Source organism: Erpetoichthys calabaricus, chromosome 3 (assembly GCF_900747795.2).
Source record: "Erpetoichthys calabaricus chromosome 3, fErpCal1.3, whole genome shotgun sequence".
Lineage (NCBI taxonomy): Eukaryota > Metazoa > Chordata > Cladistia > Polypteriformes > Polypteridae > Erpetoichthys > Erpetoichthys calabaricus.
Window position 1 is genome coordinate 237,293,514 of NC_041396.2, and position 72,089 is coordinate 237,365,602.

At 37.4% G+C, this 72,089-nt stretch overlaps 1 protein-coding gene across 1 annotated transcript; it reads left to right on the forward strand.

The window, feature by feature from the left end:
* The first annotated feature begins 9,678 nt into the window (after positions 1 to 9,678).
* On the forward strand, positions 9,679 to 38,428 carry LOC127526945 (trace amine-associated receptor 13c-like). The gene is made up of 2 exons (XM_051924186.1): positions 9,679 to 10,285; positions 37,851 to 38,428. Exons 1-2 carry the CDS (start codon positions 9,736 to 9,738, stop codon positions 38,312 to 38,314), a joined length of 1,014 nt encoding a protein of 337 aa, XP_051780146.1. The 5' UTR covers positions 9,679 to 9,735; the 3' UTR covers positions 38,315 to 38,428.
* The last annotated feature ends 33,661 nt before the right edge of the window (positions 38,429 to 72,089 follow it).

Consider the following 72,089-nt stretch of genomic DNA (forward strand, 5'->3'; position numbering starts at 1 on the left):
CCATTATCATTAGTGTCTTCTTTTATAAGTCACATAGTCACTACTCTTGGCAAAACACCTGATAGTCAATACTGAAATGGCAGCATGCATGCAACAGTTTGCACAAATCTCTATTACATGTTACACACAACCCTGTTAGGACATATTTATTAAATTGTGTCTTTTATGTAAATGTCTATTTGCTGAGGTCAGTAAAAAACTAAAGACTCTTCAACTTTGAAACCTGCACTTGAATGTTATGCCAAGTGTACATTTTCTAAGAAAACAATGTCACAATTCAAATAAGTTAAGAAACAAATTTAAAAGAAGAAAGTTCTGTCATTTAACTATACTTAACCTACCTAGGTACAGTATACTTTTGAGTTTTAACATTAGAATTACCAGAGCCCACGAAAAAACTCATAAATCTGGCCCATTTATTACTAAAACATGAAAAATGTTTCTGTTTTAACAATGTGTTTACATAAATTGTTGTAGACACAGAACACACCTCAAATTATTTCCCCTTTGAGAAAGAAAAAAACATTATTAACTGTAATGATTATAAGTATTTAACTCACAAATACCAAGGACTGTATTTTGTATTAATCATGCTGCAGAGAGCTATAAGATTTTCACTTCTAAACAATTTGTTCTTCATTTAGGTAGAAAAAGAATTAAGCTTGTGCACAGAATTATGAGAGTAACTTGCATTCTTTTATGAGAAAATGCTGACCTCTTGATACTAACAGAATACCCTGTGATATTATAAATCAATGTGATAGTTTCTGAATTCTTGCTTAAAACTATAAGAAACATGTCCGTTATGGATTAATAAATAAGGATTTATTAAGCTAACCAAACAAAATCTAATGAAGATATTAAAGCTATAGGAATGTAATTTCTTTATAACTAATGTACTGAACTCTAAGAAACTGCTTTAAACTGGTCTTGTGTGTGTGTGCTGATAAAGGTGTATTTTTAGGACTGTGAGTGCCCTGATGACTATTTAAGTTGGTAATAAACTCTGTACACTCTTGCATGTAATAAATTAGGATGTAACCATAATTTACAGCAATCTATGTATGACCTCAAAATGAACTGCCATGTTTTTTTCTCTCTTTGGTTAATGAATAAGCTAGGTAATATAAAGAGAGGATTTCTTTCTTTTAGAAAGGCTGTCTGTTCTGACCAGTCAGTGGCACTGAGCCCGGGGGTTAGCGGCGGCAGTCTCTTTGACTCACCAAGAATAAAGAAATTGCTTTTTATTTTAAATTGGTGTTTTTGTCTCCCGTTGTTTTCGACTTCAGCGTCCACACCTTACAATTCTGGGTAGCTCACTCCCAGATAATCAATCAAGGCAGGAACTAGGAGAACTTGTTGTCCGTTCTGAGGCAGTGGGGGGATGGTTTAGCAGACTGCTTGCTGCGTGGGCTTATTGACACATTTGGAGAGGTAGGCCGGATTTATGAGTTTTTTCGCTGACTCTGTAGTAGTAGAGTGTTGTAACGTGTTAGCCATTTTGAATGTAGAGAAAAGCCAAGCAAAATGACACCTTTTATTGGTTAACTAAAAAGATTACAATATGCAAGCTTTCGAGGCAACTCAGGCCCCTTCTTCAGGCAAGATGTAACTTTGTAAAGTTTGTACTTAGAAAACTAAGTATTTCATAAATCTCTTGCAGTAACTATGCTGACAGACACAGAATAAATTAAATTCACATCATGACAGCTTTCTGAAGGTTTACAATGTACGCTTAAAATTAAAATAAATTTGTGTGATATTTTATATATAATGTAAGTTAACAAATAAATGAACTGGTATTAATTACAAATTTACAAGTTAATATTTTCTTTAAATGTTTTGAATTATCTGGCTGCAGCTTATTTTACTTTGACAGAGATGTTTTCTATATTACAACAGATTGTGAGGATAAGCAAGACCAAAGCAAGAACAGATTAGGATAAGAATTGGGGGTTGGTTTTGTATCCAGTGGGGGGTGTTAGCTCCTGTGAGCTGGGGGACTGATCGCACCCCTACAGGTTAAAAAAACACTGAAAACCTACCTTCACATTGCTCCCTTGCTTACTGGGCTTACTTGAGGCCGATCTATCGCGCGATCCATGCGGTACTTTGCATACTTAAAAGTATGAACAGCACCTGTCAGTTTTTGATACTTTGCTTTTCTCTCTCTCTCTCTCTCTCTGACCTTAACTTCTCCTGATGCACAATCCTTTGAGGAGGAAGAAATGTTTGCATTCTTTTAGTTGTGAGACGAAACTGTCAGCTCCGTCTTGTCAAAGAGCACGTTTAAACTTTTGAAAAAGAGACATATGTTTGTTTGCAATGTTTGAATAAAGTTCCTGTCTCTACAACCTCCTGTGTTTCTGTGCAAATCTGTGACCCAAGCATGACACTCCAGTGTTGGAATGAGTTCTTTTGTAATTGTGGCGTGTTACATAACCTGAATCTATACAGATATAATATAAAAAGGCGATACCCCTACCTTAGTGATACGGTGGTAATAAATCACATAGGAGAAATAGCTTAGCTTTGTTTAATGATGGCTTACACTGCATAATAGACGATGGAAGCCAATGGCAAGAACCCAGTTCAGGAGTGGGGGCCTGATGTGTAGAGTCTGCCATTTTCGCCATGCAATGGAGGGATTTTCAGGATTGGATGACGTTATCTTCCATTCGTCCGTTGGCTTCAAAGGTGTGCTGGGCAATGTTCCAAGGCTTTATACTCTTTCTTCATTTGCAGCCCCACACTTAGATGAATCACGCCATTACCAACAAAAAAAAAGAGGATACAGTTTCATGCTGACTTTGACACACAAAAATAGTATACAATGCCCTCATTCTGACTGCCCATTTCAAAGTTGTGTCTATCTGTCTTGTCTTATAATGCTTGCCTAGCAGTTCTAAATGATGAGCCCCTGTGTTAAATGTGTCAACTGTGCATGTGAGTAGAAAGAAAAGTAGAATTATAAAATATATTTGCACAGAGCACAGTGACGTATTAAACTTATGCACTTATTACAGGTATGTATAATGTAACTATAATAAACAAACTTTACCCAGAAAAATGTCAGTTGAATTCTGTGATCGAGTTTCTGATGAACATCTCACAGACCCAACACTTCTACACATTGACTGAAGTGGACATACTCAAGTACCGCTACTGTCCGTCTTATTCTGATTTAATTTAAAAAAAGTGGTAGGAAGGTTCAAGCACAGATATATTGTAAAAAGTGCCAAGATATACGAATATTCAATTGAAAGAGAGTGGGGGAGGTGTTAGTTATTAACACCTGTTTATTTATCCAGCCACCAGCCTAGTACTGTCTGCTATAAACATTTTCTGCATTAAACATATTGCTGATGTTATAATAAATTAATAGTTTTTAAAAATTTTGTGGCAAATTGGCTTGGAGTTTCCTATGATATCTTCATCTCTGCCAATTTGATGATGTGCCAAAAATGATGAAATGGAGAGTTTAGCAATGGATGACTACTTGATGACAACAGCTATTTCCTTCATACAAATCTATTGACACATACGTATAACTAACTCTTGGACTACAGCCAAAGAACAATAAAACGCAATATATTTGCATATCTGTATATGGGCATAGCAATATAGAAAATGTGGTTTTGATGTCTTCATGAATTAAACAAATGGAATCAGGTTTCATTCCAGCTGTGTCTTACTGTGACTGTTTTGTTTTCTATACTCTACAACAGCGGCATTAGAATTTGCCTGGGAGAGACACTTTTATTGTAGACTTCAAGATTCACAATATTAGAGCAGAGAGTGAATATTAGCTTGGTATGGAGGTTAGCCATAAATATTAGCCATTTACCATAAATATTTTGTTTTGTTTCTAATTAAGAGATTTTAGTTATTTTGAACAGAGTATATATATATGAGAAATAAATACAGCATGTCCAATTCTAGGAAATAAGGCAATTAGTAATATACACTGGAAACCTTTTACTCATTTGTTTTTAAGGATTGTGGAAAAATAGTCGGTTATACAAATTAAATATATGCAAGAACAATTTCCATGTTGATAGGCTGTCCAGGTTGTATATGTGTGTCTGAAAGAGAGTAAGGTTAATTTGGAATGGGCTACTTTGAATTGTCTTAAGAGATTCATTTCAGTTTTATTATTTTCTCATTGCTGAAATGACAACACCTTTCTGTCATCTAAAAGAGAAATAAGTTTCTTATTAGAAACTTGGCATTTTGTTTTAAGGCAAAAACAATGGGTGTCTAATTTGTGCTTATCTACCTTTATTTCATTCCACCAAAAGATCAAAAATGTCTGCTTATAATGAAAGTATTGTCAATCAATTGTTTATTAATCAACTTATGGTGATTTACTGTAGGTTAATTCATACGCCAGCTTAACAAAATAGACATCACTTGTAAAGTGGCCGATTAAGAAAGGTTTCAGAACTCGCTGTTATGTTGCCTACATACATTGTAAAGTTGCTTTTTATTTGCTAAAAGTAATCATTTTGGGGAAACACAGGCTGGTTCAGGATTTTCTTTATATACAGTATACTGTTGAATACAAAGCTTTCTGATGTAGTTAATGTTATTTTTTTATATTACTGTGATCTGAATGGATAAACATTTCTGTTTTTAAAACCTTATTTCATAACATGCATTTAGTGTTTGCTCATTTGATTTTAGTTTGATTTAAAAGAAAATTACAGTAACTATTAATAAATATATTTACATACTGTATATATGCTGAATATTTACACAGATATTATTTAACATAAATAATACTGTATATTATTTTTGGTTATTTCTTTTTACTGTATATTTACTGGTTACACTTTTCACTTCTAGTCACTAGGGTAGACTGTTAGTTCTGCAATCCAAATTTAAAGACTTAGGTGACTGGTTGAGAAGCAGAATTGAGAGTGTAGTCTTCTTCGAAATTCTACCTGTTCCGCAAGCCAGTCCAGTTAAGATTGTGGTGATCAGGAAGCTTAGCATGTGGCTCAAATGTTGTAGTAGGAAAGATGTTTTTAGGTTTATTGGGCACTCCTTTTGGAAAAAATTGAAACATATTCCACCATGAAAAGTTACATCTGAACCAGAGGAGCATCAATGTGTTGGTGAGGCATATGAATAACTTAATCAATGATTGTTTAAACTAGGGAACAGAGGGGCAGGTAGTTTAGAACAGACCAGTTTTAGAACTGCACATGGTGGGATGAACAATGGTGTGAAAAGAAATGTTGCATGCATAGCAAAGTAAATTCTAAACTAAAGTTTAAGTGCAAAGGTAAAGTAAGAAACACCTTTAGAATGCCTTGCCTTAATGCTAGAAGTATCAAAAATAAAACAAAATAAATTAGTTATACAGTATGTACCTGAGCATAATTATGATATTATAGCATTAACAGAATCCTGGCTAGATAACAAATATGGGGATGAGTATCACATAGATGGGTAAACGTTTTTTAGGAGGGATAGAAAAAACAGAAAGGGGGTTGCCATTTACACAAAACAGAACTTAAATGCAAGTCTTCTTTACTTGGAGGATGAGCAACGTCTCATTGAAGAACTCTGGATTAATCTGGAAAACATTAAGAACAGAGATCTTATTTTAGGAGTGTGCAATAGATCCCCCCAATACATACAGTAATTTCAATGTGTATGTTTTTAATAATATTAATAATGCAAGTTTAAAGGGGAATATTATAGTCATGGGGGACTTTAACTACTCAAATATTAACTAGGCTACACTTAGAAAGAGTGAAGTACAAATGCAGGAATGACTGTTGTTTAACACAGTTATGTTAAAGCGCCAACATCGAGAGAGGCCTGTGTAGCTTATAATAAGCTTATACAGCTTATATAATAAGTTGTAATAATCTGGACAGAACAGATGGTTTAGAGGTTATTTAACTGCTAGGGTCAAGTGATCATAATATAATACAATTCTTAGTGTTTGGGCAGAGCAAAAAATTTGGTAGGGCAAACTTTGAACAGATGTGTCTTACAGGGATAAACTGGGATAAGCATTTAAGTGTGGAGACAGTCAATTAGCAGTTGAACAAGTTTATAAATGTGCTAGATACAATGCAAGACAGGTACATCCAAAAAGTTGAAAATAAAAATTAAGAAAATACCGTGGGAATGTAGGGAGATAAAAAAAGAGATTGAAAATGAAAAAAAAAGGCCTATAAGACTAACTCTAATGCTGTGTATGAGAGTATAAGGACATCCAATTAGAAGTATATTAGGAAAGCTAAAAGGCAGTTAGAGAAGAATATGGCAGATAAGATGGAAAATGACTAAAAGAGATTCTGTAGTTTAGTTGAAAAAGAAGTGTCAAAGAGGAGGTGAAGTGTATCAGGAATAGTGAAGGGGAATTAAAATATACAGACAGTGAAATAGCAGATGCGGTAAACATGTATTTTTCTGAGTTCTTCACATTTGACAAAATGCATAACCTCCCAGCGGTGACAGAGACTACAAAAGAGGCACTGAGGGATTTAGGAAATTGTGAAAGGAGAAGCACTGCTCATGATAGAATGAAATAAAATGAGACACAGGACCAGATAATATTTATCCACAAGTGCTTTAAAAAGTTAGCGAGTACTTTCATAAACCATTGACATGTATTTTTATTAGGTCACTGCTCTTTAGGTTAACTGGCAAATATTGTTCCATTATAAAGATAGGGTGACCAAACAACTATAGGCCAATAAGCTTAATGTGCAGTATGGATATAGATGAAGAAATTCATGTTTTACTAACAGGCTGGAATTCTCTACAGATGGAACAAAAATATATAATCAGAGTTGTGCGTATGATATTTTTTATCTTGACTTTCAGAAGGCATTTGATAAGGTTCCAGTTCAGAGTATACTATGTAGATGGGTGCAGAATTGACTAAAACACAGAAAGCAGAGGGTTATAGTGCGAGAAACCTTATCAGAATTGGGTGAAGTTAAGAGTGATGTTCCTCAGGAATTATTGCTTGGGCCATTGCTATTCATAATATACATAAATGATTTGGATAGGAATACAGATAACAAACTGGTAAGTTCACAGATGATACCAGGCTAGGTGGATTGGCAGAAAATATTGACTTTTTAAGTAGAGAGAGGCTTTAACAGCATGCAGGCTTGGGTAGAGTTCTGGCAGATGAGATTTATTGTAAGCGAATGTAAAGTGTTACATATAGGAAGTAGTAATGTTTGGCTTGAATACACAATGATGGGTCTGAAAATTGAAAGTATGCCACATGAGTTGGATTTAGGAGTCATAGTGTACATCTCACTATCAACCTCCAGGCAGTGTTCAGAAGCCATTAATAAGGCTAACAAAATACCAGGTTATTTATAAGTCAAATTAAGTTATGCTCAAAATTTATAATACACTGGTGTGGCCTCATCACGAGTGCTGGTATAGTTCTGGTATGCAGGCTACACTAGAAAACATCCAGAGAATAGTGATTAAACTGATTCCAGGACTGCAGGTTATGAGTATTTGAATAAAGATTGAAACAGCTGAGAATTTCAGTGTAAACAAAATGAGATTAACACTAGAATCTATGAAACCTATGAAAAAAGTCATAATGCCGGGCCACCTTAAATTTCTTCACACCCCTCCATCAGCGTCTTTTATTTTGCAAATGTGTCAATCAGCGCAAGCAGCCTGCTATCCCATACCCCACTGACGCAGCTGAAGTTCTCCCAGCTAAAGTCCGTTTATCTGGGTGTGAAGTGTCTGGAATTGTATAGGGGAATAATATATCATTATTTGGAATACATACATTTCATGTGTGGTCCGTGTGTACAACGATCTGGGTAAGTGTAGGATGATCGAAATGTGAGGCAAGAAATGTTGAACACATAAAAATACACATAGAAACTTTTTTCATGTTATATTAATAATGACAAAATGCTGATGTGAAGTGTTTAATGTGTGAAGACTGAAGACCAAGTTTCAAGTAAACACTTTCACAAAAGTTATAACAAAACAAGTGCCCTTTTATTCAAGAATATTACCCAAGAAAAAGAAATCATTCAATTTACATGTTGCTGTTAATGAGTAAAAACCCCAGCCCAAATATCAATCGACAGAAACTCGATGAGTATTTTTGGCTGCCATAGAGGTAAGATCTGTTGCATCGTAAGCAAACGGTTGTGGGTTCAATCCCAGACTCTCCCCATTTTGAGTAGTGCAAAGGAATTTAAGACTTTAGGCTTCAAGGATTCTAGTGTTAAGAGATGACATGACTGAAAAGTACAACACACTAGTACTACAAATTATGAAGGGAATTTGTACAGTGGATTGATACTGTTACTTTAAAATGAGATCAATGAGAACACAGGGACACAGTTGGAAAGCTGCTAATGGAAATTTTGCAAGACATTAGGATGTTTTTCTTCACACACAGAACCATAGATACCTGGAATAAGTGCCCACATAGTAGACAGTAGGACTTTAAATACCTTCAAAACTAAACTTAATAATATTTTGAAGGAATTAAGTGGATAAGACTGATAATTTCTTTGGGGCTGAATGGCCTGGTCTTGTTTCCAAATGTTCTAATATTCTAAAAATGAACTATTTATTTAAATTCATAAGTTCCATATCCATGAATGGATGAGTTTTTTAAAATACTAGTGGGTTCCTGATTTTAAAACGACACTTGCTGCATAGAGTAGCAGAGCTAGGTAGTATATATTACGGATTTCTGTTTTTCCTGCATATTAGAAACTTTTCCTAACCCCAAAAAACCAAATATATATGCAAAGAAACCTTCCAGAAATGAAAAGTTCCTTTGTCTAATAGTGGTTCTACAAGTTCCACATAACCCAGTAAAATTAGAACCTTTATTTTTAAAGTATAGTTTGACAGTCCTTCCAATAATTTACCAACTTATTATTTTTGCTTTATATTGTATGATCTTATTTTAATATATCCAAGTCTTTAGTTGCAGACTCTACCAGCTCTACCTGGTGCACCTGATGGTGCATTCTGTTAATGTGGCTATTTAAAATAAAAAGGACTAAATCAACTCTTCTTTTTTTCTTTGGCTGCTGAAGCCATTTTCCACTTGTTGATTATATGTTGGATTTACAGAATACAACATATTTGTAAGCCTCAGTACAGTGTAAGCTGGGAACTTTTAATGCACTGTAGACATGTATTATTGTACATATCAAATTTTTACAGCAATAACTGCAGTAGTTTGCTTCCGTTTGTTTTGAATGTTACTCTTTTCAAAGCTACAGTATGTCTTGCCAGCACAAATGCTGTCTATAGGCAGACTTTAACTTTCCATTAGCTTCATATTAATAACTTTTGGCATTTGCTGGCAAAGAAATTGTGGAATGTCTGAAAGCATAATTTCTTCTGTGTAATAATTATCCAGTTTTAATTTTCTGAAAATGTACGGTCAAAAGGAAAATAAAAAACTGTTATATAAGTTGTTGATGCCATATACTAACTTAAAAATAAAAAAGAAACATTTCAATGTATGCAAATTACTATGAATTTCAAATCAAGTATTTTCCTACATTTGATTCAAATCTAAATGCGCCACTAAACAAATAAAAACGGGATATGTTAAAAAAAAAAAAAAGTGCCTGTTACGGATATAAAAGCACCTCCGACGCAGTGCCTCCCGTGTTTATTACAGGATCGCACTCTAATATAATGTGACAGAGCTACTTCAGTTATCTGAGCGCCGACCTCTAATCAACTGCAATGCAAGACGAGCTAATCGGATACGGGGAGTATTTCTGTTACTATCCAGGCAATGTCTCCTGCACAAAAGAAGTTCGAACGCCTTCTACTTCACTGCTGCTTTACATTCTGGCGGGCGTTTCTGTAGTAGTAACATTTTGTGGAAATTTAGTGGTAATTATTTCTATATCTCATTTCAATCAACTTCATACACCAACAAATCTCCTAATTCTGTCTTTGGCTGTATCAGATTTTTTTGTTGGCGTTTTAATTATGCCCATCATTACCATTCAGTCCATAGAAACATGCTGGTACTTTGGTGAAGTATTTTGCTTTATATATACATTCTTCCTTGCTCTTTTAACTACAACTTCAATTATTAATCTGGCTGTGATTGCTATTGACCGATACATCGCTATTTGCCATCCATTAACTTATTCGAATAAAATAACGGTTCAGATCGGCACTATGGCTGTTGCAGCAATCTGGATTTCAAGCGTCACATATAGTGGTACAATGATACTTTCTGGTGGAAATACTGAAGGAGTTATTGGAGTAGATCCTTGTCCAGGTGACTGTACTCTTGTGTTCAATAATACATGGGCTACGATAGATCTTATATATTCGTTTCTTCTACCAGTTTTTATAATGGTAACGCTTTATTCGAAGATTTTTCTAATTGCAAAACGGCATGCGAAAGCAATTTCTACTCAGCAAAGGAACTCTGTAGGAAAGAATAAGAATATTTCTAAAAAATCCGAACGAAAGGCGGCAAAAACGTTAGGTATAGTGGTCACTGTTTTTCTTCTGTGTTTTCTACCATTCTACGTGTGTACTCTTCTTAATCAGTTCATGAATTTTGCAGTACCTTCTGTAGTAGCCTGGGTGTGCTGCTGGATAGCATATGTTAACTCTGGTCTTAATCCAATCATTTATGCTCTGTTCTACCCCTGGTTTAGAAAATCACTTAAACTTTTAATAACCTGTAAAATATGCAGTCCGGAATCATCACTGATCAGTTTAATGAGTGAGCATTAAGTGTCGATTCCCTTATTGTTCTGCATTGAAATAATTTTGTAAGTTTCTAATTTATAGTCACTGAGTCTTTTCATTGAATGTTGTTACCTTAATACTTCTTTGTAGTTGCCTGTTTTTTGAGGAATTCAGTTGAAATACCGAATATATTCATATTTCATAAAATTTTGTAAATGTATACGATTTACGCAAAAGTACAAGAGTTTGCTTACCTAACTACGACCTCAACTTATTTTGAATGAAAGATGAAAATGAAAAATATTTCATAAGTTCATGTTGTCTTTTGTGGTGAGAATCGACATTGTTCATATATTCAGTTTGTTTATATAAATGTTTACTGAGTATTTAAAAAGGCATGTACAACTACCTTTGAATCTTAATAGGCTCGTCGTTTTTAAAAACAAAAAAATAGATCTATTTATTCAATCATTATTATTATTATTGGAATATTTTGTATACTTTTACTTTTATATCTTATTATTATATTCTTTTAATAACTACTTTCCTTATTGTGAATTTGCATAAAATTAAATTTTAGGTTGTATTTGAAAAGATGACCATGATGATAATGATTATTATTATTATTACCTTTAATAAATTATTTTGTATTTATTTAGTTTTAACTTAGTTTGTCGTTCGCTCTTCTTCAAAATACCTTTCTTAAAACGTTTTATTGTGCCGGAAACACACAACAGAATAATATAATTCCGTTTGACAGTATTTGTCTTGAGCCACATATTCGCTTTGTAACATACGTTTCCGTAACAATCTTTACCATAACTGTTTTTTATTTAAAAATTAACAGTGACTTTTATATTAGAATGTACAGTCAATCATTAAAGAGGAAGGGAAATTTTGGAAATCTTGGAAAACGAAAGGCAAAAGTACTTCTCTTACTGTAAACTGTGGCGTTTTTCATGGATTGAATTTGCAAAAACGTATATTAATTAATTAAGTTATTTATTTACTTATACAATGAGCAGTGTTTTACCTGTCATTTTTATTACCATCTTGACTGTTTCTTCCAATCTATATTCCATTCCATTCCAGATATACTGCATTTTCAAGATTTATGACATATGTATTGTTTTTCTCATTTTATATTTTGGTGTGATGTGTGGAGCTTAAGTAAATGTTATTTTTGTGAGCACTGGCAGTTATACGGTTGTTTATGAATATTTTCTACATGTGCTAGGAAGGAAAATAAACCAAACAATGCAATGTTCAGGCTTTCTAGCGAAGTGATCCGTGTTTGTCTGACACGTTTTTTAAAAACTTTACAACAGAATTATGTTATTTAAAAACAAACTTCTTCGTGATGATTTTTCTAAGTTCAAATACACTTCGTCTTTGTGCTTATGTAATGTTTACTATTCTTTCCTAATAAAACTGTTATGTTCTATACTGTGTGATGTCTCAAATATTTAATTAATTCTAATCCAGCACTTTGTAAATTGCATCTGATACATATTTACATTTATTGAACTGGTGCTGTAAATTGGCTTTTGTTATGTCATGAGCAAGTAAACAAACTATTATTTTTAAACAAACTATTTATGTTACAGCAAAAATAATAAAGAAATGATCAGAAATTGCCATTTGCCTTTTGTCAAAGCTGTTCATTTTGTTATAAAAAAAAACAATGTCCACAATGTTAAAAAATGTTGTAGAATTTACAGTAGCATACCTAGCAAAGAAGTTTCAAATAATATACTCTGAAACTGTTAATTACTGCATGTAAATAATTATCTATTTTATTTTACTGGATTCCAATTTTCAACTTCTTATTGTAAGTAAAATAAAGCTCTTTGTTATTGTTGCTTTTTTCATAGTAACATTGTATTGTACTTGAAATCTCACCAGTATTTTTGTAATCTCACTTTAAGGTAGTTACCGAGGAACTTGAGTTGCCAATGAAATGCTGTAAATGCCCTAAATTGATAAAATTTTCTTGTGAAATATTTGAAACAATTGGATATGTATCAATTGCAGCAGTGCAGTGTAAAAGTATATTATAGAATTTACAGTAATTAACTGGAAAAATATAATCAAGAATATACTGTCAAATTGTTGTGTGAAAAGAATTACAGTGCTTACTGAAATCCATTTTTGCAATTAAAATATAAACTCTTGCATTTATTTATTTATTTTTTGCCAAGAAAATGTAAAATATTTTTACTTGGCAAAATTTTACAAATACATCAATTGCAGCTGTAACCTATCAAGCTATTTAACAATGTCAGTCAGTCAGGTGTCTGTAAATCCAGAAAGCATTAATAAAAATTTCTTCAAAATTAATAACACAAAAATCTGAATGGATACAACATTAAATATTTATTAATTCTCATAGTGTACAAGACATTATTAAATAACAATATGAAGCACAAATTAATTGCCACATTAAGGCACCAAGGTGCCAAAAATACCATAACAGCAAAGGCCAGCTTTCATATTTCAAAACACTTTCAACATGAACTTAAAATTTTAAAACTTCAACATTAATGTCTTTTGTAATTTCAGGTCCAAATTTCTAAGAATTGCACAAGCCAAGTTTTTAAAGAAAATTTTGGGCATAATGAGCAGTACTAAGGCTAAAGATGAAAAAACAATTCCATAGGAATGAGAGGACCCTTAATGTTTGCAAGGCACAGAATGTTTCAGAGTAAAACCTGTACATAGCAATACTGTTCTCATATGTATAGATGTTCACATTCCAATAATCATTTGAAGACACAAGTGATGGCATATGGAGTTATTTTTCTCGGAGATCTTCGCATTTCTATTGCCCACAACTTTTGTTGTTGCCATCTTGGTGCCAATGAAAGGATTATTACCAATTAGTCATTTGAAATATCAAAATAAAATAATTAGTGTGTGCACATCTGCACATTTTATTTAAACTAAAGGATATGTTATAATTCCCATGTGCACTTTTGCCCTTAACCTGCAAATCAGTTTCATACTAACAAACACATTATTGCCTTTGATTACATTCAAGTGTGTATGATGTCTGTTCCTGGTACACCAAACTAAATTTGCAAAATGATTAAATTACAGCTGCAGTCCCAATAACATGGACCAAGAGTTATGCTTTACTACAAATTTTATCAGAACAACCACATGTCCCTTGATACTCAGTGTCCGTTCAGCTGTTGTGAGAACTTCACCTGAAACAAATGCACTCATAAGAATTCAAAATGAATGTGTAATCTGTGGCCTCAAAAATAAAATATTGTAAGAGCTGAATTTGAACTCCGGTCCAATGTGCACCTGACATGTGTCTGAGTGTCACATCCTTCTGAGCTTATCCTTAAAAGCTAACGCTGTAATTTTATTATTCATTATGATAAATGTATTTCTTGTTACTTTATATAATCCCTTAAGAGAAAATGTTATATTTATGGCATAACCATTCTTCTATAGTGCTGTTTCCTGTTTTTTGTACCAAGCTGTATCATAAAATGAATAAGGCCATTGTTCTTTACTATTTTTTTGTAAAACAAGATGTATGTGGCGAAGTTCACTCCTCCTAATCTCCTAAAATAAGAATGAAAAATATACATTCAAAAAGTCACGTACATCCTAAACAAACAGGACTATCAATCAAATTGTGGTCATCTAAGGTATCAATATCTGCCATGTCCTGTTAGCAACTAGGTGTAACCAATCATGTTAAAAGTTTTCTGAATTTGTAATGAATTCCTTTTAAAGAATAGTGACCTAATCAATGGATTGTATAAATATAGCACAGAGGTCACTATTTTCTTTGCAAAAACACTGATATGATGCTTTTTGCCTCTTCTGAGATTTAGATTAAGAATAACAATTGACGCTTTCTCCTGCCTGTGTTTTATTGCTTAAATCGGGGCATTCCAGTGGTGGTGGGGTGGGGTGTGGGATGTGGAAGAGTGTCTGTATTCATAATTTTCTTCTATAATATCCACAGGACAAACTAAAGTAACATTTGCAATTTATTAATAACTGTTTATGCAATGTGTTGCAACATATTGTATATAAATTACACCACCTTGGACATTCAGTGTTGGAGAGGCTGGAAGTGACAGTGCTCTTTCCAAGTCAGCTACCATTGCCAAAATCAAGAAAGGGAGAACAAAAAATAAAACAAATTATTCATAATTGAGGGTGATTATGATCTTATTACCTCACAAGACCACAATAATTGTCAAGGACAATAGAGATTCCTTCAAAGTGTAACATGAGTGCCTCTATGAAGTGTAGCATAAACAGGAGGATCACTCATGGGCCAAGAGAGATGCTTTACTATCAGCAAACTTCATCAGGATGCACTGTGCCATGTCCAATTCAGTCTTTAGCTTACTATTAAATGAGAGTGGGCAGGTATTGATGGGCATCCTTTGTACATAGTTTGTTGTTTTCGTTAACTGATTCACATGTCTTTTTCCCAGACCCCCATGTGGCCCATTATATTTCCTGCAGCTTTTCTTTAAGACTCTTCTAAAACTTCTCAGGTGGACAGTCAGTCTGTCATGTTACAAAGCCATATTGGTGTGCTGGTATTGGAGTAATGTTTTCCTCTGGTATATTTGAGGCTATTTTCTGCATCCTGTGTTTTGAAAGAGAACAGCTACGATCATTATGGTCTTCTCATATTTTATTTGAGTCAAAAGGGATTCAAAGCAACCACCTATTTTAAAGCAATTTCTCTGAAAATCAGCAAAGCTTCTGGGATATTGTTTTACTATTACTGTATCTTGCTGATTGTGAGGCATTGAGATTTTGATGGATTCATATCTGTCAGTGACATTTCATCAACAACGATTCATACCTTTTCTTTAGCAGAAGAATGTCTTTCCTGTGTTGTGGCTGGTTTAATACCAGATGCTATGCTTTCTAAATGAAATTCAAAGCTTTCTGGCCAGTCACTTGCATCCACAATTGCAGTTGAGTTGTTGGTGCATGTCACAATTGAAGTGCTTGGGTTGGAAGAGGTGGAGTGTGAATAACCAGCTGAGTAGAACTCCTCAGTTGGGTTATAGAATGGAGAATGGGGTGGAAGAAACTCCAACAGCATCCTGTAATGGGCTGCAAAAAAATTCCTATTGTGCTTGAGTGATGGAAACTCACATTATCCCAAGATAAGTTCAAGTTCAGGCGCTTTGTCATTGTGTAACACAACGAATTTGCTTTTTGTGACAGCCCCAAGGCGCATTTAAAGAAAAGTCAAATAATTCCAAATATGTCGTATACAGTGTTCAGTGATCAAGTAACCTAAGCAAATTATTATTGCTCAAAGTACAGCAGCATAAATGCTTATTGCACCTGTTAATGAATAGTACATTACATATTGTATTACATTAGTATATTGCACATTACCAAAATAACTTATTGCACATGTTCAATTAAAAATGATCTCAGACTGAGGAGATTCAGAGTTCAGAAAGTTTATGGCAGATGGGAAAAAGTTATTTTTTAGTCTCAATGTAGAGGGTGTTTAAGAAGGTGAAGAGTTTTCACATTACTAATTACTATCTTCAATTTTGATTTTAAGGAAAAAGATTTTACTTTGTGGTTTTACCATTCTACACATTAATTAATTAGCAACAGCATGATAAATAGCATTACCTTTTATTACACTGCACTTATTGGTTTTCTGCACTTTTTGCACTTACCCTTTACTGGATGAGTGTGTCTTCATTTACCCAGCCTATCTCGGTTCATGACTATCGATAGTTTGGGTTAAAGAGGCTACTGGATGCAACAGGGAGCATGGAGCCAACCTGGACCGTCACAATGAAAAACATAGGCATGCTTGCACATTGAAGCAATGATTTTGATATTGGAAGCTTAACCACTGCTTAAATAGAAACATTCATGAATATTATCTCTTTAAATCAATTAATCACTAATTGTATTATTACATATGACTAATTTAATGTATTTTATGGTAATAAATACAGTACATTACTAAAATAAATCTCCAATAAATGTTAGCATTTTCTTAAATGATTTTTTAAAATAACAACTACTGCTAATCTTATACATAATTTGCCAGTCTCCTCACTCACTCACCCACTCACCCACTCACCCACTCACTCACTCACTCACTCACTCACTCACTCACTCACTCACTCACTCACTCACTCACTCACTCACTCACTCACTCACGTCTGTCCAAAGCCGAATGCGCAGTCACCTTCTGCGCATGTCCGAAGCCGAATGCGCAGTCGCCTTCTGTGCAGCTGCCCGAAAAACCTTACGAGACCAACATTGCGGCAGGCGGCGGATTTACGGCCACAAAAATTCAAAGAGAAAGGTGACTTCGATTAAAGCTCTAGAGGCCTGAAAAGCAATTTCGACTACAGCTCCAGGCCTAATTATGCATTCATTCAATACACCTATATCAGGTTTGTGGTGCTTATACTTATTACTACTCCACTCGTGCCCGTTTCATCTTACGTTGTCGAAACAGGCTCTTTGTCTAGTATTTTAATAATTAGCTACTATAATCATTGATCCATCTTGTCTTAAGTAACTCAATCTTACACATTGCCTCTCCTTAAAACAGAGAAATATTCAGAATGGCTTCAACATGGATTAGTATATTGTTTCAAATTTATCTTGAGATAAGTCATTTCTGCTTGTATATTTTTGCTCGTAGTAGTGTCTTTTTTTATAAATCACATTGTAACTATTCTTGGCAAACAGTACAGTACTGAAATGGCATAATGCATGCAACAGTTTGCACAAATCTGTATTACATGTTACGCACACTCCTGTTAGAACACATTTATTAAAATGTCTATTTTATACAAATGGCTATTTGCAGAAGTAAGTAAAAACATACCGAACATTCAACTTCGAAACCAGTTAACCCAATTTGCAAATTCACTTGAATGTTATACCAGGTGTACATTTTCTAAGAAAACACTTGTTTTTTCACAATTCAAATACAGTAAGTATAGAAACAAATTTAAAAAAGAGAAGGTTCTGTCATACTTAGGTACTACTGCATAATTTTGAGTTTTAAATGTATAAATATAAGTAAATGTATTTTACGTCATAACTTTGAATTACAAACAGCTTGTGATATTTGACTTGGCATATGAATTTAATGAGTAGCTATGTTGATGACTTCAAAAATTAATTTTGATGGTCACCCTGGGGTAAATGTCAAACATCACCCATGGGATAATATTTATTCAGAAATTCTGAATGTTCTGAATGCTATTTAAATGTCTTGTTCATCACAACGCCTTGGGATTAATTCGGGTTGAAATGTTCATGAATCGTCAAATTAGGGTGCTAATGCCCATTTGCAAAGAATAGGGTAAATGGTTGAAAAGTTTAAATTTCTCAGTCTTTCCAGAAAAGTTTGTTTGTAAATTTACAAATGTTTCTCAGACCCTACCTTAACTAAAAAGGCATACTAAATCTTTTGTAATCTACAAGTTCCTAAACACATTTTCTTAAACCTCTTGCAGTAACTATGGTGACAGAAACAGAATAAATTAAATTCACATCATGACAGTTTTCTGAAGGTTTACAATGTACACTTAAAATTGCATACATTTTATGATGAAAAAGTGATGAAGGTTCGATCACAGGTATATTGTAATATTTAGTCAAAGATGGGAGAGGGGGACACCCCCCCCCCCCTTGGAGCTTCAAGTGCCAAGATATACTAACATTTAATTGAATCGTGGCGAATGGGGGTTTTAATAACTAATGCCTGTTCATATTTCCGGCCACAAGACTAGTTCCATCCGCCATAAAGGTTCGCTAAATTGAACATAATGTTGATTTTGTAATCAGTTAATACTTTTTAAGGATTTAGTGGCAAATTGGCTTGGAGTTACCCATAATATCTTCACCTCTGCCAATTTCATGGTGTGCCGAAAAGGAAGAAATACTGTGTGGCAATGGATGACTTGATGCCAGCGGTTATTCCTCTCATGCATATCTACTGACACATATAACTAACTCTCAGATTACAGCCATAGAACAATAAAACACAACGTATCAGCAAACCTGCAGCCTGATGGAACATAAGTTAAAGGTATAATGGCATAGTAGTATCGAAAATGTTCTTTTGATGTCTTCATAAATCAAATAAATGGAATCAGGTATTATTCCAGCTGTGTGTTACGGTGACTGTTTTGTGTGCTATTCTCCACAACAGTGGCATTAGAACTGGCCCAGGAGAACAGCTTTGATTGCAAACTTCAAGATTTGCAATTTTAGAGCAGAGTGTGTATATTAGTTTGGTATGGAGGTTAGGCAGGTTGCTACCAGTACTGTTTTACATAGATATTTTGTTTTATTCACCAGCTTCTAATTAAGAGATTTTACTTATTTTGAATAGAGTATGATCAAGAAATAAATACAACATGCCCAATCTGAGGAAGTATGGTAATTTTTAAAACACACTGGAAACATTTTACTCATTTTTATTTAAGGACTGTTGAAAAATAATATGTTATACACATTAAATATATTGTAAAAGGCGCTATATAGCGCCCAACCCGGCACATACTCACGCAGAGGCACGTACTTCAATAAAATGCACTTTTTATTTCTCTTCAGCCGTGGGGCACGCCTTCCCCGTGTCCCACAGGCCCAACACAGTCCCAAAAGCACTTCAAATACAACAAACCACACTTCTCTCCACCTCAGCACCACCACTCCTCCTCCTCAGGCTTAGTCCTCTTCCTCCCGACTCTGGCTCTCTGAGTGGTGGTGGCTGGCCCTTTTTATATCCCACCCGGAAGCGGTCCAGGTGCTTGGACACCTGGTCCTAATTGCCCTTCCGGGTGGGGCTGAAGGTATGACCAGCCAGGCTGCTGACTCCACGCAGCTCCCCCTGGCGGCCATCCGAGCCCCCAACCAGGCTGTGGAGGACTCCATCTCCCATGGAGCCATGCGCTGGTCTGGGGAATCATTGGCTGCCAGGGAGGCTGCCACCAAGCATCCCGGGGGAGGTACTGAACAGTCCATGGCTGCTCCCCCGGAACAGATGTAGGAGAGGCGTCCCTGCCAGGCATGGGACGCGGCTGTCCTTTACAATATACATGAACAATTTCCAAGTTGATAGGATGTCCAGGTTGTATCTGTGTGTCTAAGAGTTAAGTTGGAATTGGCTGCTTTGATATGTCTTCATAGTCTCATCCTACTTTTAATTATTTCTCATTGATGAAATGGCAACACTTTTCTGTCATCTAATAGTGAAAAAAGTTCCTCTTTAGAAAATTGGCATTTTGTTTGAATACAGAAACAACTGGTGTCTAATTTCTATTTATCTATATGCTTTAAGTTTATTTCATTCCAACAAAAGATCAAAAATGTCAGCTTGCAATGACAGTATTGTCAATTCATTGTTTATTATTCGACTTATGATGAACAGTAGGTTAATTCAGGGGCAAGCTTAACAAAGTAGACATCACTTGTAAAGTGGACAATTAAGAGGGTTTTGGGGACTCACTTTTATGTTGCCTACATGCATTGCAAAGTCACTCTTTAATTGCTAAAAGTAAACATTTTGAGGAAAAGTAACCTAGTTCAGGATTTTCTTTATTTATAGAGTTGGATACAAAGCTTTGTGATGTAGTTAATATTAATTTTTTAAATTTTACTTCAATCTGAATGAATAAGCATTTCTGTTTTTAAAACCTTATCTCATAACATGCATATAGGGTTTGGTCAATCAATTTTAGTTTGATTTCAAGAAAACATTACAGTAACTATATATATATATATATATATATATATATATATATATATATATATATATATATATCCCCACCATATATATATCCACTGTATAGGGTGGGGATGGTGCGCTGCTGACCTCGACTCGGGACGTTGTGGGTCGGTGGGGGGAGTACTTTGAAGACCTCCTCAATCCCACTAACATGCCTTCCAATGTGGAAGCAGAGCCTGGGGACTCAGAGGTGGGCTCCCCCATCTCTGGGACTGAGGTCACAGAGGTGGGCAAAAAACTCCTTGGTGGCAGGGCCCTGGGGGTGGATGAGATACGCCCAGAGTTCCTCATGGCTCTGGATGTTGTAGGACTGTCTTGGTTGACACGCCTCTGCAACATCGCATGGATATCAGGGACAGTGCCTCTGGATTGGCAGACCGGGGTGGTGGTCCCCCTCTTTAAGAAGGGGGATCGGAGGGTGTGTTCCAACTATAGAGGGATCACACTCCTCAGCCTCCCTGGAAAAGTCTATTCAGGGGTCCTGGAGAGGAGGGTCCGTCAGATAGTCGAGCCTCGGATTCAGGAGGAACAGTGTGGTTTTCGTCCTGGTCGCGGAACAGTGGACCAGCTCTATACCCTTAGCAGGGTCCTGGAGGGTGCATGGGAGTTTGCCCAACCAGTCTACATGTGTTTTGTGGACTTGGAAAAGGCATTCGACCGTGTCCCTCGGGGAATCCTGTGGGGGGTACTCCGAGAGTATGGGGTACCGGCCCCCCTGATAAGGGCTGTTCGGTCCCTGTACGATCGGTGCCAGAGCTTGGTCCGCATTGCCGGCAGTAAGTCGAACCCGTTTCCAGTGAGAGTTGGACTCCGCCAGGGCTGCCCTTTGTCACCGATTCTGTTCATAACTTTTATGGACAGAATTTCTAGGCGCTGCCAGGGCATTGAGGGGGTCCGGTTTGGTGGGCTCAGGATTGGGTCACTGCTTTTTGCAGATGATGTTGTCCTGTTTGCTTCATCAGGCCGTGATCTTCAGCTCTCTCTGGATCGGTTCGCAGCCGAGTGTGAAGCGGCTGGGATGAGAATCAGCACCTCCAAATCCGAGACCATGGTCCTCAGCCGGAAAAGGGTGGAGTGCCCTCTCAGGGTTGGTAGCGAGATCCTGCCCCAAGTGGAGGAGTTCAAGTATCTTGGGGTCTTGTTCACGAGTGAGGGAAGAATGGAGCGTGAGATCGACAGGCGGATTGGTGCGGCATCTGCAGTAATGCGGGCGCTGCATCGGTCTGTCGTGGTGAAAAAGGAGCTGAGCCGCAAGGCGAAGCTCTCAATTTACCAGTCGATCTATGTTCCTACCCTCACCTATGGTCATGAGCTATGGGTAGTGACCGAAAGAACGAGATCGCGAATACAAGCGGCTGAAATGAGTTTCCTCCGCAGGGTGTCTGGGCTTTCCCTTAAAGATGGGAGAAGGGTGAGAAGCTCAGTCATCCGGGAGGGGCTCAGAGTAGAGCCGCTGCTCCTCCGCATCGGCCTGGGAATGCCTTGGGATTCTCCCGGAAGAGCTAGAAGAAGTGGCCGGGGAGAGGGAAGTCTGGGCATCTCTGCTCAAGCTCCTGCCCCCGCGACCCGACCTCGGATAAGCGGGAGACAATGGATGGATGGATGGATGGATGGATATATATATATATATATATATATATATAATATATATATATATATACACATACACTAGGGGGGGTTGCCCCCTGCTCACTTTGCGCCAGCCACCTCGCATTTCTGCAGCTCGTGTATGTGGAATTCACTTTCACCAAGCAGCAAATCTTTTAATTCTTGCATATACGCCTCTTCATTGGGAAGAAACACACTGTTTTCCCTGATGGCAACACGAATTACACGATGTACAAATCTCCGACTTATAACATGTCATATCACCTATGTCCATATATTCAATCTCTTTTTGCTGTTTTTTCACCGAATAATAATTTCCGTGTGTTAGCGCTAATGTGATCTTTAATATCAGTTTTTTGAGAATTTCAAATTTTAGTACTTTCATTATCTCTAACCTGCTCTGCATGTGTATCCCGCCAAAGTTTTTGAACCTCTTTAGGACGTTCTACTTTGTCACCTACTCTTTGTCTTTTATTTCCGACGCGGCTTGAAGCTAATAGCACAAGAACTATGTCTGACAATTGCATTCACATGAATGACAAGTGATTGGACTGTAGGCATTGTTCTAAATGTCTGAGAGGACAGCATGACTTTTCAAAATCTCTTTGCATAAAGTCTTGTCTCGTGGGACTTTATCTCTGAGAATGTCTCATCCCACAATTTCCTTTTATAATAGAAAGATATATATATATATATATATACTGTATATTTACTAGGGCTGTCAAAGTTAATGTGTTAATAACGTGTTAACGCATTCTAACTTTAACGCTGTTAAAAAAATTAGTGCAGTTAACGCAGGTTCTTTTTGACCCTACGAAATTCCAATAGTTCAAGCTCAGCCAGCAAACTGAATGCATGCCACTCTAGCCTTCAAGTTATTTCTTGTAGAAGTCACTCTATATTCTCAATTGTTGAGTGATGGAAAAAGGTCCATTAAATGGGAAGTTCAGTTTCAAAACTTTGCCTGATGGCTCACTCGATAAAGATAAGTGTAGTTACTGTAGTTATTGTGTGTAGTTACTGTCAAGTTGAATTTAGTTATCACCGGAGTACAAGCAGCCTACAATATCACATACAAGCCAAGCATCCATTTTACACTAATAGCATTAGCCCGGGTAATATGCGACAGACCACGCTCGACAGTATTTGGCAGAAACCAATGGACGCGTCAACCTCCAGCAAATTAACTGTAGCAATTGCTAAATGGACAGCCACAGCATGCAGGCCGATTTACATAGTGGAGGACGAAGGTCTGCATGACATAATTCGGATCGCGTCCAGCAATGCAACTTATGAATTACCCTCGAGAGCCACGGTCATAACTAGTATACACGAGCCATATTATTCAGAGATGGCAAAACTAGCTAAGGAGTTGGAGTTCACGGAGATGTCGCCCTTACTGGTGACTACTGGACATCACTTGGAAATCATAGCTACTTTGGGGTTACAACCTGTTATGTCGATGTACAGTGGAAACTGCATTCACATGCTTTGACAGTCATGAAAACATCAGAGAGATGGAAAAAATAGAAAGGGTGGTGCCATTTACGCAAAACATAATTTTAACGCAAGTTTTCTTCAGTTGAAGGATGAGCAACATCTCAGTGAGGAAGCCTGGATTAATCTGGAAATCATGAAGGACAGAGACATTATTTAAGAAGTGTTATAGATCCCCTATGCATACAGAAATTTCACTGTGTATGTATTTAATAATATTAAAAATGTAAGTTTAAAGGGGGTGTCACACACGTGCGCATGGGAGGCAGCTAAAGGGCTTGAGTGAAGGCAGTTCTGAGGCATGCCGGGATGTGGCAGAGTGCACTGACTCTTTTTTTTCCCTTACCTGTAGACCAGTTCCGGGAGACTTCACCTGGCTCTCTTGACGTCACTTCCGGGACCGAGCCAATGGAAGAAGACCTTACAGGCTCCGGCCCCTGTGATGTTACCTCCGGGCTTGAACCAATGGCTGAAGAACATGAGCCAGATCCTTATGACCTCACTTCCTGTCTTCCCCTTTAAAAGTCTACACCTTTTCCCTATTTGTCAGTCTTGTTCTGGACTCAGTTGTATGCACATCAGTGCTCTTTATCTGATAAAGATTATACGGGTGGCTGCCCCAAACCTTTATCTGTGTATGTCTCATTTTTGTGACAGGGGATATTATAGTCATGGGGGACTAACTACTCAAATATTAACTGGGCTAAAGTTGGAAAGAGTGAAGTACAAATGCAGGAGTTTATAGACCTAATGAGTGACTGTTGTTAAACACAGTTGTGTTCAAGCACCAACATCGGGGGAGGCCTGCGTAGCTTTAGTAAGTTTTAATAATCTGGACAGATGGTTTAGAGGTTATTGAAGTGTTAGGGTCAAATGTTCATAATATAATACAATCAGTGTTTTTGGCAGAGCAAAATAATTTGGAACAGCAATGTTAGAGAGATATCAATAATTAAGAGACACGGCTCACATTTCAAGGTGCACCTCCCAGCATGCACGAGAGCGCATATTATGGGATGTTCAAAAGAGAAAGAGATGCATGTATACAGTAATCCCTCCTCCATCGCGGGGGTTGCGTTCCAGAGCCACCCGCAAAATAAGAAAACCCGCGAAGTAGAAACCATATGTTTATATGGTTATTTTTATATTGTCATGCTTGGGTCACAGATTTGCGCAGAAACACAGGAGGTTGTAGAGAGACAGGAACGTTATTCAAACACTGCAAACAAACATTTGTCTCTTTTTCAAAAGTTTAAACTGTGCTCCATGACAAGACAGAGATGACAGTTCCGTCTCACAATTAAAAGAATGCAAACATATCTTCCTCTTCAAAGGAGTCAGGAGCAGAGACTGTCATAAAGGCAGAGGAAAATCAATATGGCTGTTTGGCTTTTAAGTATGCGAAGCACCGCGGCACAAAGCTGTTGAAGGCGGCAGCTCACACCCCCTCCGTCAAGAGCACAGAAAGAGAGAGAGAGACAGAGAAAAACAAGCAAGCAAAAATCAATACATGCCCTTCGAGCTTTTAAGTATGTGAAGCATGGTGCAGCATGTCGTTTCAGGAAGCAGCTGCACAAAAGATAGCAACGTGAAGATAATCTTTCAGCATTTTTAGACTAGCGTCCGTATCGTCTAGGTGTGCGAACAGCCCCCCCTGCTCAATCCCCCTACGTCAGGATCAGAGAAAGTCAGCGCAAGAGAAAGAGAAATGTAAGCTGGGTAGCTTCTCAGCCATCTGCCAATAGCGTCCCTTGTATGAAATCAACTGGGCAAACCAACTGAGGAAGCATGTACCAGAAATTAAAAGACCCATTGTCCGCAGAAACCCGCGAAGCAGCGAAAAATCCGCGATATATATTTAAATATGCTTACATATAAAATCCGCGATGGAGTGAAGCCGCGAAAGGCGAAGCGCGATATAGCGAGGGATTACTGTACTACAGTAGTCATTTCCGTGTAGAGAAACATTTGTTTGTGATAACTAAGAGTCAGTAGTGTCCTGAATTACTAAGAAGTGTGTGTTAATGACCAGAGGTGGGTTCTATTGTGTTTTATTTGTATTGTATGTTTTTATACTTTATGATGCAAGTTGTTTAAGTGTACTGTTTAGCGTTTATATGTAGGGAATGTGCCTTAGTGTTATTTACATGCAGCAATATTATTTAATAATAGTTTATGGCATATTATCAATGTATTTTACTATAAACTTTTTAATACTATTTACTGATACTTTATTGATTTGGATTTCATACTGCCGATAAGCTAGTGCCTAATTTGAGTAATACTGCCATCTAGTGGACTTTGGTAATTTACCAATAAGTTTTATGTATTCTTTTTTATTGTAGACCACACATACACATACTGTATATGCCTATTTAAATACAGGTGTATATCTTCAAATAAATAAGTCAATTTCATGCTGAGCTGCTGTGTGGAATTCTTTGCATCATTTACCAATGTCCTGACCGACACTCCGGAGTGAACACTATAAGTCCTTAACACACTATATATACAGTAGTCCTTTGCTACAAATTTTGGTCGTTCGAGACAGATAGTGTGTTTACAATGGAAGAAGGATATCAGAGTATCAGTCCTACAGTGACTATCCTCGACGCTTGACCCATCCACCAGTCTATCTTAAAGAATTTGAAGTTCATTATCCTGGTCAAGTTCCTTTCACATCTGTGGCCCATACAGCACGCCCATCATCTGATCAGGAAAGGTATCAACAGCATGCCAATAAATGCTACATCCCAATGAAGTCAACAAGTAACTTTACAGTCTCATCTCCTACCAATGAGTACAGTTCCTATGGAGGAGAGAATAGATTGCAAGCTACAGTGGATCGGTGGGCTATACAAGATGTGAAAACACCTTTACTTCAAACAGAAGATGCTGATTTTTTACCACTGAGATACAAATTAGTTATTCATGACCTTCAACTTGAGAATCAACAGTTAAGACAGCCCACGCAGTCCATGAGAGAGGAGATCAGACGCTTATAGAAGATGCAGGTAGGCATTCAAGAGCAGTTAAAAATAAATCAACTGCCCTCAACCCACAGGCAACTGATCCAAGATCAAGTTCCCCCAGTGCCTGTACCCAGAATTCGCATTAGATCAGCAGAGAAGATTGACTTTAACTTTGATCGAAATACTCCACCAGTACCCGCTTCGCGGCATAGACAAGTGGCAGATAAACAGGAATGTGCTCTCTTGACGGCAGTGAACCTGGTGGAGGCCGAAACTTCATTCACCATAAAGCATCGGGAGAGCTGGAAGCTCTTATGGTTCCAGAACCCCCAGCCATTCAATACATATATGAAGAATATTTTCCTATGTATGGATCTATAGACCATTTCTCTCCACAACCAAGTTATCTGTTGCATACACCTACTAGACACTATCAAGATCTCCAGAACTCAGAGCCACTAGAACTGACTAAAACCTAGTCAGTACCTGACGAACACCACTGTTCTTATCCTCCCATGTTGCACTCTGCTCAAACGGGGCGGCAGAACAGTGTTATTAAGCAAGAAATGACATATAGAGGTCCAAAACCAACCATTCCACATTTCAGCCATAGGGACCCCAGCGAGTTTGCCTGTCCCAGATTAGCTCTGATGAACTTACTGCTAGAAGATGCCACTGAGCTCTTTAAATATCAGGTGGTGTTGATCATCTGAAGACAGAAGAGGCACGTCTAATAGTTGACTCATTTCTGAACTCGATTACTCCCTATGCAGACACCATGGCAGCATTAACAGAAAGATTCAGACAACCTCATCAACTAGCTTTGAGCAAAATAGCTGCAGCTATGGACTCGCCTGATATTCAACCTGGTGATGCAGCAGGATTTGAAAGGTTTGCCCTTCAGGTACAAGCCTTAGTGGGCCTACTCCCACTACTTTAGGTCCAGAAGGTGATATCGAATTAAGTTGTGGCTCACATGTTACTCGCTTACTAACCAAGTTACCTTCGGAGTTGTGATCATCCTTTAGAAGACAAATGTGCTACCAACCGGGCACTATTTATACCCTTTTGGATCTGGCAAAATGGCTTAAGTTCGAATCTTGGTACAAAACTATGAGGGTAAGAGCAGAGGCAAGGGACACAAGGATCGGCCAATGCACAGAGCAGACAACAGAAGAGATATAGAAGCTAAAACCCGACAGACCACTATCTTTCATGGCACAGAGCAATCTTCTGTGTCACCTACTTCGACACCATCAGCATCAGTGTCACAGTCTACAAGTAAGAAGCCTGAGAAGAGCAAAATTTTCTGCCCATACTATGATAGCACTGAGCATTACCTGGGTCAATGCTCTCAATTTCATCAGCTTAATAAGGAGCAGATAATCAACTGGATTAAAACTAAGAACAGGTGCTGGAGGTGTGGACGAGCCCATCAAGCTGCTCAGTGCACAGTGAAGAAACCATGTCATCTCTGTAACTGGAAGCATCTTCAAATCCAGCATGAAGTAAATGACAGATCACCAAAGGAAGAAATTTGTTTAATGAGTTCTGCCTTTCAAACTCTGTACCAAGATAAACCTGAAGGCTCCAGCCGTGTCCTCCTTAAAATAATCAAAGTTCGTCTGCAACACCAAGATAAAGTTTTAGACACATATCCTATTCTTGATGATGGATCAGAGAGAACAATCCTGTTACCTGCTGCTACCCGGAATCTAAGTCTGGAAGGAGAACCAGAGGATCTAATACTAAGGATCATTAGACAAGATGTGAAGACACTACATGGTGCTTCAGTATTCTTCAGAATAGTTTCAGTGTCGCAACCTTACAAGAATTATCCTATCACAAGAGCCTTTACAGCTGAACAACTGAGCATTGCAGAACACTCATACCCAATAGCAGACCTTCAGCAATGATACAACCACTTAAAGGGTCTTCCACTACAGTCTGTTCATAAAGCATGCCTTCTCTTGTTGATTGGAGCTGGTCATCCACACTTGATCACTCCTATTGCATCTGTGTGCCTTGGACCACCAGGGGGTCCTGCAGCAGTTAAGATCAGATTGAGGTGGACATTACAAAATCCAGCACAACTACTTAAGGAGAACCTGCAACCACAGCAATGCCTTCATATTACCCTCACCCCTTCAATGTCTGAACTTTTCAGAAATGTTGAAAGACCCTGGCAAGCAGACATCATCCCTCACAGAAATGACAGACTCCTAACAAGGTCTAAACAAGACCAAGAGGCCATAGATCTACTGCATGCGAAAACAATAAAGGTAATGGTAGATGGTGTAAACCGCTATGACATACCACTGCTACACAAGAAAGACATGCCTTGTCTACAAGTATACCAAGAAACTGTTATGCCATTTGCGCAACATCGAAAGATGTCTGTCAAAGGACTCTACAAAGGCAGCTGCATACAATGAAGAAATTAAAAAACGGGAGGGGGCTGGATATGTTAAGTTATCAGCAGAAACAATCACCTCCTCTGAAGAATCTTGGTTAATTCTTCACCATATGGTTCAGCATAATGGGAAGAACCGGGTTGCATTCAATTGCTCCTTTAAATATTGTGGACATAGCCTGAATGAATACCTGCTCCCTGGGCCAGCCCTCAGTCCGTCCCTATTAGGAGTGCTCTTACGTTTAAGGAACATTCTGTAGCAGTAGGAAGCAACATTAAAGGAATGTTTTACCAAATCCGCCTTTTACCTGAAGATAAACCTCTTCTCCGTTTGGCGTATGGCGTAATTTGGAAAGTAGCATTTCCCCCCTTATCTATGAATGGCAAGTACTACCCTTTGGCACCACCTGTAGCCCTTGTTGTGCATTTTTTGCTCTTCAATGACATGTAATGGACAACACTGAATCAGGGGATGAGACCCAATCCTTAGTTGAAAGAAACTTCTATGTAGACAACTATTTGCAGAGTCTACCATCAACCCAGAGGGCAAAGCAACTGATAAACAAACTAAGAGATCTTTTGTCAAATGGTGGATTTGACCTTCGTCAATGGGCTAGCAATTTTCCCAAGATACTAGAACATGTGCCACAAGAAGCTTGTTCAATCAGTACAGAACTCTGGTTGTTCCACAGAATCCACTTTAGGATTGAAGTGGCATTGTTCCTCAGACATGGTCAGGTACAAGTCTCATCCAGTGCAGAAGACAACTGTTACTATAAGCCACATATACAAAGTACTCGCCAGTCAGTATGATCCTTTGGGGTATATTCTTCCATTCACCACACATGCCAAAGTCTTGGTCCAGAAATTGTGGGATAAACAAAGAGACTGGGATGACCCTATGTTGCCTGAAGATCTATTAAGAGCCTGGAATGATTGGGAGGGAGAACTTCACACTCTGGATAACATTAGTATCCCAAGATGTTATACACCTGTTAATATGGACTTATTTCCTATTACCAGACAGATTCACATATTCTGTGATGCCTCTGAACAAGCTTATGGGTCAGTTTCTTACCTAAGAAACGAAGATAAAGATGGTAATATTCATCTTACCTTCATTACGGCCAGATCTAGAGTTGCACTAAATCGTCTACAAACCATACCAAGACTAGAGCTATGTGCCGCATTAAATGGAGCACAGGTAGCTAAACTCTTAGAAAATGAGCTTACTTTAACAATAAACCAAGTGGTGCTGTGGTCTGATTCCACAACTGTGTTATCCTGGCTACAGTCTGAATCCTGGCGCTTTAAAGTATTTGTGGGAACCAGAATAGCTGAAATTCAAGAATAAACAGATCACCATTCTTGGAGGTATGTGGACTCCAACAGGAATTCAGCAGATGATATCACATGGGGTTGAACACTAGCTGAATTGTCTGTACCACACAGATGGAATCAATGCCCATTATTCCTTTATAGACCTGAGTCAGAATGGCCAGTAATGCTGAATATCATTATTCCAGAAATTGTAGCAGAGCAATGGAAGTGTGTCTTCTGTGGTAGTACGGTGACATCTCCTCTTATTCCTAACCCTAGGGAATACCATACATGGAGAGAACTAGTAGAAGCTGTAGTTCAAAGAAGAAGAGATCAAACCAGTCCTACTGCTGAAGACTATCGAATGTCAGAATTTCGTATCTTTCAAAATTCACAGTTAGACAGTGTTCCTGAGGAATACATGTTGCTGAAGACTGGAAAGCCTGTTCCTGCTACCAGCCGACTTCTTACTTTAGCACCAGAGTTTGACACATCGTGTTGGCTTACCCGAGTTGGAGGTCGAATGTGCCGTATTGAAGGGATTGTGCTATCATCAATTCCTCCTATTGTTTTAGACCCTCACCATCCAGTAACTAAATTAATTATTCAAGAATATGATGCCAAACTTCATCATCCAGGTCCCGAGAGAGTGTTTGCCGAATTAAGGAGAAATTTCTGGATCCTAAAAGGCAAAGCCCCTTATCCCTAAAATGGCAGACCTACCCATAGCAAGATTGAGGCTTCACAAACCTGTCTTTTTCAGAACTGGCATGGACTGCTTTGGACCGTTTCTGATTAAGATAGGTAGGCGTTGTGAGAAGAGATGGGGCATTATCTTCAAGTGTCTCACTACCCGATGTGTCCATTTGGATGTTCACACTAGTATTGACACAGATTCCTTCCTAATGAAACTCAGAAGGTTCATAGCTCAAAGGGGCACAGCCTACGAGCTACTGTCTGACCAAGGCACAAATTTCCATGGTGGAGAGAGGGAGTTAAGAGAAACATTTTCCACCCTTAGTTCAGAGCTTCAGAAACTGCTTGTAAAGCAAAAAATCATTTTCTACTTCAAACCACCAGAAGCACCACATTTTGGTTGCACATGGGAGAGCGAAATTATGTCTGTGAAGCAGGCCCTTTACACCACAATAGGTTCACAGTCAGTGTCTGAAGAAGCACTTAAAACAGTTCTCATCGAAATAGAGGGAATCCTGAACAGTATGCCTCTGGGGTATGTGTCATCAAACGTTGCTGACTTGGACCCAGTTACACCTAATTTCCTGCTGATGGGGCGGCCTGATAGTTCTCTACCACAGGTTGTCTATCCTGTAAATGAGCTGATGGGGCAGCGGAGATGGAGACAGAGTCAAATGCTTACTGAACAATTCTGGTCAAGTTTTGTCAAATACTATTTACCCAGTTTACAGGCCAGACAAACGTTGCATAAGGAGCCTGAAAACATCCTAGAAGGAATGGTAGTCATGCTCATTGATCAGCTTCCTCGAGCACTTTGGTTAATAGGCTGAATTGTTAGAACCTTCCGTAGCCCAGATACTAATGTAAGAGCTATAGAGGTGAAGGTGAAGGATAGACTCTATACTGGGCCTGTTGCTCATCTTATTCCCCTTCCGGACATTCAACTTCAGGACTCTGATACTAATAAACCATAAGTTTAATATTTTTTTCTGTTTGAAATGAATAGCAAATATTGGAGGCAGCAATGTTAAAGAGATATCAATAATTAAGAGACACGGCTCACATTTCATGGTTCACCTCCCAGCATGCACGAGAGCGCATATTATGGGATGTTCAAAAGAGAAAGAGATGCACATGTACTACAGTAGTCATTTTCGCGTAGAGAAACATTTGTGATAACTAAGAGTCAGTAGTGTCCTGAATTACTAAGAAGTGTGTGTTAATGACCAGAGGTGGGTTCATTTGCGTTTTACTTGTATTGTATGTTTTTATATTTTAAGGTGCAAGTTGCTTAAGTGTACTGTTTAGCGTTTATATGTTGGGAATGTGCCTTAGTGTTATTTACATGCAGCATTATTATTTAATAATAGTGTATGGTATTAAATCCATGTACTTTACTGTAAGTTTGTTAGTACTATTTACTAGGACTGTCAAGCAATCAAAAAGTTTAAACGCGATTAATCGCATGACTTTATGTAATTAATTGTGATTAATCTGAAATGTATTTTTTTTAATGTTGAAATTTTGCCACAAAGATTTATAAGCACAATCAGACCATAGAAGAATGGACACAACATAATGGCATATAAATTTACTTCACATGTTCAGGTAACTGGCACAAGAGACACTAAAAACAAAACCTCAACTCTGAAGAGGCTTTATTCACTCATACTCTAGGGCTGTGCAATGCTGAACATAGAAAACAAACAATTGGACTTAAATTGCAAAACAGATAACATATATTTAAGACATGTAGTCTCATACTGCAGTCTCCATGTATTTCTCAATAATGCTTAATAAATCTCACTTAAAAGCAATACAAAAACTCCAGAAACTGGATTTTATAAACAGAATACAATTCAAAATTGTTAATCTAGTTAGCCAAGTTAATTTCTCACCAGAAACAGCAGGTTGGACTTATTATGAATAATACACTATTTCTATTTTATTAAACCAAGACAGTTGCTTAAACATAAAAGTTTGGTCACATTTCCAGAGGACAAGGCAGCTGGCTTTTTGTGCACAGTATGCCCAGAGAGTGAAAACAACATCTCGCAAGGCACTGATGTGGCAGGTGTTGCCAAGTACTTGCGAGCTAGCTCTTTGTATACCAGAGCATGTGTGGACCACCACTTTAGGGGGCAATCATCTATGCTGATGACAGGCTCTGCTTTATAGCGCTTAAGACATTTTTGAATACAGTCCTCCTCCTCATCAGATTCCAACTCTGATGCCACTAAGAGAGATGCGTCCTTCTGTGAGGGTTCTGATGTTGCAGCTTGCACTGGTTGATGTATGTCTTCTTTGAGGATGCCAGCAATCAATGACCACACCTCAGCTCTGTTTGTTTTTATAATCGAATTTACAATTTAAAAACTTTCTTTGTGGATGTAATGTAATGTAATATCACAACTTTCACATAACAGAATAGGCAACGAGTAGAGGATGGCAAGCCCAGTCCAACTTAAACTCTGCGCTACTACTGTTGCGTCATGTGAGGAGGCGGCCCCTGCCACTAAAGGTCTCATTATCTGACACAAAAAACGTACCAGTTTAACGCACAGTGGCTAAAAGATTTCCCAGTCTTTTTTAATGATCAATTCAATGTTTTGCAGGTACTGATAAGCATCGGGAGAAATGTTGGCAGGCACAATGCCGTACATTACCGGAAACCTGATTTTAAAACGGAATAACGTATAAGCATAGCTTTTCAGAAAACAAAGTACATAAAAAAACCCACATGGCACGTCGTCATCTGTGACCACTGCTAATGACACACAAAACAATAAAAGTTAATGAGGAGGTTCTTAAAATCAAAGTGAACACTGCGTACTGTATCGCAAAAGACGAACATCCCTTCACAAAATTTGGCCCACTCATATGTACTACATAAGAAATGGCATAAACATCAATCCGACATATGAGAACCATATGTTAAAGTACTGGCCAAATAGCCCACAGTATGAAAAAAGAACTTGCTGCTAAAGTAAGAGACTCCACACTCCCACTATGTATATTTAATGATCGATGGAGACGCACATATTTCAGTAACAGCATACGAGATTGCTAGAAGATAAAAAAAAAAAAGTTGTATTACTTGCAGGGCTCGAGCAATGCCTCCAGCTTCTGAAGTTTCTCCAGCTCAGCATTTGTTGGCATGACCACGTTAGTTTTAGGTAGGGCTAGTGCATCTCTTAGTGGTTGTTCGTTTCTTCTCACACGCTTCACCATCTCCAGAGTGGAGTTCCATCTAGTCGGCACTTCATGTACGAGTGTCTCAGTCTTCAGTCCATGCGCGACTTGCTGTTTCTTAAGTTCTGCAGTATTTGATGGACTGTGCTTGAAGTGCTCCACCACCTTTCGGCATTTGGTAAGTGCGCCCTCAAATGCACTATTCTGCAAAGACACAGTGAAAGAATGTTGAATGCTGTGCGCGATGCATGGCAAGTGTTCGAAAGGCAGCTGTCTTGCCGCTGAAATTAAATTTCGTGCACTATCTGTACTGAGTGTGCTTACTTTATTCTCAACGTTCCACTGCTTTGCTACATCCATAAAATGTTCGGCGCATATTTCGGCATGATGTCTCTCTGATGTTTTCATGACCGTCAAAGCATCTGAATGCAGTTTCCACTGTTCGTCGATATAATGGGTTGTAACCCCGAATTAGCTATGATTTCCAAATGATATCCAGTAGTCACCAGTAAGGGCGACCGTCCCCGTGAACTCCAATTGCCCTCTCTGAATCATACAGCTCGTGTTATCTGTTTAGCAGTTGCTACAGTTAATTTGCTGGAGGTTGACGCGTCCATTGGTTTCTGGCAAACACTGTCAAGCGTGGTCTGTCGCATATTTCCTGGGCTAATGCTATTACTGTAGTGTAAAATGGATGCTTGGCTTGTATATGATATTGTGGGCTGCTTGTACTCCGGTGATAATTCGGCTTGACAGTAACGACACACAACCTTAACTTTATCGAGTGAGCCGTCAGGCAAAGTTTTGAAACTAAACTTCAAATTTAATAGACATTTTTCCATCGCTCAACAATTGGGAATATGGAGTGACTTCTACGAGAAATAACTTGAAGGCTAGAGTGGCATGCATTCAGTTTGCAGGCTCAGTTTGAACTACGGGAATTTCGTAAGGTCGAAAAGAACCTGCGTTAACAGCACTAATTTTTTTAACGGCGTTAAAGTTAGAATGCGTTTACGCGTTAACTTTGGCAGCCCTAATTTATTCATATCATGTATCTATACTTACTGATCAGTATTTACTGATACTTTATTGATTTGGATTCCATACTGCCGATAAGCTAGTGCCTAATTTGAGTAATACTGCTATCTAGTGGACTTTGGTAATTTACCAATACGTTTTATGTATTCGTTTTTATTTTAGACCACACATACTCATATACTGTATACCTATTCAAATACAGGTGTATATCTTCAAATAAATAAGTCAATTTCATTCTGAGCTGCTGTGTGGAATTCTTTGCATCATTTACCAATGTCCTGACCGACCCTCCTGAGTGAACACTATAAGTCCTGAACACACTACAGATACAGTAGTCCTCTGCTACAGGCAAATTTTAAACACGTGTCAAAGTCTTACAAGGGTAAACTGGTATAATAACTCGTATAATGTTATTTTAATATAACCCAGCTCTACCTGGTGCACCTAATGGTGCATTCTGTTACTGTGGCTACTTAAAATCAAAAGGACTAAATCAACTCTTCTTTTTTTGGCTGCTGAAACCATTTTCCACACGTTGATTATACATTGCATACATATTAGAAACTTTTTTCAAAACCTAAACAACCCAGTCCTTCCTAGAATGAAACGGTCCTTTATCTAGTGGTTCTTTGAGGCCACATAACCCAGTAAAATTAGAACAATTATTTTTAAAGTATAGATTGACAATTCTTCCTATATAATTTATCAAGTTATCTTCTTTGCTGTACACTGTATGGTGTTATTGTAATGTATCCCAGTCTTTAGTTGTATACTCTACCAGCTCTACGTGATGGTGCATTCTGCTACTCTGGCTACTTAAAATCAAAAGGACTAAATCAACTCTTCTTTTTTTGGCTGCTGAAACCATTTTCCACATGTTGATTATATGTTGGATTTATAGTACTAGGGTGTTGTACCGTGTTAGCCATTATGAATGTAGAGGAAAGCCAAGCAAAATGACACCTTTTATTGGCTAACTAAAAAGATTACAATATGCAAGCTTTCGAGGCAACTCAGGCCCATTCTTCAGGCAAAATGTAATCACATCTAATTACATCTTGCCTGAAGAAGGGGCCTGAATTGCCTCGAAAGCTTGCATATTGTAATCTTTTTAGTTAGCCAATAAAAGGTGTCATCTTGTTGGATTTATGAAATACAACATATTTGTTAGCCTCAGTGCAGTGTAAGCTGGGACCTTTTAATGCACTGTGCTCATATAGATATCTATTATTATACATATTCAATCAAATTCTTACAGCAATGACTGCACTATGTGGCTTCTATTTGTTTTGATTGTTACTCTTTTCATAGCTACAGTATATCCTGCCTAGCACCAAAAAGAGACATGTAAATGTATGCAATTGACTATGAATTTCAAATCAGGTACGTTCATTAATTAACTTTCCATGAGCTTCATATTCATAACGTTTGGCATTTGCTGGCAAAAATACAGTGGAAAGTCAAAGTATATTATGTGTAATAATTATCCAATTCTGATTTTCTGTCAAATGAAAGGTCAAAAAGAAAAGAAAAATCTGTTATATAGGCTGTGGATGCCATATGGTCACTTAAAAAAAGAAACATCTCAAAGTATGCAATTGACTATGAATTTCAAATCAGGTTCTAAAATTAATTTGATTCAAATCTAATTGCGCCAGTAAACAAATAAATGATGGAGATCGTCATTAATCTAAGGTTTAATAAAAACTATAATGAAGTAAATACATAAGAAAAAATAAATGAGCAATGTAGAAAAGGACTACGAATTTCAAATTCGTAAAACAATTAAAAGAGCAGACCTATACCAGCAGTGGCAGTCTCATGACAGTTTGCATAGTTAGCGTCTCTCAAGTGAGGTTAAAGAACCCATCCCAATTGTTTCCAAGTCGATAACCCCAGCCCCCCACCTCCACCACCCCGCACACCACACCCCCTTCACCAAAACCAAGCGGGTTTTGGTAGTGCCTGTTATGGATATAAAGGATCTTTCGTCGCAGTGTCTTCCACATTTATTACACCTTCCAACTCACGTGTAAAACAACCGCGTATCTGAGCGCCGACCTCTAATCAACTGCAATGCAAGACGGGCTAATCGATCACGAGGAGTATTTCTGTTATTATCCAGGCAATGTCTCCTGCACAAAAGAAGTTCGAACACCTTCTATTTCAGTGCTGCTTTACATTGTGGCGGGCGTTTTGGTAGTAGTAACATTTTGTGGAAATTTAGTAGTGATTATTTCTATATCTCATTTCAATCAACTTCACACACCAACAAATCTCCTAGTACTGTCATTGGCCGTAGCAGATTTTTTTGTTGGCGTTTTTATTATGCCCTTCATTGTCATTAAGTCCATAGAAACATGCTGGTACTTTGGTGAAGTATTTTGCTTTATATATTCATTCTTCCTTGCTCTTTTAACTACAGTTTCGATGATTAATTTGGCTGTGATTGCCATTGACCGATACATCGCTATTTGCCATCCATTAACATATTCGAATAACATAACGGTTCATATCGGCGCTACGGCTGTTGCAGCGATCTGGATTTCAAGCGTCACATATAGTGGTACAATGATGCTTTCTGGTGGAAATACTGAAGGAGTTATTGGAGTAGATCCTTGTCCAGGTGACTGTGCTTTTGTGTTCAATTCTACATGGGCTACGATAGATCTTATATATTCTTTTCTTCTACCTTTCTTTATAATGACAACTCTTTATGCGAAGATTTTTCTAATTGCAAAACGGCATGCAAAAACAATTTCTACTCAGCAAATGAACACTTTAGGAAAGAAGAATATTTCTAAAAAATCGGAAAGAAAGGCAGCAAAAACGCTAGGTATAGTGGTCACTGTTTTTATTCTGTGTTGGCTACCATTCTACGTGTGTTGTCTCCTAAATCAGTTTATGAATTTAGAGGTACCTTCTGCAGTATCCTGGGCATGCTTATGGATAACATATGTTAACTCTGGAATTAATCCAATCATATATGCTCTGTTTTACCCCTGGTTTAGAAAATCATTTAAACTTTTAATAATGTGTAAAATATGCAGTCCGGGATCATCACTGATCAGTTTAATGAGTGAGCATTAAGTGTCGATTCCCTTATTGTTCTGCATTGAAATAATTTTTAATTTTCTCATTTATATAGTCATTGCTTTTTTTTCGTTGAATGTTTTTACATTAACGCTTCTTTGTAGTTGCCTGTTTTATAAAATAAAACTACGTAATCTATACGTATTTCGTAATATTTAGTAAATGTATACGATTTACACAGTACAAGAGTTTGCTTACCTAAGTACAACCTCAAATTATTTTAAATGAAAGATAAAAATGAAAAATATTTCATAAGTTCATGTCTTTTGTGGTGAGAATCGACATTATTCATATGTTCATTTTCTTACAGAAATGTTTACTGAGTATTTAAACGGCATGTACACATACCTTTGAATCTTAATGTGCTCATCCTCTTAAAAACTAAAAAAATATTTATTTAATCAGCATTATTATTTCTGTTTTTTGCATATTTTTATATCTTATTATCATATTATTTTTAATAGCTATTTTCCTTATTGTAACTTTGCATTAAATTAAATTTTAGGTTGTTTTCGAAATCAGATTATTATTGCTAGTTTTTATTATTATTCAATTATATTTTTATTTGCTTAAATTTTAAGATATTTTTGTTGCAAGTTTGTAGTTCACTCTACTTAAAAAATACCCTTCTTAAAACCTTGTAGTTTAGTTCATCTCCCTTAAACTATTTTGTCGGAAACACACAAAAGAAAAAATTAATTCCGTTTGACATTATTTGTCTTGTCTTGTGCTACACATTCTCTTTTAACGTACTTTTCAGTAAAAATCTTTACTATAACTTTTTGTATTTAAAAATTAACAATAACTTGTGTTAGAATGTACAGTTTTATCAATCAATAAATAGGAGGGGACCTTTTGGAAATCTTGGAAGGTTGCAAACGAATGAAATACTTCTCTTACTGTAAACTGTGGCTTTTTTGTGAATTGAATTCGCACACATGGATATTTATTTATTTATTTATTCATTCAATGAGCGGTGTTTTACCTTTCATTTTTATTAGCATCTTGATTGTTTCTTCTAATCTACATTCCATTCCATTCCAGATTTACTGCATGTTCAAGATTTATGACATGTATTGTTTTTCTCATTTAATGAGTGGAGTTTAAGTAAACGTCATTTTTTGTGAGCACTGCCAGTTATATGGTTGTTGATTAATATTTTCTGTTTATACTAGGATAAAAAATGAAACAAGCAATGTAATATTTAGTCTTTCTGTGTAGTGATCCGTCTTTGTTTGACACATGTTTTTAAAATGTTACAGCAGACTTATGTTATTTTAAAAGGGTGACAGGGCAGATCCAAGCCACTATAGGCCAGTAAGCTTAACATGCATCACAGGCAAATTAATGGAAGGAATTATTAAGGATAAGATTGAACAACACCTGGCAAGGACAGGAGTTATTCTGAACAGTCAGCATGGGTTCAGAAGAGGGAGGTCGTGTTTTACTAACATGCTGGAATTCTATGAGGAGGCAACAAAAAGGATAAGATCAAAGTGGAGCATATGATATTATTTATCTGGACTTTCAGAAAGCATTTGATAAGGTGCCACATGAGAGGTTGGGCATCAAATTAAAAGAAGTGGGAGTTCAGGGTGATATTTTTAGATGTTTTTAGACACAGGAAGCAGAGGGTGATGGTGCGAGGAACCTCATCAGAAGTGGCCGATGTTAAGAGTGGTGTTCCACAGGGGTCAGTGCTAGGGCTGCTGCTATTTTTAATATATATAAATGATTTAGATAAGAATATAAGTAACAAGCTGGTTAAGTTTGCAGATGATACCAAGATAGGTAGATTAGCAGATAATTTGGATTCCGTTATATCATTACAGAAGGACTTGGGCATACAGGCTTGGGCAGATTTGTGGCAGATGAAACTTAAAGTCAGTAAATGTAAAGTATTACACATAGGAAGTAAAAATGTTAGGTTTGAATACACAATGGGCGGTCTGAAAATCGAGAGTACACCTTATGAGAAGGATTTAGGAGTCATAGTGGACTCTAAGCTATCGACTTCCCGACAGTATTCAGAAGCCATTAAGAAGGCTAACAGAATGTTAGGTTATATAGCACGATGTGTGGACTACAAGTCCAAGAAGGTTATGCTCAACCTTTATAATGCACTAGTGAGGCCTCATCTTGAGTACTGCGTGCAGTTTTTGTCTCCAGGCTACAAAAAGGACATAGCAGCACTAGAAAAGGTCCAGAGAAGAGCGACTAGGCTGATTCCTGGGCTACAGGGGTTGAATTATGAGGAAAGATTAAAAGAGTTGAGCCTATACAGTTTAAGGAAAAGAAGATTAAGAGGTGACATGACTGAAGTGTTTAAAATTATGAAATGAATTAGTACAGTGGATCGAGACTGTTATTTTAAAATGAGTTCATCAAGAACACGGGGATACCGTTGGAAACTTGTTAAGGGTAAATTTCTCACAAACATTAGGACATTTTTCTTTACACAAAGAACAATAGACACCTGGAATAAGTCTACCAAGTAGTGTGGTCGATAGTAAGACATTGGGGACTTTCAAAACTCGACTTGATGTTTTTTTGGAAGAAATACGTGGATAGGACTGCCGAGCTTTGTTGGGCTGAATGGCCTGTTCTCGTCTAGAGTGTTCTAATGTTCTAAAAACATACTTCTCGTGATGCTTTTTCTAAGTTCAAAAACATTTCCTCTTTCTGCTTATTTAATTTTTACTAGTCTTTCCTAATTAAATTGTTATGCTAGTGTATGTGATGCCTCAAATATTTAATTAATTTTAATCCAGCACTTTGTAGATTGTAGCTGATACATATTTACATTTATTGAACTGATGTTGTAAATTGGCTTTTAGTTATAGTTATTTCATTAGCAAGTAAGCAAACTTTAATTTTTAAACAAGCTATTTATGTTACAGTAAAAATAAAAAAGAAATTATCAGAAAGTAAAAAATGGCATTTGCTTTTTGTCAAAACTGTTCATTTTGTTATAAAAAATAAAATAGAATGTCCACACTATTAAAACATCCTGTAGATCTTCCTGTAGTAAAATAACTGGCAAATAAGATTAAAATAAATTGCTCTGAGAATGTTACTTACTGTATATTATTTTACTGGATTCAAATTTGCAACTTCTTCTTGTAAGTAAAATAAAGCTCTTTGTTGTTGTTGTTTTTTTCATACTAACATTGTACTGTACTTGTAACCACATTCTCACCAGTATTTTTGTAATCTCACTTTAAGGTAGTTACCAGGGCAACTTGAGTTACCAATTAAAAGCTGTAAAATTGATCAAATATTGTTGTGAAATATCTGAAACAATTGGATATGTATCATTTGAAACAGTGAAGTGTACGGTATACGGTAGAATTTACAATAATTAGCCATTAAATTGTTGTGTGAAAAGAATTACAGTGCATTACTGAAATCCATTTTTGTAATTAAATACAGCCTCTTTTGTCTTTATTTATTTATTTGACGCCAAGAAAATGCTGTAAACCCGAAGATAACATATTTTTGTAAAATACTTTTACATTGTAAGATCTGCATATACATCAATTGCAGTTGTACCCTATTGAGCTATTTAAAAATGAACTTCTGTTAATCCAGAAAGAATTAATGAAACATTTTTAAAAATTAATAACACCAAAATTAGAATTGATAAAACATTTATTAATTCTCGCAGTGTACAAGGAATTATTGAATCTGAATGTGAAGCACAAATTAATTGTGTCTTCAGGCATTAAGTTAGCAATGTGCCAAAAATGCCATGACAATAAAGGCCAGGTTTCATATATCAAAACGCCTTCAACATAACAACCCAAAAAGATTTCTATTCATGAAGAAAGGACATGAACTGAAATCTTAAAGCATCAACATGAATGTGTCTTGAAATTTCTGATCCAAATTTCTAAGATAAGCACAAGTTAAGGTTTTAAGGAACATTTTCTGATTGGTTTTATGACTGATTTTAATAAAAATGCTGGCACTTTTTGCAGCTACCCCTTACTGTATGTGTGTGTCCTCATTTGCCCAGCTCATCTCGGTTTATGACTATTTCCAGATGCAACAGGGAGCTAACCTGGACCGTCAGAAATGGTGGGATGAGCTGTAGCAGCAAGAGACTAAGATCAGAAAAAAGCAACAGCAAGAGCGTTAGGTTCTGGACTGTTCTTAATGAACCCATGAACTCAAGCTGGGAGAGGACATTTTAGAATTTTTAACTTTTATTGGACTATTTATTTATTGCTGATTTTAGTGTCTTTTAAAGTTATTCTTCTTTTAATATCCTGTTCTTAGTTAAATTTTGTTTTGTTTTATGGAGGAGTTTGTTTTAGTGATTTTATTGGTTTTTAGTTCAGTGGTAGGGCCATGCGACGGACCTGGGCCACCAATTGCACTCACTTGAGAAGAGGGTGGAGCCTTCCCGTGTAACTGGCAGCCCTGTGGGAAGGTGTGTTATAAGAGGTCTGTGGCATTGTGCAGGTTTTTAAAAAATAATGAAGTCCCGAGAACATGCAGGCTCAGAATGAGAGCAGGTAGGTATGTGATGGCGCTGCTCCGAGGTTAATTGTGGTGTATGGTTGATCATGCACTGATGTGCAAATGTGGGTGGATCAATCAAATGCCTCATACACAACTAAGAGTGGGTGGGGGGGGGATCTCATCTGCACCTGTTTGGGCAGTATAAAGAAGCTTGCACAGCAGACAGACACAGGAAAGAAAAAGAAAAGACAGAAAAAGAACAGAAAGAAAAAAGATAGAAAGGACAGGAGGCTAAAGGAAAGTAGGACAGCGACGGCAGGTTTGGGAGACACCAGCGTGCAAGGAAATGGAGGTAGGAAGCCAGGTAGAGAACACTAAAAAGAAGCTTAAGGATGACACTCAAGGGGGCTGAAGAGGGCCACTCGAACCGAACATTTCTGTAGTAGCTGGAGTGGCCCGATGCTTTCGCTTGTGTAAGGCTGAGGAGTTGTAGCAAGAGTTGGTGGAGCAAGGCTCAGTGTGGCACCCTGCTGGGAGCTTGGGGGACAGAAGGAAACCCAAGCCTGTGATGGAAACTTGGCTTTGACTATTGAAAGGACTTCTCCTCTGGTGGTAGGATGCCATTTGTGGTAAGAATGGGAGACATTGGTTTTAGAATTATGCACTCAGGGCTTGTACATTTTAAAAGAACAGATTCCTACCTGTGATTTTAACCTCATTTTAATGGAATGGAGTATTTACTATTTGGATATTTTACCTTCCACATGAGCACTGTGTTTTTATAGATTATTTATTTATTGATTATTAATTGGATGCAGTGCACTTTCTTTTAAACACTGAATGGTTTTATGATTGATGTTAGTAAAAGAACTGGCACTTTTTAAACTTACCTCTTGCTAGATGTGCATGTGCTCATTTCCCTGGCTCATCTCAGTTTATGACTATTGATGGTTCATGTTAAAGAGGCTACCAGATGCAACACGGGGCATGGAGCCAACCTAGACCGTCACAATGAAAAAATCTGAAATGTGAATGAATGTTATGAGAAGTGGAAAATAATAGGTACTGTGACTTAGATAGACCTCACTGTAAAAACTCATACATTACCAGTTAAAAAATTGGCAGTTTAGTTCTAATTATTTATCCATCAAAACTGGATAGTAGTATATGCCACTGTACTTTTTATATTAGTGAAATGAATGAATGAATAAAGACTTGTATTATTCTCCTCTTTATTCATATACCCATTCCTTGAAATTTTAGCAAATCTTTTAATATTAGGATTTTTACATCTTTGAAAATATTGTGGTGGAACAAAAATTTTAGAGGAAACAAAGTATTACATTATTTGCAAACTGAATACAATATCTTGCACATTGAAAGAATGAATTTGATAATGGAAGTTTAACCACGGGCGGCACGGTGGCGCAGTGGTAGTGCTGCTGCCTCGCAGTTAGAAGACCCGGGTTCGCTTCCTGGGTCCACCCTGCATGGAGTTTGCATGTTCTCCCCGTGTCTGCGTGGGTTTCCTCCGGGCTCTCCAGTTTCCTCCCACAGTCCGAAGACATGCAGGTTAGGTGGATTGGCGATTCTAAATTGGCCCTAGTGTGTGCTTGGTGTGTGGGTGTGTTTGTGTGTGTCCTGTGGTGGGTTGGCACCCTGCCCGGGATTGGTTCCCTGCCTTGTGCCCTGTGTTGGCTGGGTTTGGCTCCAGCAGACCCCCGTGACCCTGTGTTTGGATTCAGCAGGTTGGAAAATGGATGGATGGATGAAGTTTAACCACTGCTTGTTAACAACACTTTTCACAAAATTCGCCTTAATTCTACACATTCTTACGCTTGTTTTATTTCTTTTATTGTACATATAGTTCGTGGATACAGCTGACTCGAATTGTATGGATCTGGCTTAATATTTACAGATTTTATGGACTCTACTTTGACTGGGAACAGCTGAGTCTGTGGATCACGGTACGAAAACCTACGAACATTTCTTTGTACCTGGCAATCTAGGACATCGGGATGATCTGTCTCCGTGATTATATTAAATTCGCTATGCTGATCTGCTCCCGTTTCATCTTACAGTACTCTACGACTGGAAACTGATCTGATTTTCATATTAATCTGGGTTTTGGCTCCGGGGCAATCACGCCTGAAATTGCTAAGCGTTACTGCTTGTGGCTGTGTATTGGAACCTCCAAATCCTGCTACCTCCTCCTGCTATGCTTTCCGCTGCTTGCTATCGCCACTCACCTATGCTACCACACCCGCCTGTTCTACCGGTTCCGCTGTGCTGTGCTGCTTCTCCAGTGCTATTCAGATAAGTATTGCCCAGTATCATGCTAAAATACTCTCATGACAAACTCCTTCTTATTAAACAGTTTGTCCAGAGCAAATGGTCTGACTGGAACATCCTAAAGGATGCCGGTATTTTGCAGCGCCCGAAATATATACATCGCGGGTCAGGTTGCCACCAGCGCCAGGCTGCGAATGAAAAGACCACCGGCAGCATTTGCTCAGGAATACGCCGTCCTTCTCATGACCCTGGAAACAGAAGTGTCAGTGTGCCAAATTTACATTATGTGGAAATAAACCCTGATCACAGCTCTGTGCAAAAAGAAGCCTCATTAACTAACATTGCATTATTTAACTCGAGGTCTCTTAATGGCAAAGCATTGGTGCTGTCAGAACTCATTACTGACACCAAACTTGATATTCTGTGTTTAACGGAGACTTGGCAAAAACCAAACGAATTTGCATCTCTCACAGAGGCGACTCCAATTGGTTTCACTTTCCACACAAAGCCTCGCAGCTCAAGACAAGGCGGTGGGCTTGCAGTAATTGTCAGAGCTGACTTAAACATTAAACGAATCCCGATTGACTGTCCATTGTCTTTTGAGTGCCTGGCTCTTAAACTAATAACAAAATCAGGTCCTGTCTCACTCATTGTTCTTTATGGTCCCCCAAAATACAATGCATCCTTCTTATCCGATCTGATTGAACTTTTGACCCACCTAAGCTCTTACTCTCAGAGAATTATCCTTCTTGGTGATTTCAACATCCATATTGACACCCCCACATCTAAACTGAGAAATGAATTCCTATCCTTACTGGACTGTTTTGACTTGACACAACATGTTGATTTTTCCACCCACTCTGGCGGTCATATATTGGATCTGATCTGCACTTCTGGACTATCTGTTGCCAACATTTACAGCACTGATTTGGGACTCTCTGACCATAAAACAGTATTTTTAACTGTTTCACTGCCTTTCCCTCCTCTTACCTGTAAACGACAAATTTCTTACAGAAACCTTAAAAATATCTGTCCCTCTATCCTTTCTGGATCCATTTCTGATCATTTACTGTCTTCACCTATTCCATCAACAATAGATAGTCTTGTTGACTACTATAACTCAGCCCTTCACTCAGCATTAGATAAAACAGCTCCTTTAAAACATAAGGAGGTTTCCTTTAAACGTTCAGCTCCTTGGTATAACTCAGAATTGCGATCTATGAAAGCAGCTGGCCGATGCCTTGAGAGAATATCACGTAAGACTGGCCTCACCGTGCACATCCAGGCTTTCTCTGACCACCAAAGAGCTTACAGAGAAGCACTAACCTCTGCCAAGAACACCCATTACGGCAGAATAATAGAAAGTGGCCATGATAACCCAAGGGTTTTGTTCTCTGTAGTTAATAAATTACTCGAACCCGCATCTGGCCCAACTACCTCTTCTACTGAAGTCTGTGAGGAATTCCTCCACTTTTTCCGTTACAAAATTAACGATCTAAATAATTCAACTAACATAAATACATCATCTATTTATATCTCTCCCTGTTTTCCCACTCAATCCAGCTCCTTCTCTAAGTTCTCACCAGTCACATCTGCGTCTGTTAATAACCTGTTTTGTAAGATGAGGCCGACTACTTGTGTACTGGACCCCATCCCCACCACACTACTTAAATCCTGCCTTCATGCCATAATCCCGACTGTTACAACAATAATAAACTCATCCCTTGACACTGGTTCTGTGCCGCTCACTTTTAAAATTGCTTCTGTAACCCCAATGTTAAAAAAGTCTGGTCTTGATGCTGACAATCTTAACAATTTCTGGCCTATTTCCCACTTACCTTTCCTGTCAAAAGTTCTGGAGCGTGTTGTAGCTTCCCAACTCACAAATTACCTAACCTCTAATAATTTGATGGAACCCTTTCAGTCTGGTTTCAGGGCGCGGCACAGCTGTGAAACTGCTCTGCTACAGGTAACCAATGATTTGCTTATGGCAGCAGACTCTGGACAAACCAGCATTTTAATTCTGTTAGACCTCAGTGCAGCATTTGACACTGTCAGACATGACATCTTACTGTCCAGAATGGAGAACATGCTGGGTATCTCTGGCACTGCCCTCCAGTGGTTCAAGTCCTATCTGACTGATAGGCAAGAGTTTGTTAGTCTTGGCAAGAGCAGATCCAGCTCAGCGCCAGTCACACAAGCAGTTCCTCAAGGCTCTGTCCTCGGTCCTCTGCTTTTCTGTATTTACATGCTTCCCCTTGGCCATATTATCCGTAGCTATGGACTGGGTTATCATTTTTATGCAGATGATACTCAACTCTACTTCAATGTTAAAAGTGGAACTTCATCAGAGCTTTCTCAGCTCACAACCTGCCTTAGTGAAATTAAAACCTGGATGGAGCAGAACTCTTTAAAATTAAATTGCAATAAAACTGAACTCCTGCAAATTGGGACTAAAATGCAACTTAATAAAATGAGCTCCTTCCCAGTCCATCTTGGCGGTGATCTCATCAGACCTGCCTCTACTGTAAAAAATCTTGGTGTCATTTTTGATTCCTCCCTCTCTTATTCCGCCCACATAAATCACATTAAGAAACATTCTTACTTTCACCTCCGTAACATATCCCGTGTTCGCTCCTTCCTCTCCCTCTCTAATGCTGAGAAACTTGTCCATGCTTTTATCACATCCCACATCAATTATTGTAATTTCCTACTGGCAGGTGCCCCTTCTAATCTTATATCACAGCTCCAGCTTATTCAAAACTCAGCTGCAAGAGTCCTTACTCGAACCAGCAGCAGCGAGCACATCACACCCATCCTGCTCCGTCTCCACTGGCTCCCTGTGTCTTACAGAATCGAATATAAAATCCTACTAATAACTTACAAAGTCTTTAATAACCTCGCGCCAAACTACATCTGTGACCTACTCCATCACTATGTGCCTGCCCGCCCACTAAGGTCCTCTGATTCTGGCAATCTTGTTGTACCCCACACTAATCTACACTCCATGGGTGACTTCTCTCAGTTTACTTCTCTGTCAAGATGCTAATGTAACCTGTGTGTGTGTGCTAGACCATCAATTATGTTGTCTGTTTTTTTTTTTCAGAATTCACTGTCTTAATCTTCTTTATTTATTTATCTGGTTTGTACAATGCTATATACTGTATATGCTGCCGTTCTTTATTATATTCTGTAAGTGCCTTGAGCATGGGAAATGTGCTATATAAATAAAATGTATTATTATTATTATTAAATAAAAATATAAATGAATGTTATCACTTTAAATCAATTAATCACTAATTGTATTAGGTATGACTAATATAATGTATTTTATAGTAATGAATAAAGTACATTACTAAAATATATCTCTAATAAATGTTAGTATTTTCTTAAATTATTTTTTAAAATAATCACATCTTGCCTGAAGAAAGGGCCGGAGTTGCCTCGAAAGCTTGCATATTGTAATCTTTTTAGTTAGCCAATAAAAGGCGGAGTGGTGGCTCTGAGGCTAAGGATCTGTGCTGGTATCCCGAAGGTTGCCGGTTTCAAATCCCCGTCACTGCCAAAAAGGCCACTGCTCTGCTGGGCCCTTGAGCAATCCCCTTAACCTGTAATTGCTCCAGGGGCGCTGTACAATGGCTGACCCTGCGCTCTGACCCCAAGGGGTATGCGAAAACTACCAAATTCCTAATACAAGAAATTGTATAAGGCGAAATAAAGAACAAAAAAAAAAAAAGGTGTCATTTTGCTTGACTTTTCACTACATTAAAATAATGACTAATGCTAATATGTTAATAATTAGCTGCTACAAACATTGATTCATCTTGTCTTAAGTAACTCTCTCTTGCATATTCTTAAATTAGGGAAATATTCAGAATGGTTTCAACATGGATAAGTATATTGTTTCAAATTTTCCTTAAGAGAAGTCATTTCTGCTTGTACATTTTGCTCACAGTAGTGTCTTCTTTTATAAGTCCCATAGTCACTACTCTTGGCAAAACACCTCAAAGTCTTTAAATATTTTGAAATATCTAGTTGCAGCTATCTGTACTTTGATGGAGGTGTTTTCTATATTGCAACTGGTTGTGAGCATAAACGGGACAGAAGTGATAACAGAGTAAGATAAGTATCGGGGGTTGGTATGTATAATGTCGCTATATTAAACAAACCTTATCCAGTTGAATGTCAATTGAATTCTGTGCCCGAGTTTCCAATGACCACCACACAAACCCAACACTTCTATATACACAGTGACTGAAGTGGATATAAATAAGCTCCGGTTCTGTCTATTTTATTCTGATTTATTGTTACAAAAGTGAGGAAGGTTCGAGCACAGATATATTTTTTAAAGATGGGGGAGGGGGACCCACTTGGAGCTTCAAGTGTCAAGAAATACTAACATACTGTATACTGTACAACATATACTAACTATAATGCTTGTTTATATTTCCAGCCACAAGCCTAGCTTAATCTGCTATAAAGGTTCTCTGCATTGAACATACTAGTGATTTTGTAATTAACTACTTTTTAAGGATTTAGTGGTAAATTGGCTTGGAGCAAATCATAATATCTTCATCTCTGCCAATTTGATGGTGTACCGAAAAGGAAGAAATAGCATGGTTAGCAATAGATGACTACTTGGTCAGCGGTTATTCTCCTCGTGCATATCTATTGACATATATAGCTAACTTTCAGATTGCATCCAAAGAACAATAAAAGCAACATATCAGCAAACCTGCAGCCTGATGGAACATAAAGTATAGTATAAAGTATAGATATATTACCATAGCAGTATCAAAAATGCTCTTCTGATGTCTTCATAAATGAAATAAATGGAATCAGATTTCACTCCAGCTGTGTCTTACTGTGATTCTTTGTGTGCTATTCTCCACAACAGTGACATTAGAACTGACCCAGGATAGAAGCTTTTATTGTAAACTCCAAAATTCATAATTTTAGAGCAGAGTTTGTATATTAGTTTGGTGTGGAGGTTACCAAGGTCACTATCACTAATGTTTTGCATAGATATTTTGTTTTATTCACCAGTTTCTAATTAAGAGATTTTAGTTATTTTGAATAAAGTATGATCAAGAAATAAATGCAGCATGCAAAATACAAGGAAGTATGGTAATTTTTAATACTCACTGGAAACTTTTTACTCATTTTTATTTAGGGATTGTTGAAAAACAATAAGTTATACAAATTAAATACATACATTGTAAGGTTTCTAAACTCGTTTGGGACTCACCTCAATGGGACGATACGCTGAAGAGCATCCCAAAGTACGATTACCACGTCTGTCGAAGACAATTTATTAGTTAACGGGGCAACCGTGGGCTCCCAACGCAGAAGCGACTCACAGCTAAAGCAGATCCGAGTTGATCGCGGTCACACTAAAAGCGCTTGCTGTCAATGGGTGATGAAAGGAACATTATAAATGCAGGGAACAGGATTATTTGGCCACTAACCTGGCCACGTTCCTGCCCGATTGCTGTGTGTGTGTATAGGAGAGTGGTAGAGCCCATTACAATAAATAAATGTGCTCTTCCTGATTTAAGCTGAATAAAGTTGGTTTTGCTAAAAAGTACTGTGACTCAGCCTCATGTTTTGGGGTGCAAGACACGTCACAACATGAACAATTTCCAAGTTGATTGGTTGTCAAGGTTATATCTGTGTGTCTGAGAGTAAAGTTAACTTGGAATTGGTTGCTTTGAATTGTCTTAATAGATTCATCCTACTTTTATTTCTTTCTCATTGATGAAATGGCAACACTTTTCTGTCATCTAAAAGTGAAATAAGTTCCTCTTTAGAAAATTGGCATTTTGTTTTAAGGCAGAAACAATTGGTGTCTAATTTATGTTTATCTATATGCTTTAGCTTTATTTCATTTCACCAAAAGATCAAAAATGTCAGCTTATAATGACAGTATTGTCAATTGATTGTTTATTAATCGATTTATGATGATTTACTATAGGTTAATGAAAAATTGATTGTTTATTAATCGATTTATGATGATTTACTATAGGTTAATGAAAGTGCCAGCTTAATAAAGTAGACATCATTTGTACAGTGGACAATTAAGAGGGGTTTGGGGACTCGCTGTTATGTTGCCCAAATGAATTGTAAAGTTGCTCTTTATTTGGTAAAAGTTATCATTTATAGAAATGTGGCCTAGTTCAGGATTTTCTTTATTTATAGTGTTGGATATAAAGATTTCAGATGTAATTAATGTTATATTTTTTATATTGCTGTAATCCGAATGAATAAACATTTCAGTTTTTAAAACCTTATCTCATAATACTTATGCATATAGTGTTTGGTCAATCAATTTTAGTCTGTTTTCAAAAAAACATTCAAGCAACTATTTATATATATATATATATATATATATATATATATATATATATATATATAGTTTTGCAATCCAAATTTAAAGATATAGGTGCCAGGTTTAGAAGCAAAACTAAGAGTGTAGTCTTCATCGAAGTTCTGCCTGAGCCACACACCAGTCCAGTTAAGATTATGGTGATTAGAAGGCTTAGCACTTGGTTCAAATGTTTTAGTAGGATAGAAGTGTTTATAGGTTTATTGGGCACTCCCTTTGTAAAAAATGAAACATATTCCGCCATGATGAGTTACAGCTGAAATGGTGGAGCACCAGAGTGTTGGTGAGGCATCAGAGTAAGTTAGTCATGGATTGTTTAAACTAGGAAATAGGAGGGCAGGAAGTTTAGGACAGGCCAGTTTTAGAACTGAGCATGAGGGTACGAACAATGATGTAAATAGAAATGCTATATGCATAGTAAAATAAATTCTAACCCAAAGTTTAAGTGTAAAAGTAAAGTAAGTAACACCTTAAATATAGCTTGCGTTAATGCTAGAAGTATCAAAAATTAAACAAAATAAATTAGAGTTATATGTAGCTGAGCATAATTATGATATTATAGCATTAACAGAATGCTTGCTAAATAACAAAGATATGGGTATAACATATATAGGTATACATTTTTTAGGAAGTATTGAAAAATCTGAAAGGTTGCTGCCATTTACACAAAACAGAATTTAAATGCTTCAGTTGGTGGATGAGCAACATCTCAATGAGGAAGTCTGAATTAATCTGGAAAACAGGAAGGTCAGAGACCTTATTTTAGGAGTGTGCTATAGATCCCCCAATACAGACAGTGTTGAAGCAAAAAATACGCTGAAGATTCTCACTTTAAATGAAGGCTAAAAGAGATGAAGGATAAGCAAATAGAGTAATTAGATTTATTGCAATAAACAATAATACAGACTCAACCCAATTAAGCCTGAGATCTAAACTGAGCTGAGCCCAGAAAAGGCCAAAAATCACAGTTTATATAATCATTTCTTATCATCCTGACCTCGCTCAAAACAGCTTATTCACTATTTATTTTGACTCCCTTCTGCAGCTGGCCTCTGGAAAACACCTAATATTCCTCGTACTTTGTACTTTGAGCATGCAGGTGTTCCCCCTCTTCTGCTATTGGGCTGTCTTTATCTATCATTCTCCCCCTTCTCTGTCCCTCAAGTTGATAAGATATTGGTGGTTTCAGCTAAGCTTTAATTAAAAAAGAAATATGGCATGTGCCTTTATTTAACTATTTGCTTGGTATACCTAACTTGTATTAATACTTGCACTATGGTTAATGCTTCTAAGTGTTCATACAGTGGTGTGAAAAACTATTTGCCCCCTTCCTGATTTCTTATTCTTTTGCATGTTTGTCACACAAAATGTTTCTGATCATCAAACACATTTAACCATTAGTCAAATATAACACAAATAAACACAAAATGCAGTTTTTAAATGATGGTGTTTATTATTTAGGGAGAAAAAAAATCCAAACCTACATGGCCCTGTGTGAAAAAGTAATTGCCCCCTTGTTAAAAAATAACCTAACTGTGGTGTATCACACCTGAGTTCAATTTCCGTAGCCACCCCCAGGCCTGATTACTGCCACACCTGTTTCAATCAAGAAATCACATAAATAGGAGCTGCCTGACACAGAGAAGTAGACCAAAAGCACCTCAAAAGCTAGACATCATGCCAAGATCCAAAGAAATTCAGGAACAAATGAGAACATAAGTAATTGAGATCTATCAGTCTGGTAATGGTTATAAAGCCATTTCTAAAGCTTTGGGACTCCAGCAAACCACAGTGAGAGCCATTATCCACAAATGGCAAAAACATGGAACAGTGGTGAACCTTCCCAGGAGTGGCCAGCCAACCAAAATTACCCCAAGAGCGCAGAGACGACTCATCCGAGAGGTCACAAAAGACCTCAGGACAACGTCTAAAGAACTGCAGGCCTCACTTGCCTCAATTAAGGTCAGTGTTCACGACTCCACCATAAGAAAGAGACTGGGCAAAAACGGCCTGCATGGCAGATTTCCAAGACGCAAACCACTGTTAAGCAAAAAGAACATTAGGGCTCGTCTCAATTTTGCTAAGAAACATCTCAATGATTGCCAAGACTTTTGGGAAAATACCTTGTGGACTGATGAGACAAAAGTTGAACTTTTTGGAAGGCAAATGTCCCGTTACATCTGGCGTAAAAGGAACACAGCATTTCAGAAAAAGAACATCATACCAACAGTAAAATATGGTGGTGGTAGTGTGATGGTCTGGGGTTGTTTTGCTGCTTCAGGACCTGGAAGGCTTGCTGTGATAGATGGAACCATGAATTCTACTGTCTACCAAAAAATCCTGAAGGAGAATGTCCGGCCATCTGTTCGTCAACTCAAGCTGAAGCGATCTTGGGTGCTGCAACAGGACAATGACCCAAAACACACCAGCAAATCCACCTCTGAATGGCTGAAGAAAAACAAAATGAAGACTTTGGAGTGGCCTACTCAAAGTCCTGACCTGAATCCAATTGAGATGCTATGGCATGACCTTAAAAAGGCGGTTCATGCTAGAAAACCCTCAAATAAAGCTGAATTACAACAATTTTGCAAAGATGAGTGGGCCAAAATTCCTCCAGAGAGCTGTAAAAGACTCATTGCAAGTTATCGCAAACGCTTGATTGCAGTTATTGCTGCTAAGGGTGGCCCAACCAGTTATTAGGTTCAGGGGGCAATTACTTTTTCACACAGGGCCATGTAGGTTTGGATTTTTTTTCTCCCTAAATAATAAAAACCACCATTTACAAACTGCATTTTGTGTTTACTTGTGTTTATATTTGACTAATGGTTAAATGTGTTTGATGATCAAAAACATTTTGTGTGACAAACATGCAAAAGAATAAGAAATCAGGAAGGGGGCAAATAGTTTTTCACACCACTGTATCTACTTCTGCTAATACATGAATATAATAATTTCTTATTTTCCATAACAGTCATTTTAATGTGCATGCTTTTAATAATATTAAAAATAGGCAATTAACTGTAGTAAAAAGACAAGCAGGAATTAAGTTACACATAAAACAATGTATTATTGGTAATGTTCATAAATAATAACAATATGCAAATTACATTTGAATATTGGCAACCATACAACCTGATTAAATGGTGATGTGTAGTTTCAGGCAGCACACAGACTTGTAGTTATTTAAAATGTCTCTAGTTAAGGCATCATTGGTGCTCAGCTTTCTTCAGAACAGGCTATATGCCTGTTCCAATATGGCTGCTAAGCTGTGGTCTTCATTGTGTTGTCTTCATCATCAGAGGTTAGTAAGACATGCTTCTTTCAGATGTCAGTAAGAGAGAGAGAATGTGGTTGAGCAAGCAGGTTTATAGATTCTCTGTTCAACCCCTAGAGCCAATAGTAGATAATAAAAATAGATAATAAAAATCCTTGGGTACTGTTTAGAACAGTGGCTAATTTAACAAATGAGAATTCAGATCTACAGTGCAAAATACCAACAGATATTAGCAGTACTGACTTTATGAACTTCTTCAATGAGAAAATTAAAAATATAAAATCCCAGATCTCAGCATCACAGTGCAAACTACATACTAGCTTAGCAGACCCTGTCTCACACTGCATTCAGCACTTTAGTCATTTTAATCCTGTAACTGAGCAGGAAGTCTTAACTTTAATTTCTAAAATGAAACCCACTACTTGTTCGCTAGATCCAGTGCCAACAAAACTAGTAAAAAAGTGCCATGGATGTTATTGCAGCGCCTATTCTAAACATTATTAATAGTTCATTATTGCGTGGCACAGTACCTGATGCACTAAAAGTGTCAGTCATTAAACCATTACTTAAAAAGTAAAAGGAAATTAAGGTGCTTTCTAAATAAACAGGATTCTGAGAAATTAATTCATACATTTATTTCTAGTAGTATTGACTACTGCAATGCGGTGTTCACTGGATGTTCAAATTGCTCTTTATACAGCCTCCAGTTAATCCAAAATGCTGCTGCAAGAATTATTACAAGAACAAGAAAATTCAAACACATACAGTAACCCCAGTTCTTAAATCCTTACACTGGCTCCCAGTTAAGTTTAGGGCATTTTTTAACATATAAAACATTAAATGGCCAAGGTCCAGCTTACTTGTCTGAACTTATCATGACTTACAAACCAGAGTGCACATTAAGATCTCAAGGTGCCGGTCTGCTTATAATTCCAAGAATTAATAAAATAACAATGGGAGGTCGAGCTTTTAGTTACAGGGCCCCTAAACTGTGGAATGGTCTGCCTGCTACTATAAGAGATGCTCCTGTGGTCTCAGCTTTTAAATCCTGGCTTTAGACTCACTACTTCAGTTTAGCATATCCTGACTAGAGCTGCTGATTAACTGTACATACTGCATCTCTGTTGTTAGTCATTAGCACTAAAACATAAGAACATGATAGTTGTAATTTGTTACTAACCCTCACCTCTTCTGTTTCTCTTCTTGGTACTTAAATGTTGCACTTGGTACCACAGCCCACCTGCCAAGTTGTTTTGCCTGCCTAGGGTAAAGTCATCCCTGATGGAGGATTGCAGGAATCGTGGGATAGAGGGGCCCTTTCATCAGATTGGCAGGCCCAGCGCTGTTTCAGGTGTGGAATGGCCAAATGTGGGAGGAAGCTTGATGGCTGAGGTCTCCAGGACTATAAACAAATTCCAATTCATATTATGTGATATAGACCTGGGTTCGCTTCCCGGGTCCTCCCTGCGTAGAGTTTACATGTTCTCCTCGTGTCTGCGTGGGTTTCCTCCGGGTACTCCGGTTTCCTCCCACAGTCCAAAGACATGCAGGTTAGGTACATTGGCGATCCTAAATTGTCCCTAGTGTGTGTGTGTGTGTGTGCACCCTGTGGTGGACTGGCACCCTGCCCAGGGTTTGTTTCCTGCCTTGCGCCATGTGTTAGCTTAGATTGGCTCCAGCAGACCCCCTTGACCCTGTAGTTAGGATACAGTGGGTTGGATAATGGATGGATGGATTATGGGATATGATCTACTGTTAAATTCTGCTCCGTACTTGTAATATTTTTATTTTTATACTGTATTGAGAATTTGTTCTGTGTATTGTATTGTATGACCCCCTTCTTTTTGACACCCACTGCATGCCCAACCTACCTGGAAAGGGTTTTGTTTTTGAACAGCCTTTCCCAAGGTTTCTTCCATTTTTTCCCTACAAGGGTTTTTTGGGAGTTTTTCCTTGTCTTCTCAGAGAGTCAAGGCTGGGGGGGCTGTCAAGAGGCAGGGCCCGTTAAAGCTCATTGCAGCACTTCTTGTGTGATTTTGGGATATACAAAAATAAATTGTATTGTACTGTATTATATTGCAAACTTGTATTTTTCTGATTTCTTTACATGCGAGCAAATGCATAACCTCCCAATCGTGACAGAGACTTCTAAGGATGTACTGAGGGATTTGGAAATTGTGAAAGGAGAAGCTTCACTCATATTAAATAGAATGAAATCAAATGTAACACCAGGACCAGATAATATTCAAACGCTTAAGGAAGTTAGTGAGTACATATGTAAACCATTGACGCATATTTTTAGGAAGTCACTGCCAAGTCACTGGGGTAATTGGCAAATATTATCCCATTATATAAAAAGGAGTAAGCTTAATGTGCAGTCAGTATGGATTTAGACTAGGAAATTCATGTTTCACTAACATAATGGAATCATATACATATATAATCAGAGTGGTGAATATGACATTATTTATCTTGACTTTCAGAAGGCATTTGATAAGGTTCCACATGGGAGTTCAGCGTGCAGTATGTAGATGGGTGTAGAATTGGCTAAAACACAGTATGCAGAGGGTTATGGTGTGAGAAACTTTATCGGAACTCGATGAAGTTAAGAGTGGTGTTCCTCAGGGGTTAGTGCTTGGGCCACTGTTATTCTTAATATACATAAATGATCTGGATAAGAAAACAGAAAACAAGCTGGTAAAGTTCAAAGATGATACCAAGCTAGGTGGATTAGAAGATAGTCTTCAGTTTTTAAGTAGAAAGAGGCTTGGACAGATTTGTGGCAAATTAAATGTATTGTAAGTGAATTTAAAGTGTTACATATGTTAAGTAAAAATGGTAGGTTTGAATACACAGTGAAAAGTCTGAAAATTGAAAGCATGCCACATGAGAAGCATTTAGGAGTTGTAGTGGATGTCTCCCTATCATCTTCCAGACAGTGTTCAGAAGCTATTAAGAAGGCTAACAAAATGCCAGGTTATTTAGCATGATGAGTACAAGTCAAATTAGGTTATGCTCAAGATTTATAATTCAATGGTGTGGCCTCTTCAGGAGTGCTGTGTACAGTTTTGGTATGCAGGCTACAAAGGAGACATAGAAGTACTAGTAAACATCCAGACATGAGTGATCAGAGTGATTCCAGGACTGCAGGATATGGGTAATGAAGAAAGATTGAAACAGCTGAGAATTTCATTGCAATGAAAGTGAGATTAAGTGATGACATGATTAAAGTGTTTAAATTATGAAAGGAATTTGTGCAGTAGATTGAAAGTGTTACTTTAAAATGAATTCAATGAAAACACGGGGAAACAGTTGGAAACCTACTAATGGAACATTTTGAAAAACATTAGGATGTTTATCTTCACACAGAGTATCATAAACACATAGAATAAGCGACTACGTGCTGTGGTATACAGTAAGACTTTAGGGTCCTTCAAAACTTGACTTAATGTTCTTTTGGAGGATTTAAATGTATATATTTGGAATCTTCTTTTGGGTTGAAGGGCCTGGTCTTGTTTACATTTTCTAATGTGCTCAAATTCTAAAAATGAACTATTTGTTTAGATACATAAAAAGTTTCATAACTATCCATGAATGGATGATTTTTTTGAAAAACCAATGGGTTCCTGATTTTAAAAGGACTCTAGCTGCATACAGTAGCACATTAGGTAGTATATACTATGGATTTCTCTTTTGCATACATATTTGAAACTCTTTTCAAAACCCAAACAACCCAGTCCTTCCTAGAATGAAATGGTCCTTTATCTAGTAGTGGTTCTACAAGGCTACATAACCCAGAAAAATTAGAACCATTATTTTTAAAGTGTATTTTGACAACTCTTCCCATAATTTCTCAACGTATCCTCTTTGCTTTACACTGTATGATGTTATTGTAATATATCCCAGTCTTTAGTTGTATACTCTACCAGCTCTACCTGGTGCATGTGATGGTGCATTCTGTTAATGTGGCTATTTATAATCAAAAGGACTAAATCAGCTCTTCTTTTTTTGGCTGCCAAAGCCATTTTCCACATGTTGATTATATGTTGGATTTATGGAATACAACATATTTATTAGCCTCAATACAGTTTAAGCTGGGAACTTTAAATGCACTGTGCTAATATAGATATGTGTTATTGTACATATATTCGATCAGATTTTTATAGCAATGACTGCATTATTTTGGTTCTATTTCTTTTGATTGTTACTCTTTTCAAAGCTACGGTATTTCAGTTTCAAATCAAGTACTTTCCATGAGCTTCATATTCATAACTTTTGGAATTTTTCTGGCAAAAATACAGTGGAAAGTATGAGAGCATAATTTCTTCTGTGTAATAATTATCCAATTCTAATTTTCTGAAAATGTACTCTCAAAAGAAAAAAATGTTATATAAGTGACGGATGCCATATACTCACTTAAAAAAAAAATCCTAAAGTATGCAAATGACTATGAGGTTCATAAATTTGATTAATATCTAATTGTGGACCAAACAAATAAATGCTGGAGATGGTCATTAATCTAAATTTTAATAAAAACAATTAAACATTAATAATGTCAAAATGAATCTATAATAAAATCAATAAATAAGAAAATAATTAATGAACAGCGTAGATAAGAACTACCTCTTTCAGATTCTTAAAACAATGATTAATTTGGCTATGATTGCAATTGAGCTATATATCACTATCTGCCATCCATTAACATATTCCAATAAAATAACGGTTCATATCGGCCCTATGGCTGTTGCAGCAATCTGGATTTCAAGCATCACATATAGTGGTACAATGATGCTATCTGGTAGAAATACTGAAGGAGTTATTGGAGTAGATCCTTATCCAGGTGACTGTACTCCAGGTGACTGTGCTCAATTCTACATGGGCTACGATAGATCTTATATATTCGATTCTTCTACCAGTTTTTATAATGGCAGCTCTTTATGTGAAGATTTTCTAATTGCAAAATGGCATGCAAAAACAATCTCTACTCAGCAAAGGAACTCTGTAGGAAAGAATAAGAGTATTTCTAAAAAAATCTGAAAAAGGCAGCAAAGACGCTAGGTATAGTGGTCACTGTTTTTATTCTGTGTTGGCTACCATTCTATGCATGTTGCCTCCTTAACCAGTTCATGAATTTTGTGGTACCTTCTGTAGTAGCTTGGGCATGCTTATGGATAGCATATCTTAATTCTGGTCTTTATCCAATTATATGTGCTCTGTTCTACCCCTGGTTTAGAAAATCATTTGAACTTTTACTAACTTGTAAAATAAGCAGTCCGGAATCATTTCTGATCAGTTTAATGAGTGAACACTAAGTGTCGATTTCCCTTATTGTTCTGCATTGAAATAATTTTTAACTTTCTAATTTATATAGTCATTCATTTTTTTCATTGAATGTTGTTACCTTAATGCTTCTTTGTAGGTGCATGTTTTTTGATGACTTCAATTAAAATACCGAATATATACATATTTCATAATATTTTGTAAATGTAAAGTATGCGATTTACGTAGTAGAAGAGTTTGCTTACGCAAGTACAATCTCAAATTATTTTAAATGAACGATGAAAATAAAAAATATTTCATAAGTTCATGTTGTCTTTTGTGGTGAGAATCAACATTGTTCATATATTCAGTTTGAGTATTTAAATGACATGTACACATACCTTTGAATCTTAATGTGCGCATTGTGGACACTTTTTGTGACTGAAGACAGAGAAGAAAATTAAAATTAGTAAAAAACCTTTTATTGATACATACCAGGCAAGGGTAAAATGACAGAGAAATACAGTCCTAGGACACCGCACTTCATCTGCCTCGAGCGCAGATGTCCTTGCTCTTTTATAGCTTTTCTAGTCTCCTGATCATAGACCACATGAGCAATAAAAATAGCATCCTGACTCATTTTGTATTATTCCAATTGGTAAAGTCTTTACCCTAAAGGTACATTTTCTTGTCACACACATCATTGAAAGAAAACTTACAGAAAGTATATATGCTTTTTGTCACGTACGCAAAACACAAACAAGTTTGATCATTCTGTTCTATTTTCTGTACTTACACACATACATTTTGTTCAATTACATCATTTTATGTTTTTACAGCATCGTATTAAAAAACTAAAAAAATAGATCTGTTTATTTAACCAGTATTATTGTTTCTGTATTTTGCATATTTTTATATTTATATCTTATTATCATATTATTTTTAATACCTATTTTCCCGATTCTAACTTGGCCCTAGTGTGTGCTTGGTGTGTAGGTGTGTGTGTGTGTGTGTGTGTGTGTCCTGCAGTGGGTTGGCACCCTGCCCGGGATTGGTTCCTGTCTTGCACCCTGTGTTGGCTGGGATTGGCTCCAGCAGACCCCCGTGACCCTGTGTTCGGATTCAGTGGGTTGGAAAATGGATGGATGGATGGATACCTATTTTCCTTATTGTAACTTTGCATAAATTTAAATTTTAGGTTGTATTTGAAATCTAATTATTATTATTATTATTATTATTATTGTTGTTTTTTTTATTATTCAATTATGTTTTTATTTACTTAAATTTGAGGATATTTTTGTTGCAAGTTTGCTGTTTGCTCTACTTAATAAATGCCCTAGTACCCCAGCTGCAGCAATACAGCGAAGGATCACAGTAGCCAAAGTTGTTCAGAGTTCTTTGATGCACAGTACATTGGCTAAATAAAAACAATATTGTAAGGTCTTGTTTTCCAGCATTTCCATTCACCGACCTCGAGCTGGAATTTAAGACAATTGCCTTTAGAAGAACACGAGCACTTATAATACTTGTTTGGATACGCCCACCTTTCACGGAACACGATTTAGTTATTAGTAGCAGTCCCTTTTTTAATATTTCTTGAATGTCAAAGTTTCAAATGATCTATTAATATCTTTTCTCTTGCAAAGCATTTTAAAAAACATTGTTTAACTGACTGTTCCTTATAGTTGTGGGTAGTGTGTCTATAATAAGAAGAAGTCAGGATGTATTCGGACCCTAACAAGTTTATTATGCACGGTACACGTTTTGATTGCATTTCATTAATTCATCTATTGTATCCATTCATAAACTAAGCTCATTCTTGCCTGTCCCTGAATTCATTTAATCTAATCACAAGGTTATGGACAGCAGAAACCTAATCTGTCAAATCTGTAATTTGAGAAACAGACATCTTACAGGAGTTCTGTTTTCAGCTTCTTTAAATAAACACCAAAGATCTTTGCCAACTGCAACAAAGAAAAGATGATTTCGATGTGTTAGCTATAATATTTTTTTGCTGTCATCTGTCTTCCAATATTTGTGGTTTTTAGCCGATATAAAACATTTCCTTCTTGTTGTCAGTTTCAAATATGACCTTACCTTTTGAACCTCATTCTCTAAAGAGCAGTCTTTTCATTATAATATTTCTATAGAATATCATCCATTTGGAAAAGGATATTAACCTGTTTAAAAGAAAAAAAAACTGCTTCATGGATTTTTGCAGACCTGTTCATAGCAAATTTTCAGTTTACTAATTTTCAGTTTTATTACTGAGAAGGTAATGTTCAAGCCTTGGGATTCTAAAATGAATTCTGAATTGTATTATATAACACTTAATCAATATACAATGCATACAAGCTTAAAGCTTTTAAGATAAGTTTGAATTGATGACATTTTAAGATACTTCAACTCTAAACACTGTACAAGCTTTCAAAAGTGTGTTTCTTTAATTTTGTGAGTTCTGGAAAGTTTTATTGAACTTGCATCACATGACTCAATTAATTAATCTCAAATCCTGCACCCAACACACCCAACCTTGAGAGTTACTGGCAAAGGGATGAGGATAAGATGAGAGGTTTGGGATAATAGGAGGACTTAAATAACAGAGTGTGGAGATCTAAAATAGACTTCTTGGGAAGGATGAAGAAGCTTGCAAAGGATATAAAAGGATGACTAAGTAGAAGAGATGTGTATTTACAGACAGAAGTAGAACAATAGGAATTTGGAATGATCCAAAGTCAGAAATACCGGGTGGATAACTGCATTAAGTCAGACTGACTGCTATCAGCAATGCTTGATTATTAAATCTGAATGAACGCATGTTTACTTCAGGTATGGATCTGCTTCTTTGTTTTTCATCAAATTCATATGAAACAATACACCCTTGCGAAACTTACAGTTCCTCAGATTCAAATTGGCACAAACAATTGTGTTTAATTTGCAGGATATGTTAATTGTAGTCTCAGTGATAAAATGAGGCCATGAGATCTGAAAGACATTTCCAGTTCCATATTGGACAAAGCATAAATCATACACTGTAGGGCCAGTTGAAAAAAAAAGTTGAAAAAACAGCATCAAATATGTTATCACTTAAGGAACTTAAAATTCTAAATAAGACTAGAAAGAAAAGATCAAACCTTTAACCTGTGAGGAGGAAACAGGGCAGGGAATTATAGAATTTATGAAGATGAGATTGGGAACAACATTCATCCTGACAATGACTAGGAAGGTCTGTAAAGACAAAGGAATATTTAATAATAATTTAATCAACAGCTTTTTATCTGCAGAGGTATAGCAAAACATTGAACTGACCATCTCATGTACTGAGCAACACCTTCATTTCCAGGGGCCTCATGTATAAACGGTGCGTAGGCACAAAAATGTTGCCTGTTTCCACACTCAAATCGCGATGTATAAAACCTAAACTTGGCATAAAGCCACACACATTTTCACGGTAGCTCCAACCCTGCCATACACAAGTTCTCCGCTCGGTTTTGCAAACTGGTGGCACCCAGCGTCAAAGCAGTGCTACTGTTCCAGTGTGGTTTCCCTTTACTTTTTAGATCCACATCCCTGACACGGCTTTATAAATACACTGAAATTAACCACATATTGTTTATTACTTTAATGCATCTGGTTGTAATTAACCTGTAACAATATAATGGTCCACAGAATGGTCAAACTATTCTAAATACCATAGCTGCTTTAGGGTTGTTACTCTCTCTGCACCTTCTTCTTCTTTCAGCTGCTCCCGTTAGGGGTTGCCACAGCGGATCATCTTTTCATATTACTCTCACTGCACCACTCGGAATATTTATATCACTGTATCTGAGTGGGGAATCACAGCTCTACAGCAGATGATTGGAAAGAGATTATCGGTATACAGCATCAAGCACACACTGCCTCAGTCATGCTGTCTATTGAACTGCTCTCATACGGTAAACGCTTCAGAGCCTTTCCTCACGGTTCCGAAACAGTTTCATCCCAAGAACTATAAACGCACTCAATCAGTCCATCAAGCGCTCCTTGTAGAATGTTTTGTAATTATAAGTACAATTACCTCACTGTAACCTTGCGATACAATTATAATATTGCACAGCTGAGCCACTTTGTAAAGCGCGTATTTACATATGATGACGAGATCATTTTTAACATGAAATGCAGGAAAATATGCTTATTATATTATACAGATAAAATGTTAACATAATTTAAATAATCTATATTGTTAATAATTAGACGTGTGAGGACACGGTGCCGGAATGCTAGAGAGGAGCTGGTGCTCCATTCACGGATTGTTCCTGCCTCGTGCTGTATTCTTGCTGGGGCTGGCGTGACACTGGAAGGATAGATGGATAGAATAATTAAACATGTACTACGAAGATATTGCGATGTTCCTTAAAAGTTTTGACGAATCAGCGTTCTAAGCTTACAGATGGCTTAATGTCTATTACAGAGCTGATTGTGTGGCGATTGGATATTTGGAGAAAGAAAAGTAAGGATAGGAATTGGTTAGTATGTTTGAAAGAGACAATACTGCTGCAATAAATTATTTCATCAAAGGTCATGCACGGTGCAGCAAGCATCTTGTGTGAGGCAGGAACAATCACTACACCATAGTGTTCCCATGTTTAATAACATGCTTTAATTCCTATCATCATGAAAATGGTATCAAGTATACATCTCAGTATTTTAATTATTCAGAGAGCTGTAATATGCACGAATGTAATGGATTCTGTTTCCTGTCAGAGGAAGAGAAAACCTGTTTAAGAAACACGTAGTGATTCACACACATAGAGCACATAGAAGATCAAATACAAAACAAAGCATTTAACGTGCTACTTTAGTTACGATGGGATTTGAGAAACTAGTAAATTAAACGATTTTAAGATGAAGTTTATGATGTTCTACTTTAATGACAAAATAAACTACTTTATTAAAGTGGAAATTTCGAGATTAAAGTTGACATTTCGTACTTTATTCCCACTGTGTGCCTATTTTTTTTTCTCTGTACCCTAATAAGCTTTCATATGACACTCAGACGGTTGGCTATGATTCGCCTTTTCATGGTGACTTTGATATCTGACAACTTCTTTTTTATTTCGGGCACTGTGCGACTTTGTGAACTTGAGCTTTCGAGTTTCTCCGACACTCTGTTACTCGATCAACTTCTTTTTGTTGATTATATCACTGTTTAAACCAACAAATAGTAAGTTTTTCCTTGCCTCCACTTGGTATTTGCTGAAATTCTTCTATTTTCCCCCGTGCTTTTGCCATTGTCTTTTCACAGAAGGCTGTGCTTAAGGGCTATTTATATTGATTTGCATATTCAAAGAGGCGTAATTCTGGAAGGAATTGGGGCAGGACAGCAGGCGTGTGCACGTGCGTTACTTTTCATGCTGACCAGGATTTATATAGTTGAAGAACATGGAAGTTAGCGTTCGCACAGATTTATGCATCTGGATTTTTTTTGTGCGTATAATCATTTCTGCTTTTGTCCGTACGCCATGTTGTAGTGTGAATTCTACGCACGGCATTATACATGAGGCTCCAGGGCCTTCTTTTTCTAAATTTATCTGCCATTTTCCTGCCAGTGGCCTAACATTCTGGCTGTGCTTCCTGCTGTTGTATAGCAAGTCCTCGAGTAAGGCTTTTACTATCAATAAAACATCTACCAGGGCTGAATCTTAAACCAATCCATTATAGCATGAGTCTTTTTACCTCTCTTATATTTTCTATGATATCTCCTCATTGCATGTAATACTTTATTCACTGATCCAGTGTGTGTTTTTCTAGTTTCTGCATTAAATCTTTGCAGTTTTCCTCAAACTCTTGTCTATATCAGCTTATCTGAAAAATTTCAAACATATACATTCATGCCATCCATCCATCCATCTCCGTTTTCTTTTCTGGTTGTGGAGGTATCAGTATAAGCAAAGAATATTTTTCAAAACCTGCATATAGTGCTCTGGTATATCATTAAGTGGCATATAAAGATTTGCTACTCTCAAACTTACACCTCACAGATTTATCTAACTATATCTGCAGACATTCCCTCTTTTTAAATTGCTAAGGCCATTATCTTTGCTTTAAACTTCAGTGCTAATATTTGATGCTTTTCCTTACTTCTCATCAAAATGTCTCTTACTTTTCACCTTTAAATCCCACAGTAACAGGAATAATGTTCTCACTAATTTATTTCGAAGATCTTCAGGATTGTAGATATATTGCTGCTTAGTATGGCATTAAAGACACTATAATAATTTAAATTAATAAAATATTTTCCTTCAGCCTTATTCCTATTTGGACAAAGGTGACAGCCCTGTGAGAATATTTTTTTTTTCTCCAGTGCCTCCAATATAATCTTGTCATGCTTGTTAAAGGGTAAACTCAGAGGAATGCAGGTGAGCGAGTCATTGGTGTCCTGGATAATGGACTACCTATCAGACAGAATGCAGTTTATGAGGCTCAAGGACTGTGTCTCTGATTTGACTGTGAGCAACAATGGAGCACCACAAGGAACAGTCATGTATCATTTTCTGTTCATTCTGTACACCTCAGACTATACATTTAACAGCACGTCATGTCACTTGCAAAAATTCTTAGATGATTTTACATTAAGGGAATTTATTAATTAGGGGAATGAGACTGAGTATAAGGAGTCAGGTGGAAAACTGTTTCCTGGTGCAAAGAGAAATGCATTCATCTTAATATTTGCAAAACCAAACAACCGGTTATAAACTTTTGCTAAAAAAAAAGGCCTTTAGACCCAGTCACTATTCAGGTTGTGTACAGTATGTGGAGGTGGTCCACTGCTACAAGTACTTGGGGTTCCACAATAATTACTGACTGGACTTGTCTCGTAACACAGAGGAACTATATGAGAAAGGGCAGGACAGACTCAAAGATTGTGTTTTTTCAATTTGAATAGTGACATCTATCTATCTATCTATCTATCTATCTATCTATCTATCTATCTATCTATCTATCTATCTATCTATCTATCTATCTATCTATCTATCTATCTATCTATCTATCTATCTATCTATCTATCTATCTATCTATCTATCTATCTATCTATCTAATCTCCAATCTTATGTTAACTACTTTATCAACAAAATCGACTCAGTACCTTAACCATATCCGTTTTAATAAAACCCCTGTGTGCGTCCAGTGTCCGTGTGTGTCTTCTGGTGAAGTGCGCATGCGCGGGCACGGTGCGCCGCTTCAAAGGCCGCCTGACGCGTCACACAAGACAGAGAGGGCGGGACCTATAAAATATCGCGCGGCAGATCCAATCGGATTTCGGTAAATGAGGTAAGACCTAAAACAGAAAAAACGAAAAATCCAATCAAGTACTGAGACGCGGAGACCAGCTTCCCCATTGTTGTGCAAGTGTTCACTCTGAAGATGTCAGATTTGCGATTAAGAAAGCTTGGCCCGGTAAAGTGTAAAGTAAAAGTAGATTTATTTTCGCGCACATTACATCAGTTGCTGGGGAGAATCTGCTGATTGCCCACTGTTGTGACAGAAAATTAAACGCATATTACGGACAGCAAAGCCAGTATTACTGTCAGAGAAAATTACAGGTATTTATTGGAAAAAAATTTAATGAGGTAAAAGGTCCCTTGCCATTTAATATAGACTGTTCCTACTAATGTTTATGGACTACAGTTCTAGCACCCGTTATTGTAACGGGCTTAATGTCTAGTTTTTATATATTTTCTGTTTTGTATTTTTCCTCATCCAACACAATGTTTAGGCCTACTTTTTATAGGTTAAGCTTGAATCCAAAAGGATTCCTGACGGCTTCTGTATAACATTTTGCCTTACAAACACTTCCCATATCTTAGGTCAGAATAGTTATTTCATTCACATACAAAAGCACCTTTAACTTTTTGACATTCATTGCATCTTGAATTGTGTCATTTCTTAGAATGTTTGCTACATGTTCATACAGGCAAACGTTGACCTTGAGAGAACATGGCATATGCATGTATGATTGAGACAGAGAATCATGAAGTGCTGATGGAACAGCACTTGGTATGGCTATAGAACCCAGTTTGTGTTGAACGGGTGTGTCTTTATAGAACAGTCCAGCTGAAAATTGTGTTTTCAGGGTCTCATCTCCGTAATTTAGTAGGGTTTCAATAAACGCTCGATATGGGTAACAGTTTTTGCTCTGGCTGATCAATCTGTCCCCGATGGTGATATCCACCTGACTGAACAGAGAAGCAATCGGGTAGTTTACAAGGGCAACACGTGCATCTGCGGCCAGATTTGTTCCATCATTTTTATTTATATTACAGCTTAAGTAGAGGACTGTGTTGTTGAGGTCCAGGTATTGATCATTTCTGGCAATCGAAAACTCAAGTGGAGCACTTTCTGACAATGCTGTGAGAGGCGGCACTTTGACATAGTAGCTTTTTTCAATACTGGTTTGTGTTGGTGACAGCTGAAATACGTCCAGTTCCGATTTTGCACATTTATCTGATGCACAGTGTACAAAAGCCATGTTTAGAATATATAACCAGAATTTTGCTTAGTTCTGGATCTTCTCTTGGCTGAGTTTCTTTTTCTTTTGGCAGAATGTCAAGCTTTTTTCCTCTTTGCTCTCTTCCTGGGCCATGCAGGTGGCCCGAGCAGTGCTAGATGGGGTGTGCATCTTTTTCTTTTAACACCTCTCTTTATGACAATCACACCTGAACCTTCTTGTTGGGGTGTTGAAACTTTATTCATTACAGCACCTGCCACGTGACTCATGACATCATTAGTAATGCTTTTCACTGCAGACTTGACATGAGGTTTAGCAATTTCTAGCCCACGCCTAAACAGACATACTGCTTTTCTGAAGATAGCTTTAAAAATACCACCAATACCGCCACCGTACTGGACCGGGAGACCATGAAACCATGGTAGACCATTGCCAGCTTGTGTCTTGTAATAAGCTGCGTAGGTGGGTGGATCTCCGTAGTTTTTTGTTACAAGCATGTTTTAAAAACTGATAGATCTTGCTGGATGAAAATGCAACTTGACTATTACCTTACCATACTGGAATGGAACTGGTTTATTCTGGTATTTCTTAATTTCAATCCTTATAGTATTGAAGCTTTGCACGGCGAGGGGTATGTAGTGTGGCTTTTCAAAAAATATGGTGACATTTGCACCGTCTTCACCTTTTATGTTTACACATCTTAGTAATGGCACATGCACATCTCCAACAAGTTGTGGTTTGATATTATCTGTTTACAGGAACATGGTGGAAAAACCACCTGTGATATCAGACAGGTGAAGTGCTTTGTTAGACGACGTCTCTGGATCAAGCCCCAGAATGTATGCCAGCTCCCCGGTCACTTGGAGCAAAATGTTCTTACCACCAATCAGGCAAACGGTTCTACTGGCAGGATAGTATCTAAGTATTGGCTTATGTGATGATGGGTTGGTATTAATGACATGATTAATTTCAAACAACAATGCTTCTATATTCCTGAAATAGCCTTTGTTTAAAGTGTATATCCATTTGGTTGATCTTGTTTCCTCATTCATTAGTGTAAAATGTGCATCCTGAGTGATGGGATTGAATGGTTTTGGGTAAGTCAGTTCCACAAATGCCACTTCCCAGTCTCTGGACAGTTCTGTTGTCTTGGCTAGCTGAACGGTGAATGATGCTATCGTGTTGTTGGGAAAAGTTCTGGCCGATGAATTACTCAGCAGTCTTACATAAAATCCATTTCTGACTTTAGACATTTTTTTCTTGCTTTCTCAACTCCTTATGTCTTTCACTTCTGAAGCCTTGACCCAACTGTTAAATTTCTTGTCCCAACCAAGCCATTTTACCAACACATGCTTGTTTCTACCACACCCGCGAGTGGCTAGAATTTTCTGGACGCGGTACACCTTGTTAGCATCGGGGTTTATTTTTTTTTGTAACTCTTCTGCATAAAATGTCCCTTGAATTTCATCACCTGCATAATCTTTTAGTTTATATACAGGCTTGAGTCGTATAAAACAGTCCACGATAATAAATATTTCATATGTAAATGACTGCTCATAGCTTTTTTCGAATACACAGTTTAATTTTGATACTCTGACATGATCACTTATTTTCAATGTGCACGGAGTAGATTTTCTTTGCACGGCCCTGCCATGAACGGTTTTCCAAACACTCAGAGCATTTTCTAGAGTCACATCTACAGGTCTTGTTTTTATTGTGGTGTGAAAACTATGGTTATAACTCTGCAGAAAGTCTGACAGGACATCTATATACCAAAAAGTATTTGCATATGTAAAATATTTCCACATTTTGGACTTTAAGGTGCTATTGAATCGTTCTACTATGCTGGCCTTTACATCACTGTTCGTGACAAAATGTACAATATTGTTCTGTTTTAGTAGTTTTTCTACCAATGTGTTATGAAATTCTGTGTCTGTAGCTTCTTAGGAACTCAACCCTGTCTAAAGATCAAACCAAAACCCCGAGAAACTTCTTTCCCTGTCTTGGCCTTTAATGGCACAGCCCAAGCTTATTTTGAGAGCACATCGATACACGTGAGTATAAATTTATATCCATCATTGAATTTTGAGTAATAAGACATCTCTACCAAATCTGCTTGCCACTGGTCATCGACCGTTGAAACAATTGTTCTGTTTCTCTTGAACCTCAGCCATGCTGGTTTGTGCACACTGTAAGTGTGTTGTCCACTCATTCATTCCAACACGTTTTTTCGCTTTACATTTCTTTTTTTTTCCCCATAGAGTGACTCTAAGATGGCCAGTGAGGTATTTAAGCACAGTGTAAAAGATAGTTCAGCTTCAAGGCTGAAGTCTCAAGACCTATGTATAATTTCTCAAACACTTGTCAGCCATCGCAGTCACAGAGCCGGATTGATTTTAATGCAGCATTGTGTAAAGTCTGTTGTAGCTTCCGTGGTCAGTACCTGTGTAAGAGATATATTAACTGGGTCTTGTTTAGCATGCCGTTTGGGTTCCAAATCTCAGGACCGGCACACTTGTCTTTTACTAGAATCTGATCCTGAGGAAATGCACCCTTGTGTTTCCAGCATCTGTCAACAGATCAGTATTAAAAGATTAATACACATAGTGTTTTATATGGTTAAACCCTTGTGTGGATTAAGAATTGTGAAACAGAGTAAAATTCATACCCTTAACTGTCTGAAGCAGTTTGTTGCTGAAGTAAACACTTTTCAGCTTATACAAAACATGCACCGTGCAACAAAGTCCAAGATTCAGACAGCAGCTATTGAACTTGTCTCTAATCACCATTACCGTTATTTTTTAAAACCAACATTGATTTACAGAAACTTAAACAAGACGCATTTTCCATTCTAAACAAGACCTGTTTGTTTTATATTTTCTGTTGGCTAACTATTGTATTTTGTTTTGTTTCTGTTGTCAGAGGAACCAAGGACTCAGCAGCCATAACAAGGGAAGCCAGGTCCTTGCTCAGCGTGACACATAATACAACCTATAGAAGGATTTCTCCTTATATTATATCTGATAAAAAAAGATTCATTATGACAATAATTGGTCGCTCAGTCATCTAGGCTTATGTGTTTAGCTCTGTTGAACATATAGGGGAAAAATGTACTGAATGTCAAGAGAAAAAAATACATACCAGATGGACACATTTGTAATATTTGGTTCACTAAACCAATTATTGCATATAGACATAGCATCAATAAAGTTATTGTTTTTAAGACACCTTGGTGTCTTCTACTTTATGATTTGCTTTATAAAGGGTATGGTTTGGAAGGTGGTTGAGGTAATGGGATGCCCATGGTGTGTTTGGGCTGTACTGCCAGGTATCCTTGCCTGTGTAATAGATTCTCTATAAAGCTTTCTTGTACATCCTCTCTCTGGGTCTGTCACTCACGCTCTCTGTACTCTCTGCACACACACCGGTGCTGTACATATAGGTGTAGGATGCCTGCTCCACCCCATTGCTGACTTACCTTTTGACACCTTACAGGTTCCCGAAGGTCCGTCTCGGCTTACAAAGTTGACCAGCCTATTTTTAGGACCAAGCCCAAGATTGGCCAACCAATTCCTATCGGACGACTGACAAAAGGTCTAATGCCTGT

Excerpts from the sequence above, each read along its gene's own strand:
- LOC127526945 (XM_051924186.1), top strand. The coding sequence starts at position 9,736 with ATGCAAGACGAGCTAATCGGATACGGGGAGTATTTCTGTTACTATCCA. Across the intron at positions 10,286-37,850 it reads TGGAGTAGATCCTTGTCCAG|GTGACTGTGCTTTTGTGTTC; the intron begins GTGACTGTACTC and ends ATCCTTGTCCAG.